The following is a 56,770-nucleotide window of genomic DNA, read 5'->3' as shown; positions in this document are numbered from 1 at the left end:
ACTATGTTTATTATCGGTGGGTATATTGATACAGAAAAAATACTGTACTTTGCGGGAAATAGCTTCATTAACTCATTTTTTCTAACAGTTGAACCAAAATGGGTTGCTAAGGACATCGAATCTGTGGAGCCGTCAATCTATACCAGTCATTCTTGGACATGCAATGCCACGGGGTTCCCGGCGCCGAAATACAAATGGTATAAAAATGGTGATCAAATCCAAAGCAGGTACAATATACTTTACAATATATACGCAACTTTAACGAAAATTACCAGTGAGAAATGAAGGTGCAAATTTTAATGTGTTTTCATATCTGAACAACACGGAAGCATTTTGATTCATTTGAAAATTCGGCGACAATAAGTTCCTGTCAATGTAGTTCTTTAGTCGCTTGTTTTAGGGTATTTGAATTTGTAATTATGACTCAATAAAGATACATGCATGGAGTTACAGACTTGGAAACATAATTTGTCATTTGGAGGTGATGAAAACGTAATAAACGTTATTATTATTCAACCGTCACGTGCACCGACAGAACCTTTTTTTATTATTCAGCAAGACGCATGTAATTGATAAAGGGACAATTACTTTTCCAAATTTGACACAAGCTGATACTGCCATGTATCAGTGTGTAGCTGAGAATACCGTGGACAATATCCATCAAACTGCATATTTAGATGTTCAAGGTAGGTTCCTCGTTGTCCCTGATACGGATTCCTTCTAAGGGGTAGTTTCAAAATATTATTTCCTGATCAGTTTTTTTTCTGTAAAAGGGGATCTTTATCTAAAACTGTGAAATTTTATTTGTTAATGTAGCTGAGAAACCTGTCTTCAACATGAACACTGGCAAGACAACACTATTCCTGGGCGCGAAAGGGACGATTAGATGTCATGCTAAAGCTGCTCCTGCTGCTAAAAACACGTGGGAAAAAAGATGGAGTCAAGACAGATTTCTCTTTCTCGCGATATACACTGGTTAACAATGAACATCTTCTCATAGGTATATCGATCATTATTGTAGATATAAGGGTTTGCGTAGGTCATAATGGGTATACGTTCGTAACGTACGCTTGAAGACAGTCATTAAAAAATAGCTCCAATTTAAGAATACTAACGTTTAATCAAAGTTATTTACCAAACAACAACAATTTTTTTACGGCTGATAAACGACTATCCGGTGGCTATCCAGTCTTCTTACAACCAGCCCCAGCATTGCTTTGCGTACGGTTTCTTAAATTGTCATTACCATAACTACTGGACATTTTATCTATAGACCCGGTGAGCAAACAAGATATAGGCAATTATACATGTAAAGCTAACAATCTTTATGGTGAAGATGTAAAGAAGATCATTGTTCAAGTTGTTGGAGAAGTCACTTTCATCTCGGAACCGAACGATGTCATCCCAAAAAAGGGGGAATCGTTTCAATTGAAATGCGAAGCTGAAGGTACACTAATAATTCTATATTAACAATTATATCCATTACTTTTTTGTTTGTGGCCGGGCCCTGATCCTTGCTATCTTGCCTAATCGGTTTCCATGTGTTGACAAGACAACTCGGTTGGATCAGCGTTTTGGTTTTATGGCGGGAACAGGTTTTGGATAAGGATTAGTTACTGACTGATGTAACATTAAGAATTACATGAGATATCTTCGGGCAAGCAGTATATGATTTCTTCGGGCGAACAGTATATGATTTTTCATATTGATTCTTTTGCTTTAGCTCGCATTGTTAGACTAAGTAAGGATCTTTAAACTCTTTTTCCATGCAGGTGACAAAGACAGTTCCTTTAGGGCCACAATCAAATACAAGTGGAAGTACAATGATAAAGATATTGAACTCAATGATACCATTGTTTGGTCTGATGACGCTCATTCCTTAGTTTTTCTCAATGCGCAGGTATAAAAAAGAATATTTGTGAAATATTTTATAAAATCCAGTGGCCCAAATATGGTAGACCCAAACTCTAACCTTGTAGATAATCGAGTTAGATACAATACTACATAGAAAATCAGTATTGTCCAGTATTAAAGTGAAATATTGCATTATTCAACCTAGGACAATCTTAATTGTTGTTTGCAGGTTCGTCAGAGTGGAACGTATACATGTATAGCATATATCGACAAGCCATCTTATGCTGAAAAAAGAAGCTCTGCGAAAGTTGTTATACGAGGTCAGTAAAAGGTGTCCGACAAGTTTATTGTTTCCGCTAATATGAAAGCGGCACTCCGTTCGACCTCCTCACAAACGTTTGGGCCCCTGCGCCTATGAATTAAATTTTAGTCATGATCTTATATGTATTCTAATAGGTCCGCCTGAGGCACCGAATAAAGTGCAAATCGAAGGAGACTGCAGCAAATTCTCCGCGAAGTTAACATGGAATATACCGGGCAACAACTATGATCCAATCAAACACTTCATCATAGAGACAGCAACCACTTATGATACGGAGTGGCATAAAAATGAAAGCGACCATATCGATCCAAAGTTGAAAGAAAAAACGATTAAAGGTCTCTCGCCCTGGACCTCTTACCGATTTCGTGTTCTAGCGTTTAATGCAATTGGCCAAAGTGATCCAAGTGAACCTACGCAATTAGAGAAGTGCAAAACCCCACAGAAAGGTAATATCTTGATTCGCTGTTGCGTTATACAAGCGTCGAAGATATTTTTCATTGGTAAAACGTTGTCGATTTAATACTGCAAATGTTGCATTCTGATCAGCTGCGCAACTCGCTGCAATAAAAATTGTGAAGTAATATTGCAAATGCTGCATTCTGATTGGCTGCACAACTCGCTATGGTTTCAAAAATTAGATTACGGGGCTGAGCTCTTAGTGTGTGTATAACTCAGTGATTGTTTTTTTCGTGATGTGATTTCACTTTTCTTACATTTAGCACCATTCATTTGTCCTGCGGTTGAAGCTATACCAGGAAAAGCGAACGAATTGACCTTGAAATGGAAGGTACAGTATAAGATGGCAAGCCGTACTGTGTATACACTTCCATATCCCTTGGTGTTTTTCAACTTAATTAACTTCGGGTCTTAATTTTGTACAGGAAATTAAATTAATTGAACGAAACGGTGAATCTTTTCGCTACCTGCTGCAGTATTGGCCAGATGCATCACCTGAAAAACGTCGGAACAAAACTTTCAATCCCGTCCAATTAGAATTTGAAGTTCCTAATGCTGGGTATTATCAACTGTGGAAGTTTCAGATTCAAGGAGTAAACAAAGTCGGCGCTGGACCATACTGTACCGGGCAATCTCGTTCTGGACAAAATGGTAGGTCTATCTTTCCTTAATCTTTTTTTTCTATTCTTCTTTGTTCCTTCGTCGTTATCCTTTGCATGTCTCTCATTAATTCTGTCTACGATTGCTTTGCCTATAATAAATCTTATGATGTTTGCATATAAAAAGTTCAAAAGGAAATTCCGAATAAGCAGCAGGAGAAAACTGTAAATTTATTTGAAAAATGAAGCCCAAATATTTCCAGTTTAATTTAACCGTTATCTTGTATGAATCGTATGGTTTATATTTTATATTCCATTCTCAATATGTCTTGTTCATTCAAATGTGTTTTGTGTTAATTGTGGACGTGCAAGGTTTTCTTATCATGTTTATGTTCATTACAGCTCCAACAGTTGCTCCTACTAAACTAACTGTGACGGAGTCTGGCGCCACATATATTGTATTGGAGTGGGAAGCAATTTCATTAGAGAGAGGAAGTGTCGATGGTTATCATGTACGTAAAAGCGTAAAGGAAACAGCGTTTTCTAATAGCGTTCGGACTTCTATTCGGACTTCTATTCTATTATTTTTGAGTTTTAAATATTTTTAATACATCCGAAGCCACTGGGATAACTGTGGCTTGGACGTCTTTTAAAGTAATTTACTATCGTTGCATCGAGTATCATTTTAATTTTGAGCAAGTATCAGCTTAATATTTCCCCCTCGTCTTTAGTATCTCTGCATGGTAGAGGTATATCGTTTTTTGACATTTTTAGGGTTAACCTTTAGGTTTCGACGTAACAATACAGTATGCCTCACCGTGCTGTTTATTATATTTATAGATTTACATACTACGCTGATTCGCAAGATTCGCGGCGATCTATTACCGCAAATGATTGTGATCGAAAGAGTTCTTGTGTGCGCAATGTTATTGGCGGTGAAACGAAAAGTACTCGCCTAGACGGTCTTCTCGCATACACAAACTATCGAATCTCTATATACGGTTATAACAGCGGGGGCAGTGGCCCAGAAGCCAGTACATCTTACAAAACAGACCCAGACTTGCCAGGTATCCCGGAAGTCACAGTTAAATCATTTGCGAAATTTATCACAGTTTTTTGGAATGAACCTAAACAGCCCAATGGCGAGATTACTGGATATGAGGTAGAAATTGGTAAGGACGCTGAACCCAAGGTCGTAACTCTTGGTCCGACTTCTAAGGAGCACACGTTCGGTGGATTGGAACCAAACAAAAGTTATGTTGTATCTGTTCGAGCAAAGACTGCCGCTGGATTTGGGCTGAGAAAAAGATACCATGTTCAAACCAAGTTACCTATACGTAAGTTCGTTTTTTTAAGTAAAGTATAGTAGATGATCAATAATGATTCTCTGTTTTCGTCAAACGAATATGTTGATAGAACTTATACCGAAACTGAGCTTAAAATGATGTTGAAGATATTCATAGAAACTCGCTAAAACTCGGAAAACAAAACTCGCTATTTCCCGAGATAGTGTACATTAAATGTTTTGTTATATAGGAACAAAGACATTCACAAAAAAACCCCACTTTCTCTGTTATGGCAAGAAGCGGGCAACAATTTTTCACTTGTTTCCCTGGCGGGAAACATTGCATTTTAAAGTCATGTGACTACGAATGAACCAATCACATTTAAAATACACAGAACCTATATAACAAAAGAAGATGTCTCATTATCTTACCAATTTTGAACTCGTGTGTGTCTGGATTAGCTTAAAGGTTTTATTCCGTTAAGACACAATATAAGGCAGCCAAGGCCTGCCAAGAAATTGGGAATCATTTAAATAATAGATAGATATCACTATAGGCTCGGTTCAAATTAACATTGAATTTGTTGTTTTTCCAGCAAAAGCTCAAAACAGTCCAATTTACAAACGTTCATGGTTCGTGGCGATAGTGGTTATTGTCTGTCTACTCCTCATTTTATTTCTCATTGCTTTACTAATCACAAGGAAGAGAGGTGAGAGGTATCCTGGTAAGCATCAGAAAATCTCGATTCTCCTAACCTTACGTAAAACAAAACTATAATGCTATTTTCTCAAAATGTATCATTTGATTAAAACATTTCCCTTTTTTTTCAAAGTTGGTAAACGTGAGAAAAAGAGAGATGGAATTCCGGACGTTGGCGAAGAACCAGATTACAACATGTATCCGATGAATCCAGCAAAGTAGGCTGCAGCATTTTGAACGCTTATGTTTATTTTATTGCCTAGAGTTGAAATGTTTATAGAAATTTAGATTATACCCATATAACAGATAAAATAACCAGTATGCTTAGGGCCGTGGGAAGGGGGGGGGGGCGTCTGCAGGGTCACGCTCCAAACAAATGCCTGAGGGATTTTATTTCAACTCCTACTCCTAAGCAATGTCTCTCAATGTGACAGTAAATTTTGCGTAATGTAATATTCGTGACCTGCAGGGGCTGGTTGTATAAAACTCTTTAACTACATTTTGCATAGTTAAATCCTAGTTAACTCCGAAATACACGACTCTGATTGGCCAATTCTGTCCTTAACTACAGTTAAAAGTTAACTAGTCTTATACAACTGGCCCCAGGCTGACGCTTTGCCGGAAATTCGTTCCCATCAGGCTATACGTTGGCATAAAGGCGGTGTTACACGTTCATTTTTTCATGAATTCGCAATACAAGTACAACACCTACTACTTTTGAGAGATGTTAATTTGGAAAAACTTTTGTGTTTATCACACTCCATGGTCGTTCCTTAAACTTACATTTTGAAGACTCTTGACTAATTTGTAAGAAAAATTGCACCGTGTAACATGGCCTTAACAGACCACATGCCACCTTTGCTTATATACGAGATATCGTGTTACGAGTGAAAGTGTTGTAGTGAACATAAAACATTACTATAAAACATTAATTTAAAGACATTTTGGTATAAGTTGTTTTGCTAATACATTCTGGTTAATGCAGGATACATATACTTCCATGCAGCTAGTGACTTTGGTTTATTTAAGCTAATCTATATGATTCTAAGGCTAATTATAATTAGTCTGTATAATGACGTATATAAGCTTGTATTGTTTATAGTTCCATGAGAGCTGGATGATCAATCGAACAGAATGTTCAAAGAAACTGTGGAAATTCTTATGCGTATTTATGATAAATAAAGATGAGAAACTTGTAGATTAACCCTGCCTAGAACTTTAAATAATTTTTATATATAATAAATTGTAAGAAGTATCGATTTGCGAAATGTTCCACAACGGTGGTTGTTCCCACATGTACGCGTTGCGTATATATTTTTTTATAAAGCTCCTTCCTTGGTACTTGGTACTTGGTAATGGTGGTTAACGACAGTGGAAGGAGTGCAGTTTAGCAATACGTTTTAAAGAACTTTCGTTTTTATTAAAGAATGCTTCGTTAGATACGTTTTTACGCGAATATGAGTTCATTCGCGGGGAGATTGAAGGAATATCCCCATTTCTCTGTCGATTGTTTTGACAGGAACAGTTTGGATTGTGATGTATATTTTCTTTCCCATTGTCATCAGGGTATGTATGTGTCTTTACACTGTCGATATGTCAACAATCGTAGTCAAAAAGACTATACTGTCAGTCTGTTGTGCTACTGATGCTTTAGTGGATAGGCTAGAATGGCAAAATGCTAGATGGCTTGATGATGATTGTATTTTTCATGATGATGATTGTATTTTTAAGATCATATGAGTGGAATGGACTCAGCAGCATTCCATCATCGACTTCAGACAAGGTACAATCATTGACAATGACTATCATAGTTAAAGTATTAGACTAAACTGACAGTACCCTATACTGTGTAGGTGTAAAATGAAGAGATATAAAATTATTTCTATAAACTTTACCAATATAATTGCTCATTTGTTATCAGGGATAGTTCTTATAGGGACTAGCTAAAGCTTAGCAATGATTATTCCATTTCCTGATACATTTATGCATCAATTGACCTTTGTTGAAATATTAGATTTTCTAGTAGCATAGTAATGATTGTATTAATATGTTTTTGCTGTTGGCCTTCATGCACATATAAAGTTGCATGCATTGACATGTCAATACATTAAGACATATACAGTATTTGAGTAGAATATTTTAATAAGACAGGCCCAGATTTTTATAATTTAATTGTTTAAAACTATTCAATTTAAGCTTAAATAATGTAATGTTTTTAGCCCAAATGCATTCATCTACTGCTCTGAAACAACTCGAAATATTCTCCTTTGTGATGAAAGATACAAACATTTAAAAATGTATTTGGTATGTACTCTGAAAGGCATTATCATTCATGTTTTATACCTAGTCTGATAAAAGGATGCACTTACAGATAGTAATATTTGCAAGTAGTCCTAAAAATTATACTACTTTTGTCTTCTTGTCATTTTTATACTTTCATTCCTAAAGTTTGGATTGCCAATAGAACATCTCACAAACATCACTTACAACAATACTGAAAATGGAAAGGCAAGTTGCATCACAATGTTTGTCATCAGTGTTGACTATGTCTTTAAAAGCCAGCTATAATTCTTTATCATATTTATTTAGAGTGAAACAATATCTGTGACATTGTTATCAGCTGGTCACTGTATTGGATCGGTCATGTATGCATGTTTTATGTTGTTTTAATTTGTTTATTCTGAACAATTTAATTGATATCCTTTTTGTGACATTATTAATTTAGGTTTCTGTTTGAAGGAGTTGCTGGCACAGTTTTATATACAGGTAAAATGGGTTTCATTGACTAACCAGGGATCTATATTCTATATGTAGGATTTCTATGGCTATTGGGGATTCATGCCCCAGCAATCTATGTTGCTGGCTCAGGGAATAAGACCATTTGGCTCAATCCCCTCATTCCAAAATTAACTCAATACCTTGCAGTGCAATACTAGAGTGATGCCTTTTGTGGACCAAGTTGCATCTATAGTCTGTGTATTATTTGACCACAACATGAAGTTTGCTGAAGCTTTCATGTAGTGGGTGTTTGTATATGTAGTCCAGAGTTTGAAAATCTACTCAAAAGGCCTTTGTAGCACTTGTAATCAAATTGACAGGCAACCCATGCTAAGTACTCTCCTTGTTGAATGGTCAAGTTGAACCTATGATAAATGACACAAACCCTATCAGTTTTCTGATTACCTTTTTTACTTCAGGTGATTTCCGCTGGAGTAAGGGCGATGCTAGCCGAATATCATTTTTCCATTCTGGGGATAGGTACTGTATATAGGTACATTTCATTTCATTTCAAAAAGAGAAAATCACAGCAATAATTTGAAGAGTATCATTGGCTCTTCTAATAACAAAAATCACTGTGTAGTGTGTACAGGAACTTCCAGAATTTCTCTTGTACTTCTCTAGTGTGAAGGATATAAGCAGTATTTATGTTGACACAACGTTTTATTTGTCTCAAATGAAACACATTCCAACTAGAGTGAGTGTAGTATATATAATTATGTGTTTATAACTGTGTGTTTATAACTGTGTGTTTATATTGGGCTCGACTACTGCCTGTTTTCTCCTTTTTTTTGTTAGTTGTGGGGACGCTGGGGTACATTACGAATATTCAAATAGGGACACTAGTAGATTATAATTCATTCCAAAATGATTCTTCTCCAAGCCACCTCTATAAACTTTACAAGTACAAAGGGGCCTTATAGGAGCTTCTCCACAGGGACAATCCTTTCTTTTATTATTTAAGCGACTTTTCTTTTTCGGAGATGTAATAAACAGGCAGTTTATTATTTAACCAATTTCAACAAGAGAAGACATGTTGTCTACATGATTATAAATACACCCGAAAGTCGGTCCTTCCCTGAGACAACCTTTATCTAGAAAGGCCAGTGAACGGTCATTTAGGTCTCGTAGACCCACACCAACGAGTGATGGCTTTAGTGTCAAATGGTGTCAACAATATTTAAATATAGAACTCGACCAAGAACGCCGTTATCAAACTTATAAAACGGTAAGATGATAAAAAAGTAACGTAGCAAGATTATATAATTGAGCCTTTTGAGGGCCTGTTTACGTACTGCATGTTTACGATTTAGAAAAATGCAGAACACAAATATCAAGCCAAGCTCGAGAGAATGCACTTACAAGTTTATTATATTGCATTGAGATTCCTATATTTCAACCTGATTATAGTTGGTTGTCAAAAGGTTCGAACTACTACGTGAGCTTGCTGTGTAAAGGAATGTATGGTTATGAATATTTATTGAAAGAAGTTGCTATGGCTTTGAACACAAAGGTATATATAATATAATAAAATAGGACATTCAATGAAGAGTAGTACTGTTCACGAGTGTGCGAGTACTAATGCTCGTATTTTGCTAGATACATGTGAGTGCAGAGAGGCTGTCGTTGTATAAGAATCTACCAGACATGATAAAGCATTTCACGATCAAAGCAGAAGACACAAGGATTCATTGTTGTAATTGGCAGGTTTGCTAGAATTAATTTATATTCGCTCAATACAATCAGAGGATGAAAATGATTGTGCGAACTGCGAGGTAACCTGCCTTTTCTTTCTAGCATATAAGGAATGTTAATTCAAAGCTTCCATGTGGATATTCACTACCTGCGCCTGTCAAAGTTAATGTTATTAAGATTAAAGCTACCAGTATGTTTTTTGCTCGGCGTACTAATCCTTTACCTGGTGATGGCATCTTGTAAGTCAGGTATTAGCTAATACCTTAGCACACTACACAAATATTAAACAATTGCATTCGTACTGCTCTAGACCGTGAACAGTACCACACTACACTTTGCTATATGATATTATACAACGCAAGTAGCTCAGTATACTTGTCAATAATGTTACAACAAACACCATATCATCACTAGTTCATTATATACACCACACTAATCTGTTTTTTATACTGTATTTGTACAGAATGCCTTACTGTACACTAAATCGCACATTTTACTACACCTAAAGGTACAATGCATTACCTTTTTCATATTGCTGTTCTCGAAATTAGATCTTACAGCCTTTTTTTACGTTTCGTTTCTTCCTGCAGTCAAGTAGATAAAGATTTCTTTCGGGTGGTACATTCCATGCACGCTTCAATGGAAGAGGTAAACAATTTTTTTTCATTTATTATTTCGTCTGATACAATTGAATTCTTGGGTACTGAAGACCGTGTACAATTGAGAATAGGCTTCATTTGAACAACTGTTTGAATACGCACTTACGAACAAGATTCAAATTTGAAGCCGACAAAATTCCCTGCATTCGTAGTGGCAGGTGAAGCTTACAAATTGACAACTTCTTTTTCTTAGATAATAGATTTAGTGAGTTATCTTCGTCCGTTGAATGTATATCCTACAGTGGAACCAGCTGGAATTCACTCATTAAAGGACACCCAAGAAAGGTAACTTCAAAAATATACGTACGTACATACATGGAGATATTCTTGTCACGAAGTTTTACCAGGATAATATACTTATTACGAAATATTACGGCAAGTCATTTTGCTACGCCCTAACTGTAGCTCTCGCACTATCGTTGCCCAGTCAGTTCTCACTAGGAGGCACGACTCACCAGAGGCCGGAATTAGGTGTGAACAGGCCTTCAGTATAAGCCGTCGACCTATGCAGGTTCGTTCTAGGGTAAAAATATCGAAGATAGGAACAGGTTATATACGGTCCATATACACGTTGATATATATGGTTGCTTTTTGTGAAGTAATTCCTGAGGGGCGAGGATTGAAAGTAGGAGGGTCGGCAATAAGCTTGGACTAGCCCAGTTTATTCTGCACATGTTTTTTGTTTTTCAGCTTGCAACAGTATACTCGATGTGAAGTTAAAATGAACAAGACGATAAAAAACACCCCGACATCTCGAGATGCCGATGAAGAGAACCCAACTTCATTCAAAGAACAAAAATCATCTGTGTTTTCCGGTGCATCTCTCTTGCGTTACACCCCAAGCGTTGAAGGTGAGCTGATTACGTTTTTTTGGAAAACCTTACTACCCTTTGCACGAAACCGACATAGTTGCCACATGATTCCATTACAGCGGGTTTTCTCGTCAAATTTCGCATGTTTTGTATTTTTCTAGACAAGAAATCTAGTTCATGTTTATTTTAAATAAAAGTATAGTAAATCAATATTGTGTTTGATATACAGGCAGTAAATCATATTGTAGGAAATGAAATAAGAGCAAGTTTTAAATTCACATCAAGTAAAATCTAGCCTAGGTATCCTTCTACGGTTTAATCTGGGTTGTAACAAACTACGGTACAAAGACAGAGAAAATTTTTTGTTATAGGTCATAGTGCTGTATTTGATATTTGGATTTCTATTTGACGTTGTTTTTAATTACAGTATTAGCAGAATGTAGACAGTTGGGGCTGGAGAACGAAAATTTTATGGGATTGTCACGTCGAAGAAAACGTAGAAATAATCAATCACCAAACGGGAGAGCATCCTGTGAAATAAAGAACGTGTGTACAGACTCCACTGAAGTTCCCCATGAAAAATGTCGCATTGTTGACAGCTAGCGCTTCAAAGATAAATTGGAGAACCCCTCTACATCCTAAACGTATGGAGGTCGGATCTTTTTGCACTATATTGTGCTTTTTACTGAAATATTGTTATATAGTATTAATATATAAATAACTATTTTAAAAATGATAACGTTTTTAACAATTTTAACTGCATTTAAGAAAATTGTGTTACGTCCTTTATTCTTTTCTAAATGATTTATTCTGTGCTTACACTTCACCATTTTCATCTTTTTTATATTCTTGAACGGCACTAATTCTCGTCTCGTTTTGTCGTTTCACAAACGAAAAAAGGGGCACTAAGGGAGCTACTTCTTGACTTCTTCAACTGTAGACGCACAACGATGGCACATTCGAGGAATGAGCCGTTGCGGGCGCTGCGTCTGAACGCAACCCGGCTATATAAGTTGCTTTAGTTCCAAAATAGATTTTTGGGCCGCAAACGCACTGCGACCGAAAAATTCCACGGAGTTGTGGAAGGTGAAATTACAGGGTGACTCAGTCCGCTCTCTCAGTGAGAAAGCACTTTTGTATTGTGAATGACCCCGCTGTCCTTTGTATCGCAGGTGAATAATACAGAGATTACTGACCGAGATAGAAGCTTCGTCTCATAGCAACAAGCTACAATATGGCTGGTAAAATTTGACTTATTAGAATTAGAACGTTTTTGCAACATAATTGTAACATGCAGGGAATTTATGAGTTTTCAAGCGCGGATAGAGTTAAAAGACTCGAAGATGACCTCTCTAACGAGTTAAAAGAGCTTCAAAACGCGATCGAAGAAAATGACTTTTTAAAAGTTACTAAATCGTCACAGCAGAAATCCTTTAGGTATGCAAGTCTTGGGTACATAGTTTTTGTTTTGAACTGTTCGTATCACTCTTTTTTATAACTTATATCACTACAAACATTAAAGAATATTCTGGATTTTTGTTGAACTTACAGTTGTTAACTGCAAACGTTAATCAAGTTGCCCATTCTCATTGATATAGCTCTGTACAACTTCCAAAAGATGCTGGACATTTTCAAAGGGAGAGAAAGATTGCTCTCACTAAGGCTTTACGGGTATGCTTATTATTTTATTCCACAGGAACAATTTTTTACGAGATAATAGTTATTGATTTCTTTATTCTTACCATTTTGAAGTAATATTACTAGTGTTGGAACAGATCACTGCAGGATGCCTGGGTGCAATTTTATCTTGAAATTATGTTTACTAGATGGTATTCATTAAGAATTTTTAAGCTTATATCATTGGAGATATATTAGAATATTATTACCCTGGCTTATACACAAATTTTCTTGTAAGAAATATATATTTTGCATGCACACTTGTGATGCATGTATAGACAAAAGATCAAATGGATTCTCATATTGAGGAAAATTTGTAAAATACATTTGACAAAAAGGACCTTATTCATGCACATTTTGTATTTCCAACATTATAAATTGCATTATTGCCAATTAATGTACTTGCAGGTGCGAGAGGCAAGAGATCTGGAGTGTCAAGCAGATACAATGATGGAGGAAATTACAATATGTGGAAAAGAAGAATACACTAATAAAAGTTTACCCCTTTTACTCCATCAGGTTTGAAACTTAGAGAAAAATGTATAGTATTGTCATTGCCTCATATATAGTAAATATGATTGTGATGATAAAATTTGACCCATGGCTGTAGAGCCACTGTTAACTGCATGTGGTAGGTATAAACAACTATTTTTTCTTTATAATAGAACTATCATCTTACTAGTTCCTTTTGCAAAGGGTAAAGAACTGTTAACAGGGTCAACTTTCATGCACCATGGATGCATTATTGCATACCTGCTAAAGGCTGCTATTACTATTTAGTTAATAGAGAATTTAAACTAATTTTCCATTTTAAATCATATTTTTAGTTTTACGTAGACAGGATTAAAGAACTGGTGCATTGTAAACACATGCATATGTTGAGATGGGCGAGATTTTGTGAGCATACAAAAACAATTGAAACACTATATCCTGCTTACCAAGGACTAATAATTGATGAAAATTCATATATTCATATATGCTATCATACTGACTTCTCTCATTGAATAATTTGTATTGAGTAATTTATTTTTCCAATTAATTTCGAGCAATTCAATCATATATGCAATCATATAGTTTGGCATTTCTGAATAATTAGTCAATGAACTAGCCAGATCAGGTGGAATAGAAAATAAGATTTAAGTTTGGGTTTCATGCGTTTGAAAGGGCAAGTTTTGTTTGGAAATCTAGCTATCACCCTAAAATCGGCTTTTGTTTTCTATAACTTTGATTAGATCTTAGTATTCCGAAATTCCTAAATAGAGGACCTCTTTAACCATAGTTGGTCCCATAGATTAAATTTTATCGCTTTTCAAGCACATATTCAGCTTCCGTACAACCAGCCCCTGTACAGTGGTGTTGACCATGCAGTGAAATAACTTATCTGCTATGAAAGCTTATTAAAATAAGTAGATGCACAATGTGACCCTTGAAATTGTAATGGTGTATCATAGTATGCATTTACGCCTTTTTGAAGAAGCATAGGAGGCCTCAGGCCTGTGGCAAGTTAAAACCTTAAACCTATACGTCCTGTCGATAACAAAGCAATCCTCTTTACGGTATTAACGGTGCCCCCCTGCAGTACGTTCTCCGCATACACAGTATATTTCTTATTTCCTAGTATATTTCTTATTCCCTTTGGGCTAAGGCGCAACGCAACTTTCTTTTTTTTGTAGTTCAATAATGGCAGAATATCAGGACGCGTTAGACAGAGCCCGTCGTCTCTCAGTGGCAAGAGAAGCAGCGTTAGCTGGCAACGAAACTGCAATGAATGTAGTGACACTAGATGATCTTCTTATATACACCAGATCTTTGATATGTCAATTACATTCTGTCAAAAAAATCCATGCTTTCTTGAAGGTGGGCGGTAATGGAAATGAACTATGCATGATTTCATACAGATCCTAATCGGTAGCCCGCGTTTAAAGCATAGGAAATATATATTCCGGTATTCCAGTCTGACCAGTCATTTCAAAGTTACAGTAAAGGAGATGTATAGACGAGGTAAAAGGACTAGTACTGCTAGAACTGGCTGAAATAGACCCTTTGCACATGACGTCACTGCTGCTATTTGGAGGACAATATTGCAGATGACGTAAATTTGAATAAAATGCAAAAATATTAACTAGTGAAAAGGCTTTGATTTGTTATAACTATTTTTGTCGGCCAAATGAACCTCTACCGCTTGAATAACAATTCTTTTTAATGGTGCAAGTTTCTGGAGGACAAACTTTAGCGACTATAAAGTCAGTGCGTGGATCTATAGTGAAATTGACAATGCATCATGGGGCTTTTTTGCGGACGAGTCTTTCTTACGTGTGTGCATTTCAAACTGACTATCATCAGTCCTATTATTGCAACTTAATTTAGAATATGTAATATAAAGTCAGTACGGACACATTGCCGAACGATAGAAATGCGGCATAAAAATACCAGATTGATATTATTTTTATATCTGCATGATTTATCACATATATTTGAAGAAATTACATAGAGAATAATAACACATGGATGCACGGAAATATTGAATTTATTTCGAGTGTTGAGAATGATATCGATCAATATTTTCAATATTTCAAGCAATTACATGCAGTATATTTCAATGAAGAACGTTATACTAACTAAATATAATAAACGAACTAAACATTGCGCTGTTCCACTTGTTAATTACCACGAACGTAAAACAAGACTTATTTAGTAGTCAAACTAATAATGCACAAACTTAGTTGGTTCTTTTTCATTCTTCCCAGATCATAGAATGGTTGCCATACTCTCACACAAACGCTATCAAACTTGAACACCAAAAGCCAGAACCCCAATCTGATCCTAACGCGAAAACATCCACGAACCTCAAAGTTCGGAAAAGGTAAAGATGTACGTTATTTATACCATAGAAGGCAACGAATTTCATATAGCCTAACGTGTAAACACGATAAAGGGCACGCGGTTGTTACCGCAGTTTTCAATCAGTAGAGAACAAAATATCTGATGTTAATTTGAAACCGTATTAGGAGCCGTGGAAGAAATATATTTTTTGCTTGTCGCAAATTTACACTGAAAGTGAAAGCCATCAATCAACAAACTAGAATATCTAAGTCATGGTATTGTGTAATTGTAACAGGTATTCCAAGGTAATGAGTCAAGTATCTGTTGCAATGCAACTAAACTTATTACGTGCAACAACGTCCGAAGATTCTCCTCCCACCCCTCCCCCTATCAGTTTATCTTCGTACCAGCTGGTGGCTACCAAGAGTCCGTCCATAGCTGCTATTGCGGCAGCGTCAGGCGGAGGACTGGCGACAGATGAAGTCAATTTGGGAATACCGTTGCATCATACGTCAATTGAACAACTCAAGCCCATGTTGGAGTTTTTACTTGGTTGTTATGCCATTGAGATGGTAAGAGCGCAGAGTTGATAAGAAATGGATGCAGAGTTAGAACTATAGTGAACCCAATTTATGTGTACTCAGCTTGGGTCAGTGCGTCTGAGGGTTACATTGCAAACACTCATAAGCATTTGCCGAGGCATTTGCTAAGCTTGCCCACTTTTTTCATGATCTGGGCAACGAAGAATAAGATAGCCTAGGTAAGAAGTTCAAGCTCTGTTCCTGGTGCATGCCAGGTCTGTGCAAGGAAACTTTAAACAGATAATCATGCATGTGTGTCAATTACACTTAATGAGTTTTGTTTCATTTTAACAGGACGTTCACCAGGTAAACACATTTGCTGATGAAATGGAATTATTCACTATGGTTTCGCGAAAATTTAAGAAGATATTTTCCAGGCAGGAGCAACTACGAAGCTTCACCGTCTATGACGCTCTTATAGAGGTATGCTTCCTAAATGAGATGCAACTAAAGTTTCAATGAGATGACAACTCTTTCATTTGCTTCTTTTTGTTTACTTTTCATAGGAGATAACTGACAGTAAAATTCGCAGTCAGGGAACTTACCGCACGTTCAAAAAGGAATCAAACTGGTTGCCATTCTTACATATAAGGTGTTTTTTATTTGCTTTGAGGATAGTCTACAATAGTAGCTATATGACGTGCTATGTACGTGTACAAGCAATTAACAAGAACTGCAGCGGCTCGAAATCATAATTTACATGAAATCGCTGTGTACCTTATCCCTGCTGATGATACTTTAACACGTTGGTTTTTTATCATATGTTATAGGCCAGAAACAAACGGTGAACAAGTCAAGATGATGACAAAACTTCGGCAGCAAAACAACATTGACGAGGTGAAGAAAGTACCCCGTATTCACGAGCGCCACTTTTTTACTCTCATTTTCTAAAATATTTTTCAATATGCACCGATTTACAAAACTATCAATTTTGTTCTGTTGCCTTTACAGATAATAAAGACGCATTCAAGTTTTCTAAAAATGCAGGATCCGCAGGTAAATTTCACCTTCAACAATTTCAAAAGTGTTCAGGATCGCATTAAAATATTACTTAAGCCGCATTATACTTAGGTCTAGCTTACATACAAGTGCACTTTAAAATTTTGTTTTCCAGCGCGTGATGGCTGCCTTACGTGAACACGCTCGAGCTGTGGTTGAGCATCCAGTACCACAGGCTGTTTCTGTGACGACCCATAAGACGAACTACGACACTAGTGCAGTATGGAAGAAAATTTTCGCCCAAACCATGCCTCAAAGGTAAAGTGGAAATGGCGTCCCTTATATAAGCTCGTTATACACAGGATTGTACATACACAGGAAAACTTTCAGCACATTTCACCGACGTCATGTTATGAAAGACTGACTTCATAATCTCACAATTTCTAGTCTTAAATCTAGACTCTTATGCATGTACCTATAATAGCACAAGACATGTCTTCTGGATTGTCTATTATAACTGAAAGTGCGCTGGATAAAATCGGAGAAAAAATTGTCAAAAAAAATGCTCCAATTTTACGACTATAGTAAAGTCCACCATGTAATTGCATAAGTTCATCAAAAAGCAATCACGTTTGTGGTCATGATGGTCCAAACTCACGATAGTTATTGCATTATTTTTTTAGCTCTCGAGAAGATGTTTTCGACTTCGATGCTAAACTCGGTGAGGATGTTAGTGGTCAGAAGGACAGTGAATATGAATTGGGGACGGCAGTCGATATGTTAGGATTAGAGGATGAAGACTCGCGTGCACGTCAAGCGACACAGGGAGCCTATATGTCTTATTTGTTACTCAGGCATCTCAGACTGCGAGACTTGCAACGAACGGTGAGTAGAAGGAATTGTGTTAATAAAACAACCAATTTGATATTTCTAATGGTTGATTCTGTCTAAACAGTTATTCCTAGACGTCTAATTATTTATTTGTGTGTTCTTAATATAAAGTGTAAATAAACTGTGTAATAAAAGAAGAAAACGCACTACTTAAATTTGTCTAAACTAAATTATACATATATATTCTGTATTTTGTAGTGTTTGTCAGTGTTGAACTATTGTCGGTCTGTTGAAAGAACGCTGACCATTAATGATAGTGGTCTGTCCCTGGAAAGTGGGCGTCAAAAAGCTACCAAGTAAGAACTACTGTTTTCTAATCTAATAATTTTTTCCCGTAATAAGAACCGAGCCACGCAAGATATACATATTTTGTGATCACTATAATGATTATAGTTGTGCGTTATTATGGTGAGGTCTGTATACTGGTACCATGATGCATACCTATTTGCAGTGTCATAGAGCAGGTAGAGGCTCTCCCCTTTTCCCCGCCCATACTGTAGTCGGTTGGGTAGATTTAGGCAGTATGTTACGATATATTGTACATACTGTTTTGCCCGTACAAATGAGGTATGTACCGGCCTCTAGCTTTTCTTGTGAAATGACGCAAGAAACTACACCTATATTGTTTGTTTGTGCATTTAGCCGTGTGAGATTCACAATTCCTATATATAGCTAATATTGTTTATGAAAATATAGCGCAAAGCAGGGTTTCCAGAGTGCAAGGGCCAGAGCACCCCTGGAGCAAAATACGATCTGTACTATTCACATTTAGTTTGTCCTGTAATAATGTTTTCTTTTAATTTTTTAGTGATCAAGTGTTCCACAGTGGCGGCGTTCAAGGTTTAGGTTCACATCAATATATTCACAACACACCTGCGGATTTTGTGTAGGTGATTTTATTCTGTCTTATATGAAAACATACATCACATACTTTCAATGCTGCACATCCTGCGACCAGCTGAGTGATTACTTTAACGGTAGACGGTACTATACAGTATATTCTACTGTTTGGGCAAAAATATGCACATGTTCGCTATATTGCACATATTCAAGTAATATTAAATGGTCTCACAGAGGTTAGGACAGCGTGATTTTAGTATTAAATAATTGTGTACTTTTCTAACAGTGTTGAACAGAATGAATTCATGCAATATTCAGAGGTAATATGACTTGAGATTTTTGAGGAGATTTTTGAAAGATTTTCTTATAAGTTAGCATGTCGCGAAGCTTATTTTTAGCATATAGATGTATATTCTTGTAGATTTTATTTGCTGAGACAGTGAGACAGGTCAAATAATATTTACAGGACTGTATATATTATCTACAGATATAGAATAGAATTTAGTGTACCCGCTCAGTTTAGTCATGTTTTGTTATTACACTTCCTCATCTATGAAATGTCGTTTTTCATTGCAGGTCGAAAATCACGACGATTTCTATGTATTTGAAGAAGGGCGAGTTCATGTGCAAGATCAAAGAGGATTATACGTCATGTATGACACTGCTATACATGACTTTAGGTAAGTCAAAACCTGATCATGAAGTCATTAGCGAAGAACGTACACTTACAGTAACTGCCAAGTGTATAATTTTGTGTCAGCATTACGTTCAAAGATGGGATCTGAAATGAGCCATTTGACTATCATTAGACTTGCTGTAGTCAGTTTTCCCAAAAAACAGATGTAAAAAAAGCTCAGTATGGTGAACAAATATCAAGTTATAAGGACAACTACATGGATGTGTACAGAGATTGGAGAGCTATAGCAAACTGTATTAGTCTTTCTTCAATCATAGCAGTAGTCCATATGATCTGAATGATTTGAAAATTTGTCCAACCACACACACTAGTGTTCAGTGAGCATGGAGTTTTTAAAATTGATTACTGAAGATCACCCGCTGAATCCGAGCGCGTTTTCAACTGTGAATAACACTTCATGATTCTTTTAGGAATCTTGAAAGAGATCTGTTACTCGTTGCAACTCAGTTTATACAGAATGACAAGAAAAATATTCATGCAAGAAAATCATCTAAGAATTTCAGCTCCAAGGTAATCATTCTTTTTAAACATCTCGGGTCGACTGACGGTTGCGAATTTGTGATTCTGTTTTGAAAAGGTGGGCAAAAAGTTGGTATTTTAAAACAGCCCCATGATGCATTGGTAGCTATACTGCAATTTATTATCACAGAATTGACCAAAATCTCGTAATTTGTGGAATTTAGTATATTAAGAAGTCTTCTGAATTTTCAACATACAACAAACCAACCAAAAGGATTTTGTTTTTCTTTAGTTTAAATATTCTGATGTTGATATCAGTTCATATGGCCATCAGAACGTTGATCGTTTCGGAGTGCTTCTTGATGTTTGGTCAAATGAAGCCATTTACCAGGAAAATAAGCGACAGGTTTGAAGACAAATGTTTTAGCCAGTAAAACCATCGTTCATTAATTGATCCAGACTGCATGGTTCTTTATTTAATGGTTCAGAATCACGACAGGGGGGGGGAGGGCGCGGAACACCTGGAGTATAACTAGTACTTTCAATGTTATAGTAAAAGTAAATATACTAGACTGCATGGGGTCTTACGACACTGTTTATTACATACATTGTCCTGACTAGTAAATAAATTAACAATTGTTTTATCTCTGTCTAGCTCTTGGACACCTATTTTGAAGCCTATCAACACACCTTTAATCCAAACGACAAAAGAAATCTTGCTCAGGTTAATTTTTGACGAGTAAATATGTCTCAAGTTTAGGATCCGTCATTATAGTTCCTGTCAAAATTGAACCGACATTTAGGTTAAAACTCCACAGCAGTCTTTCACAGCACACGGCTCACAGAAGACCCTGGGTACGAGGTTGCTTCAAGGCAATCTCTGACAAAAACGTTGGGCCGGCAATAGGCTAACATCTCATATTATTTGTTGTCCAGGTGATGGTAAATATTCTTCATCAAAGACCAAGATTTGATTTTAATGAACCATATTTAGTGAAGTTATACAGAGCAGAGAATATTTGTCTTCGGTTGCACTGTAACCTCGTTAAATCTGTGTTGGACAAACAGGTATGCAGTTGTTTAAGATCTGTCAAGATATAAGACAGACAATGCGTAGTTAGAGTTACTGCATGCACTGATGCTACTTAGTCTTAGGGCGAACTTAATTCATTATATTGCCAAGCAAAGTACAGCGAGCTTATTCAATATTGCTGTTAGTGATAGCAATATTGAACCAAAGTTCACGAGGACTATAACTAGCATCAGATGCTCGTTAAAGTATAAAGAGCGATTAGAACAATGTTTGAAGACGAATTAGTATTAGTATGTGGTTGGTTGTCCCACATAAGTTTCTCATTACAAAGCATATTCGTTTGTCAATCCGGGCATTCTTTAATGCAAGAAATTCTAGCTGAAGGGTAGAACAAGGCTCCAAACCAAGTTGATGGACTGAAAACTTTATATAATTGAAACAAGTTATAGGGGAAAAATATTGGGGTAAAGAACTAGAAAGAGTTTTGTGAACATGTGAACTCTTTTTTCAAGATCGCTGATCAACGGGAGTATGTTCAAAAAGTGACAAGAGATGGCGACTCAGGTGAGATGATATTCACCGTTGACAATAAGCAGCTCTTGCAGTATTAAATAAAGAATATCCTTCCTTTCTTAGAATTTGGTTTACCGCACAGAATTATTCCTAAACAAAGTATTGCAGTCAACACTAGCAGGTAAAATAAACGTTACTTCACATGTTACAACATTCCCCTACTTTATCTCAGCAAGTTCAAATGTTTTTCAATGTTTTTCTTTCTCTCAATATTCTTAACACGTAACAAGCTATACCTGGACGAAATTCCGCTTTTACTGTTCGTTCCAAAATATTTGTGGTTATATATGTATACACAGCTTAGTGAATTAGGGCTGCATTCATTTTAAAAACCTGAACTTTGAACGCGCAAAGAATCATACGGCTTACTTTTTCAGACCATGTTTGAAATATGTCTACATGCTGGAATTTCATCCGTCCCTTGCGCTGGCTGCATCCTTACCTAAAAGTATCAAGCATGTTTTACAGGTTAGTGGGAGTTTTTTAAGTCCATACATCCTTGTCATTAGACGGATATTGACCTGCCAACCTATAGGGCTATTCTAATTTAGCCTAAAACTTGCATGTCTTAAAGTATCCTAATTTTTCGATGATGCGATGTGGGACAAAAGTCCATTAATTATAACAATTAATGGCCGATACTTATAGTTCGATATATTCTTGTCTCAAGATATTTCTTAACGCGAGCCAGCCAGCTGGATTTATGGAGTTGATCAATGTTGAGAAATGCTTGTTTGAACTTATTCAAAAAGAATGGGATAATATGGAGGTCGTTGGTATAGCCCATTCACAACAAACACAAAAAGATGTAAGTCTTATATCATCATACGAACTTGTATTATACGTAATGGCACAGTTAATAGAAATAAGATCATTGTTGGTAAGTTATTGTTGTATAGGTTGTCGTATTATTTGTGGGTTGAGTAAAGCGTCGATATCATTCTCCAATATTGCATGTTTAGTGTCTGAATTGTTTTACGTTAGAAAATGGAGGAAAAGCGGAAGGTGGAGAAAAATCCTAGTTACGCGAATATAATCTTTGAGATTAGGTTAGAAATGTGATTACGGTTAACCCTAATCAACCATAAACTTAATCTAAGACTTTAAATCCTAAATTAATCTGGAGGATTAAATTTGTGTATTCAGGGTTTACTGGATATGGAATTGTTACCTAAAAAGCGGATGAGTGGCAAAAATGTTTGAGGAATATTTTGCACCACCGATATTTTGAACTGGGTACATTTCGCCATGATGATTATTGTGTTTTTCTTTCAAGTTGTTCTCGGAGGTATTTGTCGAAGATCCATTGTTTGTATGCGAGGTTGGTCAATCTCAGCTCAGCGCTCTTGAGTCCAAGTCAGCTGGTCGTAGATCAGTAAAAGAAAGACAGCAGTCTCTTATAAGTACCTGGTGTGATCTACTTGAGGTAGGAGCTAGGAACTCGTATAATTTACATGGGCTGTGATCTTTGCTATGTGCAAGGCTTCACCGCCCTGGTATTCCTTACTATTCACGAATGTGTCCTGTAATCTTATATCGTTAGATAATTGTTCGTTGTTACTGTCTTCTAATGGCGTCTGTTTTGTAACGACTAAGGCTTTTTGGTTCTGGTTCTGGTTACTGTAAGTTCGTCCAGTAAAAGTGTTTTTGTTGCAGGTGTTGACATTGCGTCATCGTTTGATAACTTCAGCTCATGAAACAGAAGTGCTCATGAAGGTAAAGGATACAGGTGAATAAGTTTAGGAGCGCATATTTTGAGTGTCATTAAATGCATTATATTGAATCGTATAGGTTTACAAGAGGAAATGCAAAGAGTTTGGATTTGATGAACATCATGCTTATCTTCGAGCTGTTTCGTTCGATTTGGCTCAACTAAAACCGGAAGCTGAACTGTATCGCATCTCTATTGACACCGTCCTTGATGATGACGGCAGAATTGATAGGTAAGCTTGGTGAACTACTGCATGGTTCATAAATGAGATCTTCCTGGACTAGACTTTGAACTTGGGAATGGCGTGGACAAAATATATTTTTCTACTGTATGCAATTTGTAAAATACAGCTTACCGTATTTCGCTAAGAATAATTTCAAAACATTTTCAGCCCCACAATATGAGTTTTATTGCAGCAATATTTCAATGGGCTCGTTCTAGGAAGAAAAACAGAAAATTAACGACGAATTCTTATCGGGAACATTTTTTTCTATCAGCAAATTTTAAATTATAAATATAAAAGGTCCGAAGACATATATTTCAACACCAATTCAATGGAAATAGTTTATTATAGCCGCCTTTGGTTTCATTTTATTCGTATACTAGATGATCAAGTCTTTGTGAAAATATCATTAAATCCACAAAGTAATGTCTTGTCGTTTTAGATATACACCAGGATCTCTTCCACTTGCAATTCAGGAGATTGACGAAAAGTATGCTGGAACAGTAAACTTCAGGACGCGAGAAGGACTGTTGCAGGTAGACAGAACAAACTCAAATTATGCCCTTCAGCATGCAGAGTTCAAATATGATAAGATATAGTAATGACTGTGCTGTTTTTTCAGCTCATTGGACGGATGGGGGTGGAAAAGTTGCAAGTCATATTAGCAAGCCAGGTAACATAATTCTTGGTGAAATTTTTATTGAGTGTTTCTTTTTAATAATCTCTGTATAAATGCTTTCAAGTCATCCTCATTAGTGGTACTTGCAAACTAAGCAGCTATTATTGTGACAAGTTATTATTTATCCTAGTTGCATGCCATTTGTATTCTTTAGGTGGTGCATAAAAATCTTCTAGCTGCAGCTGTGATCCTCGGGGGTGAATGTGGGAATGCTGTGAGTAGAGAAAGACGCTCAGGGACATCAGTCAATAAGAATATTTCTCCAAGGTACATCTTCACTCTTGGTGCAAATGGACATTGTCTGGTCAATGTATAAATGTATATTCTCATGTCTCACGTTTTCATTTTAAACCAGCGCTGTCCCCAAAGTGCCAACAGTGACAACTATGGACTTCCTAGACCCAGGCAGCCATGACAGCTCAGGCACGGCCACTCCAACACAAATGACATTCACAACTCACGTGAAACGCGAAAAAAACCACGTGACCAAACTTGCGTTTGTTTCCGCTCAACTTGAAAAGGTAAAAAAAACATTTCCTTTCAACAGCTCGCGTAGAGCTGCATTACACAATGAAGCGCACGTAGCTACGAATCTGTAAGAAAAACAACTGTCGGATAAAAACGGGTAGCAATATGAAAAAGCAAATTATGAATAATTTTTTGCTGGTTCTATTCAAGGCATGGCTGCGAGATATGATGTTGAATGAATATGTGACAAAGAAGACCACAATGAGCACAGTCTTGAAAAATGTTGATGAAACTATGAAGCTAAAACGGTGTGTGATCGTGGGGAGTTTCCTATTAGGAAATCATGCAACATTCGTCTTTTTGATTTTCATTTACATCAGATGATTTTTCTTTAGGACACTCATTTTAAGTTTCTCTCAAGCTCTTCAAATGTCAGTTTCCGAATACTCACTGCGAGCCCAGGTATATCTCTCTTTTCATCTTATCCACAGACGTTTTCGAAGCATACTATTGCTGGTTGATGACATTACAGTGGTCCATGCATGTTTCCAAAACTATTGTCTGCTGGTAATTTAGCTCATGTCGACATCAAGCATGAAAAATTAAACATCTTGTACAGTACATGTCCGCTTAAGACCTTTCAAAGAAATGTTGGGGGCTAGGGGAAAATAGATTTACTCTCCACTTTGTCATCAATTCGCTTTCTCAATTTTGAGGGCACCCTTAGGCCTGGGGGCAAATTTGCCCTTTAGTTCTTACAATTAATTGTATTATTCTAATTTACTCTGTCATAATTCATCTAGATTATTTCATATTGCGGAAGCCTGTTGGATCTGATGAGCCAATTTCCAACAACAAGGTAAATATTGCGATGAAATAATTATTGAATCATAGGACATGCATGGTTACTGAGTTGCTTTCGTAAGAATTTTCATTACGGAAATTCATGCAAGTCGTATGTAATTAAGTGTAAATCACGAATTATTTTGCAGAGACTCTCACTTTATGATCGGAATTGAATTTGAACCAAAACCAGATGAACAGGAAAAATCTCTGGAAGATCCAACACCGTACGTATTCACTATTCTGATCCAGGAATGCAGGACTGATTTGATAGTGTACTTTTGGAATTGATTGCATGTTGATGCAAAGGCTGACAGTCTGTTGATAAACTGACTAACTGGCGATGTGCTGGTGCCAGGGTTGATGGTCTTATTTGCTGATCAACTAGGGTACTTATGGTTTGATGGACTGAGTGATTGTTGATGTACTGATGCCGGTTGTATAAAAGTCTTTAACTACATTTTGCATGGTTAAATCCTAGTTAACTCAGAAATACACAACTCTGATTTGCCGATTCTTTCCTTAACTACAGTTAAAAGTTGACTAGTCTTTTATACAACTGGCCCCTGATAGGCTGACTGATGATGTACTGCTATTGCGATGAGTGACGTACGGTTCTCGACTGGTGATATGCTAGTGGGCTGACTGGTAGTGTTCTAATGGGTCGGATTGGTTATGTATTTGTTGGCTGATTAACTGATTAGGGCCTCGTGGGCTGCGGTACTGATCGACTGGTGAGGGCCTCGTGGCATGAGCTGAAGGATGGAGATGTATTGACGGATTAGTATTAAACTATTTACGGCTTTTAAACAATCTTCTTCTATTCATTAAAAAGCAGTTTCATGCCAGATGTTGTGATCATTTTTTTGTTTTTTTAGCTCTTTAACTTCACGTGCGAGGAAATTGCTGTCAAATGACGGTCGCCAAATGATTAATCTTTGGTATATACCCCACTTTACCGAGGTGAGCGATTTAGTATATATTGATTAAAAATGCAAAATTAAACTGAATTGTTTCTGGAATCCCTGAAGAATCGGCTTGGTTCATGGCTTCACAGGTGATCACTTGGATCGATGAACAAATACTGTGCACGTTTTCTATAGGTACTGAACATGTTTGCAAAATCAGCGAGAGGTGATAGAAACAAACGTCTTAAAACCGTACTGGTAGGCACTTGTGTAATTTTGTAGCGGAATTTTTTGTATCGTACACAAGGTTATAGCGACATTTTGATGTTTCTATTCATTTATCATATTTTAGTGGAAACAGCTGAAGTTGGAGATTGATTGTTTATTTATTTCTTCATTGTAGCAAATCGTCTCGTGTCTTCATGATATATGCCAGTACCTGTGTGCGCATGCGCGCTTAGGAAGCTCCCACGCCCGTCTTGGCTCTCAAAAGTTGGAATTTTCTGGTGTCACCGCTGACTGGGGAGGAACGGAAGGAATAGGTGGGGTTTATTCGACATTGGGAAATTATATACAGGAAAATATATATTTACTAGTCCATTCATATATTTAAAAACTTTGCTATCACAGACCAAGTAGGCCCAGGCTCTTGACTCTCCTTACAGACCTTACTATATTAAGATAAATCCGTCGGCCTTTCTGCGCTGGTTGGTTGTAAACGAGCGGTATTTCTTGGAAATTTAGGTGCCGAGTTGCGCGAAATACAGAAACAAATCAACCACCTGGAAAATCCTTCAGATCCAGAACAGGTATACGAGTCAATTATTTGCTTCTATGATTATATATGATTATACCAACTCCGGTGTCATGATTTGAGGACGTTTCTAATTTTTTTCAGATCGCAGAGTTTTTACGTCATCGTCGCGACGTCATGTACTTAGAATTCGATCTATCAGTGAGTCATTGCGTCCCTGATACCTTCCTGCAGACTGGAAACGAGCTTGCGTGTAAGGTATGTGAACTAAAGGGGTTCTCCATTACACCTGCTTCGCCCGCGCGGGCTGAGCACCCTCGAGTTCGTACGAGCAGATTTTCAAAGAGGGAATGGAATGTAATGGCACAGTCTTAAGATCATAGAATAGATATGAATATATAAGACGGCGCTGAGAGAGCGAGGGTACTAATTCCACAGGTGTCGTCCTGTGATTATCAAAACTCCGATCTTCCCGTCCATAAAGGACGTGTTCAATTCTCGTTGAAATATTGCCTGAACTATCACTAACCGTGGAACTATATCTATGCGTATACCCGGGTGATGTTGAGTGAAAAATTGTGAACCGAACCAGCAAGCCTATGATTGGTTGGTGCAAAATTGTTATGCGATTGAAGTACGAGAGAGGTTTGATTTGTGGCTAGCATATTGACACTGAACAATATGATCGCATTTTCTTTCATTTCACAGCTGCCGGCGTCATTTTCCTGATTCATTATTTTGCGAACGTAGGAGTTATTAAATATTTAAAATGAATTTAAAAATTCGTCAATCAAGTTGATTGATTTAACTTGAAACAGTTGTTGGCAAATTATTTCACAGTACTGTCGATTAACTCGCAGTTTGAATCTTGTTTATATTCATAAATACAATACCGTGTGATTATATTCTCAGTTCCAGTTCCCAGCACCGTGAATAGTGTCAGAAATATTGCACTGAATATAAAAAAAACGCTTTAAATAGAAAATTTAAATTCAATATTTAATTTGACATGCCCTCCCTGAAGCGAAAATTGATTAGCATTTACGAAATCTATTAACTTTTCATACGATTGCGAATATTTTTTTTCCCGAGTTGAAACAAACAATATATCTATTACAATGAAAAACAGTTTTGCACAATCAGGGCCGTCCACAGGGAATTTTTCAGCGGGGTTTATGGCGAGTTCTTTGTTTTCTGACCGAGTCTCCCCCCCGGCCCCCCATCGACAAATATTCTTTGTGCCGATTAAAGTAGCTCTTCCGCAGACTAAATTAACTTTTTGACGGCCGCCTTCCAGCCCCTGTAGCTCCGATCCAGGCCTGTGTCGTGGCATCCATAAAATCCTCAGTCTAAAGAGGCTATGTGTGAAATAAACAAGTCGGCGAATGGCCTTTGGTTGAAACGTCATAGATTTTGTTATCCGTTCAGGCATTCTACCAATTCGAAAGCAATGCCCGCCGTGACTTTAGCAACGGGCCAGATAGTATTTTTTTTGCAAAATTGAGAGGTGAAGATCAGTAATAAAACTTGCATGTCTTGTCTTCCCGCAAAGTGTAAGAAAGTGAATAATTCATTACTAGACATAATAGACATGCATTAATGCTGAATGCTTCAACAGATGGATAGGATAAAACTTTATTTAAACAATGCTTTGAATGCTAAATTTGTTTTTCGTTTTGCGAAATATCTTAATAAACGTGTAGGGGATCCTAGCTTCCAGCTGTTCCTGATTTGCAAACAACAAAACTCAGACGTGACGGCGTGTGATAACCACAATTTCACCCACGCTTTTCCCTTCCACTTCCACGTTTCCAGCTCTTATCGCCGTCTTCTAGATAATTCCCACGTTTTTAGGTACTTATAGTTGCCTGGTTGTCATCTTTTCATGCAATCACGAGAATGCACGCGATGATTGGCTCTTTCTATTTGTCCCATTGGTCAATGATTTCCATCAGTCGTAAAACACTGCAGCTCAAAAGCATTCATCTTTGCTTTTGGACTATTAAAATTTTTGCTGAACGTGACATCAGTGAAGTCATTGCATTGCTTTAATTGCTTTATTTCATCCCCGCAAGTATTTTTACTAGAAAATTTACCTGAAATATTGCAAATGTCACAAAATAATGACATATGCAAATTCTTCAAATATGCAAATTCTTCAATTGTTGTTATTCTGAAACTTTTAATCAAACCGACGTATTGTTATTTACGTTGCCAACTATCAGACAACATTGTCCAAGCATTTTTTTTCCTTCCCGGCGAAGCGCTGTAGTCTTATAGAAAAATATGACGCAGTTAAACGTGGAATTCATCGATAGAAATGTTTCCGCCCATAATAAGAACGGCATGCGTATTTCTGGGCTTAAGGCCTCTTTGCGTGCATACCAGAGACCGTTGTGAAGTAAAACTGGGAAACTGCACACAAAAAAGCACAAGATCGCAATGCAACATGTTGAAGCACCTTTTATATCCGCGTTTCCACGATTTTCACCAGTAGCTATTTCGATATTCAAGTCTTGTCGTTCGTTCGTGTGGTATCGGACGACTAATGCATCGCTCTGTCTTATTGCATGGACCGTGGCCATCATTTGGTAGTTTATATAAAGTATTAGGAGAAAAATCACCCCAAGAATTGCCAAGCCAGGGATGTCTCTTGGAATTATCTTCTTGTGACTGAGAACTGATATCATTACCACAAAACTCCAGAATATTAACAGAAGGCCTAAAAGCCTTCGCTTTGTGATCGATCTTTGATGAAAATAAGGGTGTCTCACCGCCCAATATCGCTCTAAGTTCATAGTTAGCAAAGTAAACATTGAGAATCCAAAAAATGGATCGAAAATGAATGGAATGATACTGCCTCTTGTATACCAGAAGATCGTAGAGAAGAACAATAGTGGATGGATTATTGTGACAACAACTAAATCTGAGCAGGCTAAAACAAAGATTAAAAAATAGCACAGCTTCTTGCGCAGTTGTGTTGACTTCCAAAAGCTAAGAATTACCAAAGAGTTTAAGATTATTCCTGCAACTGCAAAGCAGCCGTTAACAATGCACAATGCCAACATATTTAACCATTTTCCAGTATCCATTATACTAGGAACACGTCAACTTCCACTGTGCTATAAGTGCTCTTCCAACTTGCAATTTACTCTCCTTGAATAGTTCTCTATATATGCCTTATGCAAAGTAAAAAAGAGGTGTGATGTTTTCATCTGAATGAAAGTAAATGTGATCTACCGCAGTAAGTGTTTTGCATCTTCCATTACTATCTAGGCCCTAATCCATTACTATCTGGGCCCTAATCAGCTTAACTGCGCCCTAATCAGTTCTTTAATCCGAGTTTTATTAACAGTTTTCGTTTGCAGCCCGATATGACTTTTTTTAATTCTTTAATCCTTTCCAATTTGTCAAAACTTTCATTAAGTGTTGGTTACGATGTCATTGCGTTGAAGAACGATTTTCATCGAAAGTTGAGCCTTCGACATTCGCTAGTTCCTCAAAACCTGTTGGTAATGAAAAAATTGATTGGTCAGTTCATTTTTGGTTTATAATAAAATGATAAAAAATCCTCATGATGCAATGGAAAACGCACACTAATCTGTCCGCGCAAATCTCCAGTTTTATAAGGCACGCGCTATATTGCATTTTGCTTACAATTAATGGCGAATTCGTAGATGATGTCGTTTTGCTGACGTTGGCTACACATATTTCGATTATCATTGACGTGCATCCGAATCGCCCAACAAGTCACTAGCTGTGTATTTACGTAAGTCGGTAAATTTAGCGAGGAGCCCCAGTATAACGAATAAATTTAGTATGCCAATATATTTATTGAAGAACAGTCATTTTAATATTCTCAATACACACATCTCTATTTACCTTCATTTCTGTTCGAGCTTCGCATTGATTATTTGATTATTTTGAGTAACAGCATACATAAAATCCATACTAACCCAAGGTCGGTTCATCTGTTTCCGTTTAGCTTAATTGCATCGAACATATGCACAATGCGCCTGAAATCTTTGCCTTGAAATCTTGAAGTCTTTTGTAATGCTATTGACAGGCAATAGTTACGAAAGCTATAAGCTAAATATATCATATAAAAATACCAGGCATGCCAATTTAATCCGTTATACTTGTGCAAAACTTTTCCATGTATATGTGCCTAGTAGCTTGAATTTGAGCATTGTTGCTCGCGGGAGGTACTTTTCATATGATTAATAAACAGCAGTGTACCTGAGTTTCCACATCATGATTGGTTTAAACAATCAAATTAATGAATTCGTCTCTATTTAAGACCTTGTTAATAATGCATGAAAATTGTCTACCGTTACAGATCGATAGATAAACTTTGGTTTAATTTGTAAAACCCGTATGTGACACCAGGCAATTTACGTTAAATTCCTGGTCATAATACGTGTGGGAGTCATGCACCACATGTATTTTAAGTGCATTTTACTTCCCAGCATTATCACATTGTTCATTTCCTGTTTTCCCTTCACGGGCGACAGTCGTGCGTCTTAATTGCTGTAGAAAATATCGGCAAAAACTTGAGCTGTATATGTTTTGCTCAATGTTGAAACATACTTTTTGTTTATAACATCATCGCATGTCCGAAATTCCGCTCCCAGAAAAATCTTCTCGTCGAGACAAGATCGCGGGGGTGAATGGGAAGTGTTAAAAATGCATGCATAAGAACACATGCTGTAAAGTGAATAAATAATGAGAAAGGTTAATGGGGTTATAGGAATCAGAAAGAATTTTGAAAACCGAAAGCAAGGGAATAATTTAAGATAATTATTAACTTATAATTATCTTTCCTTTTTGTTCATTTTAGTCGATTACAGACCAAATGGAGTTTGCATTACAAAATTTAAGTAACGTCGAAAGGTATGTGGAATTTTGATTAATCACATTATTAGTTTGCTCAATATTTTGAGCTTTCATCCCTCAATAGTTTGAGCCTTGTATTTTTAGATGCAGTGTATACAATTGGTCGTTACCAGTCCCTGATCTTTTTAACTCTCTCAAGGAAGTATCTTCAAACTTAGTCCCCTGGCGATCATTTTTAGCAAGGTAAATTAATGCATTAGGTAAATTGATGCATTGAAGAAAAAGTTGTTGTTTTAATAAACAATGTATTTGTGTCATAATTAATGCCACAATCAAGTCTCGGGAGGACATGCTTGCTACTGAACTCAATTTCCTTATCTGGAACCATACTGGCATTGTCTTTGACTAGCACGTCATATCGCATTTGGATCACGCCAGCATCCACATCAGCTCTACGTCAGTTTCAGTCCTTTAATTGCTATCATTGCGCAGTATAATGCATGGTTTTCCAACCTAATGCTCGCCATTGTTAAATTCTACGAGAATTGCTCAATATACTACCTCGCACTCCCATTATGATATATAAAATAAATATGGACATACTGATCCTTTCAGAAAATTATATAACTATGTAGTTATTTAACTATGCAATATATTAATAATTTTGTAGGAATGGTCCGTTTTCATTGCAGTATTGGCCTTGGTTTGAGATTGGCACCAACATGCAACTGTGTTTGGCTGGTCTTCGAGACGTTGATAGGTTATTGTTTGATTTGTGTTATACTAACGTTAGTTATACTACATGTTAAGTCCTAAACAGAAACTCAGAGGTTGCTACGATGACCCCAGAGGAATTGGGGTACAAACCGGGCGACACCGCCCAGAAAAAAGGCACGATATCCCATCATAACCAAGTCTATATCTCTGAGACGTAATTGAACTCGCATGTGATGTGCAACGTTAAATTAGTGTGCACCCTATCAATTAAGGCTGAAAACCTAAATGCTTTACAGGCATGTTGTTAACGGTGAAATCCTGGGTGTGTCACTACAGCTTGAAGATGTTTTACAAAATGGTCTCCCTGATGACATTCTTGGCCAAGCAGATGATAGCTCTAGCGTGACGTCAACGTCTTCTGCGCTTAGAGTGAAAGACAGAAAGCTGGCTTCTCGCTTAGGTTTATCATTTAGTTTCTACATCAGTTGCGAAATCTTCTCGGCGAAATTTTGGTGATGGTGATCTCCGTTGAATCCTAATACTATAGTGGAAACACAAACAGGATTCTTCACCTCTGAAACAAGTGGTTTATAAATATAATATATATCAATGTCCACTATTTTGTAATCGAGGCACTGATTATAGTTGTCTACTTTTTAAGGTAGTGCCAGAAGTAGTCAGGCTGAGGAAGTCCCCTTGACAACAGCAAGTACACTCGACATCCCTCGTGGTCAGTTATCATTTAACACAGATCCACTCTCAGCCATAAAATTACTGCAGTTATTTCTCATTTCCTGGTCTCGTCTTGAGGTGCTGAAAAGAGATTGGGGTTGCCGAAAGCTCGGCGTGAGCTCTCTGGCTACAACAAAAAATTATAAAGCTTGTGGGTATGTCCACTATATTATTGTCGTGTTAAAAATACACCACACGGTTAAAAATATCAAACATGCATGTTTTAGCTATGGTTTGCACCTTGCGTATTCGAATTTGGAAATTTACTTAAAAGCAACTAATAGTCGAATGCATAACTCCTCCCTTTAACCTCAAGTGTGTTTTATTAAAATAAATAATTTCGCCTACCTTGCTACAAAATTGTTAAAGCAAAATTGCTAAATAAATGTATAAACATGAAGAAAGGGGTCTTTCTTCTTGGCACTGACACCTTCGTACTGTCATATGTATGAGTTGAGTTTTTGGTAGTGCTTCAGATGTTGAGCTATTTTATACCTCTACATGGAAGGGATAGTTTGGGACATCATTGTTCATCCTTCTATTTCCATTATTGTAGAAAAGCCTTCAAAATCGATGTACTTCTTCCTGTGTATCAACAGATCGCCTCGAAGAAAGGAATTGTAAGTTTTAAAGTAGGAGGGGGGGGGTTAAATATGCTATGTTGATTCAGGCAGAACTTGATCTTGATTAGAAGCAACGACGACTTCTTTACCAATATTTTAGTACCATTTTAGCTGACCTTCGTTGGATTTGCACGTCACTATAAGACTAAGTATCTTTTGCTTATTCCAGCCAAATGATTATTCTGTCATCTCCACTGTGTGTGATGATGAACCTTTGGCTACCCCACCTTCTACAACTGATATGGAACTGAAAATCAAACAGGTGCGTTCGGTGGTGGCCTGGCTGAGAACGTCGGGAGTCAGTGTTTAAAGATACTGATATAGGTTTCAATTTTGTGGAGAGACACTTCAGATTTATGTCCGGATATTTTGAGTTGTGCTTTTGTAATTATATGGGATTAAGTATTTGAGTATCAATCAAACTATAAGTACTGTCGATTGACTTCTCACATGCGATATGCAAGTTTTTTAAATCATTAAGAATTGCCCGTGTTGACGCCGTACCTATATATTGATGAATGCAATGTATAATAAGCAATATAATTTCTCTCATAGCTTGTTCGTTTACTTGAAAACTTTGAGTGCTCTATGATTGGTGATGTAATAAAAAAGATATCCAGAGAACATACGCTAGTTCTGACTGAGAGAGGACGTGAAGATGCCACCTTGCCTACAGACCTGTGGAAAAGACCGGTATACCAATAATTATATGTTCCTATATATGTGTGCATGTGTAACAAATCATTTCGTAGAGACACTCGCATGCAAAATAGAAACTATATGTATCTTAAGAAGTATTTACTCAGTTCTGTTAAACAGAAAGAAGTTTGTGTGCAAAATGCTGTCCTATTTCTGGTTTATTTTCTGTAGTGCATAAGTCTTGGTTTTTTCTTCTGTTCTTATAAGGTGATGAAAGAAACGACGACTATCGAGAAACCTCATTTAGTGGAGAATTTTGTTCAAACTTTAATGAATGATCACGTGGAAAATGAAGATACGTTGACGTTTTCTAAGGTAGATGTCATTTTTTTTGAAACCCCCCTATCTTTAAAAACTTCTAACAAATATTGTTTGCTCAGAAATTATATATTGAGGCACGTCTCGCTAAATCCAATTCAATTTAAACACTAAAAATGATACACTTAGCTTGCTTAACAAAAACGCAGATCGTAGTATATAATGAACATGTATAAACTAACATTATGCTTTCATCGTTTGAGGCACATTTCAATGCTTGTCTGGTAAAACTTGCATCAGAGACCATGGTGAGAGAACGTAGCTGCTTCAATGGGTAGGAATTTTTTACTTTCTTAAGTTTCTTAACCGAAGTCGAGAAATCTCACGTCGTAAACCATGCAGTTATAATCATTACAATCTATAGCAACACGTCATCCTTCGTTGACGCTTTGCAGATTGCAGTTAGATGTTATATGTTATAGCAGCCATGTTTATAAAGTGTCCGCATGCGATAAAACTTTACGAGTCGACCTTTTGTTATGTTTCATCTTTGTCCCTATATAGTTATGCTATGTACTATGAAAACCTGCTACGCCATCAGCATCAATTATTATATACAAAAGAACAAGTAAGCCGGACACGTTCATTCCAAGAAAATTACACATGCATATATTTAAAACTAGAAATCGTGAAGTTTCACAATGAAATTCTACATGACATTGTACAGCATATGCATTTTTGCGAACGACTTTTCTTTTTCTCTCAGGAAATAAAGCAAATTCAAAGCAGTAAAGAAGATTCCGAGAAGAATTCTCAAGTCGATATTGATTGTCAGCTGGCAGACAAAAGTCACGAACTTCTGTTAGGTAAATCCGTTTGAAATTTATTTTGGTATAATATTTTAATTTGTCTATAATATTATACTGATTGAAGTATTCAGACTGTGCCCAGCACTGGTGCCCAAAATCAAAACTAACTCGCAAACCATGTTAAGCACCTTATCAACTACTATACGGCTGGATATAGTGTCCGTTTTTGGGCACCGTAAGCAATTTATAGCCCCGTTTTATTGGTACGGCACGGCTGAAATGGGTACCCGTGCTCATTTCATATGTGCCCGGTCTTTGTTTTCGTAGCCTGATCATGCACTAATTAAATTGAGTACTGGTACCCATTTCAGCCGTGCTGTGCCAATAAATTGAGTTTAGTGTAAATGGGGCTTTTATTTTGAAGTGTCTTGTTCAATGTAGGCGCCGGAAAATTATTAAACTTATTATTCCTTCACTTTAGAAATCACTGCACTGAGAGCAAAAATTAAAGAACTTTCGGATCAACTGACCAACCAGGTAAAACATTCATCCCCGAGAGGGAGGTTAAACCAGGGCCATGAGAAGCTCTGGCACAAACTGCATGTAAACTCCAATACCAATTCATGCAAGGGAGAACAACCTCGCGAGATTATCATATTCAGAATAAACCGCATGCTGTGGAAACTACTCGGTAGCGCGGAAAGACAGTTAGTAAAATTTTTCAGTCTTACAAAAATGAGGTCTGATATGACCGTTATTTTGTACGTAGCTACCAAACTGCAAAACCATAATTTTTATAGGAAAGTGAAATACGGGAACGTTTAACAAAAGATTACAACACTCTTGTACGAGGATTGTTCTCGCGCTGTTTTTCTATCAAGAATAAGTTCGAAGAATTCAGGTTAGTTCACTCACGTTAACTTTTTTTCTGCATGCAACTTTAGCACGAAATGCGATATTTTCTTGGAGTAGGGGATTGCGCGCTCTTCAAATAATAACTATAATAATAAGTTGATTGTACTGGGGCCGGTTTGCATATGAATCCTAGTTGACTCAGAAATACATCACTCTGATTGGCCAATTCTGTCCTTCTAACTAGTCTTTTATGCAACTGGCCCCTGGTAGTTATACACTAGGTTCCTCGCGAGAGTGTTTATTTAATAGAATTTTGTTCCACGTATATATTATATGATTATTTAAGAGGCTCGTTGTATGATGATGTTCTTGAAAGTCTCAGTGATGTTCGACGTCAAGCTATGGAAAACATGAGAAAAATTAGAGAGAGGACTGGTACATTAAAAGGTGAGATGGTCACACCGATTGATTTTATGAGCCGTATAATTCAATCATCTTTTTATCATAAAATACCACCTATGCAAAGCGCCACGGTTTGTCGCTATAGTAAAACTTAAAAGCGGGGCGAATCTTTTATGATTCCCTCTGGCACCATTTTTGACCAAGGTCGTCACTGAAAATAGGAAAATGCATCAGCAACTTATAGGAAAGTTTATGCTTTGTATCCTGCATGAAGCGTCACGGTAACGACATACGTGATACTAACCTGAGCTTAATCTTACTTTACAGATGATGTTGAAACTGAATCCAGTATCCATCTTGCGAGAGCAGAGAGAATCAGGGCTTACCAGGAGGAGAACAAACATTTAGGAGCTTTGGTAAATAAATTTGAAACTAGACTTGAACATTGATCATGATGAAAAAGAGAAAATTCCGATGAGTTATCATAACGGGATAATCCAATTTCAGTCAGTGTTTTGATTGCTACTGGAGTAGCATAAAAAAGGACTAGGTTACGCAAGGTAAACTATCCTCCTGGTGAAGGAACACCTGCAGTAGAGGACTGGGTTGTATTTGAGCGTTAAAAGAACGTTCTTGAAAATGATCACTAGCTGCAATATCTCTAACGTGCTGTGCATGAGGATATACCACTGTTAAGTAGTTACCTTAAGTTATCATCTTTTCTTTGTTGAAAATGATCACCAGGGTAAACCCATAAGATAATTTTCCTTCTAGTTTTATAAAGTGAAGACTTTGAACTTTTGGAAAAACACTCGATTGAGTTCTCATCATTTCGAAACAGTGAGTCATTATTGTTACAGTTTTCCACGGTTTAGAATGTTGTTGTATCCGAAGTTTTAGTAATACCAAAAAAGATAAGATCCTTTTTGCAACAATTTTCTTAGGTGACAAGTTTAAGAGACGAGGCGGACAGGGCGAAAAAAGAATGTCTCGATATCAAAAAGATGACTCAAGAAAAAGAATTGTTGTTAATCCAAGAGCAAACTGCTTTAAGGAAGGTTAGGAATTATTGTACATGGCAAGTGTTCAGTTTCTGTGTCACGAATTTTGGCAGGAAAACGTTCAAAACATGAAATATATTCGGCGTATCATACTGCGAAAGTCGTGTATTGGATAATTGTTTTACTTATATGTTTGCTTGTAGGAGAGGATTAGACTACATGATTTGTCTGCATGTCATTGTGTTTCATTTCATTATCTTGTTAACGAAATCATATTATTTTCTCAGGCTTTGGAACAAGTCGAGAAAGAAGCTCATACTCTCAAGAAGAAACTTTCACACGAGCAGAAGGCAAAACTTCAAAAAACTCACGCACGGATTCAAGAAGCAAGAAGTTCAAAACAAATGGAGCTTGCAAAGTCAACAAATATTGATAAGTTGGTGAGTCTTTAAATTGACCCAGAGTCAACCTATAATTTCACCAATTAGTATAACATATACCAATAGTTTTTTCATAATTCGTGCGCATAGCCCAACCAATAACCAAGATATAACCAATCATCTTCTCCTGTTTTTCTCCTATAGATATCTGATTTAGACGAACGCGAAGACCAGCTCAGGGCACTCACAGGTAAAAGGAAAATCTGAACGGATTTTCCATTGTTGATTGTGTTTCAAAATATCAGTAAATACTTTTCGACAAAGCTTGCAGAGAATGCTTTAAATTTTCACTTTCCTGTGCACATCAATAGCGAACTTACTTCGGGATCAGAAAAAGAATTCATTGGTCAAAGAACATTCTAAAAAGGTAAGAAAGTTAACTGATTCGGTGCTTCCACGAAATCTCTGGGAGATCTTCCTAAGAGACAATGCACTATACATATTCATATGTTGGTAACTGTTTTTAATAATGTCACTATTGGCTTATGAAATAAATTTTAGACGAAAAAGTTATTACAACAGCAACTCGAACATGAAAGAAATCTTAAACTTGGTGCATTTGAGAGAGTGGACGAGCTGCAGCGTCAGGTAAATAAGTATTCTTAGGTTTCGTGTGAGAGGAGTCAACTTGAAATCAGGACTCGCTATTTGGAATGAGTTTGAACATGTCACTGACAAGAATATTAGTAAGAGCAGTACATTAGTAGCAGTATTATTAAAGCCTGGTTTTCATATACCGTAATTCATCGACGATGGCTATATATTAGCCATTTCCCAATCGAGCAGGGTATTAGGTCTATTCGCGAACCGCAAAGCATCTATGGACTGTTTGGAGAGACAAATGATTTCAGACTTATATTTCCTGTCCCTCTAAACAGTCCATAGATGCTTTGCGGTTGCAACTCGACCTAGTACCCTGCATGCTCGATTGGAAAATGGCTAATTGTCGGTGGTCATTGATGCATAAAATCCTTTGTCTATCGAAGGAAATTATATACTTCATTGATCACCGACAATAGATCGTTGACCATCGCCAATGAATTACGACATACTGAAAACCAGGCTTAAAGTTCGCTTGTAATAATTCTATATTCTAGGTATATGACTATGAACAAGTTTATGAGTTACCTCTCAATACACGACCACAGACTACACCACGTAAGTTGCTATTCTTTTGAAAAAAAACAGAAAACTCTAAAAATCGAATGGAGTGCAAGCTACGCCTCTAAAAATTGCAACACAATATGTCAGGTATAAGTTGCCTAAAAGTCACTTGTAGCTATGGCAAGTTCCTTCTCCTACTCACAGGGACACGCATCATATTGTGCACTCCAACAGCATTTTTGTGATGTTATTTCATTGTTCTTAGCTTCTTTGCTGCCTCCAACCTCAAACTCCCGTTTAACGTCGGGTAACCATGGCAACCATTTAACCAATGAGAGAGCACGTCGTAGGGCTTTTTCAAGTAAAATATATACCAGTGCCCCGGCGCAAGAAAAGCGACCATCATACTCGGGCAATCTGTGGTCACCAAATTCTTAGAAGATTGGCAATACGATTACATCATTGCCTATATATAGACAAGACTACGCAGGTGATATCATCGTGTATCCATCTTCTAACATGCATATGAAAGACAAGTTTCATGTTCGAGAACCATTCTAATATCTCCAATGTGGAAAGAAATCTACATGTGTGATGGAAACATCAGGGTAAAACGACTTGAGACTTGACGATGACTGCTTTATTATCCAAAAAATGGATTGCCGGAAAGTTGCAAGGAGACCTTTGGCTTAGCTATACGGCAAACGGCTATTTTTGTTAGGTTTTTTTATATGTTTATGTTTAAGATTAATGCACCAGTTTTCTAGACCTGGCATTTGTTTTGAAGATTTGAAGGTATGCCGTGGTTATAAGAGGTATGCCGTGAACGTCAAGCTAAAGTAAAGATCTCTAATGTGTAACTGTGAACATATATATAAAACAATAAACTGTGTATCCTTTTGTTTTGTATTAGCAATTGGTGGTTGGTAGACGAAACACCGTGGATGTAAATAGTATAATAATTATAATGCCTTTTTGCATTTGATGTAAGCCGGTAGTGTGGGGCGCAGTTAGAACGATAATTGGGCGCGGGGGTTATTTATTCATATACTCAGTTCTGCTCGACGTAATTCTATTGAAAACTTGTAAACTTACAAAAGAAATGAATATAGAATAATCCCCCCCCCCAATTATCGTTATGTTCTAGCCACGCCACTTACAATTGCAGTGTGAACTAAGTATATTTATTGCAGTGCGAACTAAATATATTTAAACAATGCACGGTTCGTGTTTTGAAAAATTGTGAAAACGTTACTCTCACCACGAAGTCGCGAAATATCTCGGTCTCGGGGAACGAGTTGCATTAAATAAAGTTTACTCTCTCGCCACGAAGTCGCAAAATATCTCGGTCTCGAGGAACGAGTTGCATTAAATAAAGTTGTTGTGAGCCGACAAAAAATTTTCAAACCAAGTTCGTTTGATATAATTAGTAACAGTATTTTTTGTATGAAAAAGATAGTGGACAAAAAACGAATTGAAAAAAAACAACAAAAGAGACCATCGAGCTCTTTGCCTCTCGCTGACAGCAATGCCTCAAAGCATGCGAAGACTGGCGAACCAGTTGCGATATACATAGATTACAAGCTTACCCAGCACTTAGCGAAAGGAGGCCAAAGGACAGTTGCTATAGCAAGAACTCCGTCCATTGCTCACATTATAAGGTGGAGATGCACTACGGCTCCCAGACAATGATGTACGTGCACCTAACCGTTACGTCCCAGTGAGCAACAGAGTGAGCTTAATCCACAAGCCTAGCGCGTGCATAGGACGCATCGCATCGGCCACGGTGGCATGCCTTGAGAGCGAAGATAGATTTAACGTATTTAAGCTTTTCCTGGTCTCGGGAGGCCGTCTCTAACAAGTATGTGCATAGAAAATGACTAATAAGGCACACGCTTGGAAATTACAGGATTTAATTAAAGCCTAAATGTTTTTTAAGTGTTTTTAGCGAGAAAATAATACGTCCAATGCGATAATTTTGGTATTTTAATATTCTTTTGGTGTTTTTAAACAATCCTTGTTGGTTGAAAACTCCGTATAAATTACTGAACGGCTCAGTTTGATAAAATATTTTGATAATTCCTGATTCGCCGGGTACGAGTAGGGCCTAAACTCCGTTCTATTTTCAAAGATATTGAAGTCGGATCTTTCTTCCTTATTTCAAGATAAAAATCTGTTGTTTGCTGCATTTAAAAAAGGGAGGAAAACGTTGTTCAAAATTGACCCATCAAGAGTCCAATCGGAAGATCAGAAGTTGGACTTCCGCGTGTCTCCAAAGTTTCACATTTTATTCTGTACATGTTTCACTTTCAGGGTATTAAAGTTTTATCTTTACGCTTGATTTCAAAAAAATAGTCGGTTTGTTGTGTGGGTTTTGAAACGGCATTCAAAGTTGGCTATCTTTAAAATAGGGAACTGGGAAACCGGGGAGTAGAGGCACCGGGCAAACCAGGGGAACGGTGGAACAAGAAAACAGGGGAACCAGTGCATGGAGTGGGGAAAGGAGAATTGGGAATTCCCCGTTGCCCCCTTCTCTAGTCCTCCCGGTCCCCCCATTCCTTTGCTCCCCGGTTTTCCGTTCCCCTGTCCCCGGTTTCCTATTTTAAAAGATAGCCCGATCAATTAATCAAACGCGTCGCGCGCCGAATTTTTATCGTTGTTTACTAGCAGCCAACGTGACGTTCAGCCCTACACAAGGTTACGTTCAGTCCTACACAACTTTATGTTCACAGATGCAACCCATACATCACATATGCATATTTCGTGAATAGATATTAATTATACCAATGCAGACAACAGTTAATGGAAGGGGGAACATTTCACAGCATAGAAAGTGTCGTTCTTTGTCGATACTACAGAAGACTTACCTTGAAGTTGTTTACCTCTGTCTCTGATTGAATATGCAGTGATGATTTGAGTGACAGTTTTTACTGATATTCAATGTCAACTCTTAGAACTGTCAACTCATTAGAACTGGCTAATCAAAACATACGCATTTATTCAGTAAACAACCTACTGGCGAAAAAGTGCGCCATAGGCCAACGTAACGTTAAACGTATCGTTGAGTGGGGGTGAACGTAACGTTGAGCAGAGGTTAAAATCACGTTGACTGCTAATAAACAACGATAAAAATTTGGCGCGCGACGCGTTTGATTGCAAATTGCAGTAAAAGGAATTTTCATTTCGTGGAGAAGGATATTTGCTTATGTCATGTGGAAGCTTTCGAGAATGTTACAATTTTTTTAAAACCAAAAGTTTTACTTTGCTGTCAGCTTTGATTTGAGACGGGACTGATGGCAGAAAACGCTGATATTAAGCCAGCAATTATATCCGACAATGAATTCGCAAGTGATGTGGCTTCCTCCAATTTTGATGTAAGCACTGAAGATTTTGCAAACGCAAGGGCAATGCCTTTGACAGAAGATGAGACGATGAGATACTGCAAGCATTGCGATTACCAAGCTCCAGATTGGCCGGTAAATTCATTTATACGATTGTACATATAGTATGCATGCTTAGGAAATCATTTGGCATTTATAGACAGAGTAAAAATGTAAAATACTAAAATAGGGCACATACGGGTGCATTGCAAGCTAATCGGTTAACAAAAGACACTGACAAGTTGTTGTGTTAATTAAGCTCTTGGCCTGCCATTGAAAATTTAAGCCTTTCAATATTGTCCTTTAATTTTAGTTGTTCGCGATTCATGTTCTCAAACCATCCCATGTGAAAAAAGTCGCAGAAGCTATGAAAGTCCGAGTTGCAATTGATCCTATTTTAATGTCCATCACCTGTGATGTAAGTTTTTCAATGACAAATCTTTTTATGGTACTTCACATTACCCTCATTGAGTGTGGTTTGGAGTTGAAATTTTCACCATGCTTCAAACTTTGACACTCAGATAACCCTCTTTGATGGGATAAAAGATATATAACTTGTAACTTTTTCACTTGTTTAGGTATGCAATGTTACTTGCAGCGGTCATATACCTTGGAATGCCCATTTGATGGGTTCAAAGCATCGAAAGGTGAGCTGTCTGAATATAATAACAAGTTGTTTGAGAGTTGAGACCTGGATGGTTAGTTGTAAATTAAAGATGTTTTTTTGGTCTTATATTAAAACTTCTTACAATGAAAGAAAACATAGAATATATTGACACTGTAAACTCTTGTCCCCTTAGGCCATACAAGAGAACCAGGGTGGAGGTATGTAAAATATTCACAGTACTATAAATAGTGATGATGCATATGACTAAGGTGTATGAGTTGATATTGTAATAGTGCTACTACTCTTAGTTACAAAAAAAATTAGCTTGACCATGGTGAAACATGCAGACCTAATGTCTGCAAGCTCATTTGTTAGCTTGCCTGGTTAATACGGCAACTTTCACCATCACAATATACAACTTTATATATAAACATATAGAGTCCTTATAACCCTAGCTAGCTAGGCTTGCCAGCACTTCTCTAGCCATCGGAGAATTTGCAATGAGAAGAAAGCAATGCAAGTAAACTGGAAGTACATTGTGTGAGCTTTTGCCAAATAATGAATTTTCACAGGTGGACCAATTACAACTAGGATATCTGAAAACGATCACAATAGAAAACCTTATGAGAAAAATCCACAAAACAGGCAACTGCATCTGAAAAATGTTGAACCACCTGATGAAAATGATTTTAACAATTACCCAGATCCACTAATAGGTGAGTGGATTTTCTAATCGCTATTTGTCTTAATAAACTAAAAATGGATGACAATATATCCATGGACAATTTGTTGGAAACATTTAAACTTGCCAACAGTATGTGTTCCCAAAAGAGTGTAGCAAGCTTTTAAAAGTAGCAGTTTTTTTTAATTTTTGAATCACATGATTGAACAAATGATGATAATTATTAGATCTGTCATGTGTGGTGATAAATATATATATATATATATGAACTTGGTTTTGGTTAAGATTTCTTCAGACATAGAATTAAAGCACACGAGGTGTATCTCCAAACGTTTCGCCTGTTATGGCTTCTTCAGTGGAATGCTTTACAATGATATTTCCTCCTATTTATATACAACTAATTAAAATGCTAAATTACCAATGTGTATGCAATGTCTATAGTGTTCCATTATTCTATAAAAGCATGCTCATGCATTTAATGTGCCATTGTTAGGCAAACTTATTAAAACTCATTAATTTATAAAAGTCTATATAGTCCCGTAGTTTAAAATTCTATACAATGTTAATAGATTAGAAATAATTCAAACACTGATTGTTCTGCCAATACAGCCGTTCATCAAGTCTCCAGAATGTTTTTGTATTTCAAATGCTTCAATGTATTTCCTCTCCACGTTATTGCGATATTTAGCATGTAAAATCATCCATCTTATTACAGGTAGCCTGGATTTCTTGTGGGATTCCAAATGTTTATAAACCGTCTGCTTTTCCATTTTCAAGTGTTCTTTAATCCTTGATCCGATTGTTCGCCCCGTTTCCCCAATGTATACGATACGATACACATGCTGAACATTCGATTTTGTAAACAACATTCTTCTTTAGGCACAAGTTCGATTTTGAAGATAATTTGCACGTTTCACATTCGCTCGGACAGTTCTGTTGCGTTCTTTGGTGGCGCAAAAAACTTTGGACAGGGGTTGACCATTGATGAAATGTATTCTTACATTCGGTATTCGTGATCGCTTTACTACCCTAATAGCCTGCCTCTTAAACTCTTCGTTGATAAATGGTAGCTTTATATAGATAGATCGTTGTTGTTCTAATTCCTCCGGTTCATTATGTTGCTGGATATGTCGGTGTTTATTTTTATAAATCGTCTTCCTAATTATAGATTTAATGAATGTTTTAGGATAGCCATTGGAAGTAAATAATTCCGTGATTAGATTGAGTGATTTCTTTCGTGTTGTAGAATCAGTTGAACATTTGATAGCCCTATTTACTTCCCCAATCACTATGGCTTGTTTGGAGAATATTGACCCGTGACTGTCCCAGGGTGTGATGCATCGGCTGTGAATTGGTTTTATATAAAGGGTTGTACTAAATGTTTGAGTGCCCATGTTCCAGGTGACAAGGGTATCCAAAAACGGTAGTTGATTGTTGTTTGGCAATTCAAGTGTGAATTTGATTGCGTTATTAAGGTCATTTGCTAATGTTAAAAGCTTTTCTCCTGAGAATTCTTTACTTAACAGGAAGGCAAAATAGTCATCAATAAATCGCTTGAGAGTGACATATCCATTGGACTTAATTAGGATTTGGTTATCGAGTTCGTTCATGTAAATAATCGCCAAAACGGGGGCTAGGTTGTTTCCCATAGCCAAACCTGATTGTTGTTTGTAGCCTTTGCCGTCAATCAGGACCTTGTCGCTAATCAAGCAGAGACGAACCAGTTCTTCGAAGTCTTGGTCGCAAAGGGCATGTAATTGACAATCAGCTTTGTGTTGATGGAAGAAACGCCGAGTGACTGTGAAAATACTTGGAGTATGGTCGTCTATATCAACCATTGGTATAGACCCATATAAGTTACATACGTCCAAGCTGCAGAAACCATGTACTAAGTTACCATCTGTATTCGAGATAAAACTGATAAACTCGTCAGTGTTTTTTAAATGTGCTGGAACGTGTTTTAAAAGCGCTTGTAATGATTTGGCCAAATACTTGGACAAACATGTTGCGGGGTGTCTGTAGCTGCGTGTATAGGTCTTGCCTTTAAGTTCGGGTCCCTCTTTATGGTCTTTGGGTAGACAATAAGCAGAACAGGGCAGTGGTTCACTACAGATGGTAGATCTAAGGTCATTATATAACTTGGGGTTCTTGTATCGATATTTATTGGCAACTTTGTTCAACCGATTATTGAAGTTTATTTGTTCCGTCCTCGGTAGATTTAATTTCTTTAATTCTTTATAATTACCTGTCTCTGTTGTTGATCTATGTAGCATATCCTCATACGATGTTGTATCTAGAGCTAGTAATCGTTTAGTCTTATCCGTTGGGGTAATAACTATGTTTTTTGGTGGTAAATCATAGGTTAATGACTTATTCTTAAGAATCTTTTTACCATGCTTGTTACCTTCCTCAATCACGCGAGCCATCCCTCCTTTGAATTCATTTATGGCAGTCTCGGGAACATTTTGGCGTTTGAGTTGATCTATGGCATGTTGAAGACTGGCTTTAGCTAGTAAACTAAGTCGAGGGAGATCTTTGGGTTCAGCGTTTACGAAGGAGGGGCCCTTTTCCAAAATATTTTTGAGCTCATGATCCAACTCTTGAGACCTTAATAACGCAATCAAATTCACACTTGAATTGCCAAACAACAATCAACTACCGTTTTTGGATACCCTTGTCACCTGGAACATGGGCACTCAAACATTTAGTACAACCCTTTATATAAAACCAATTCACAGCCGATGCATCACACCCTGGGACAGTCACGGGTCAATATTCTCCAAACAAGCCATAGTGATTGGGGAAGTAAATAGGGCTATCAAATGTTCAACTGATTCTACAACACGAAAGAAATCACTCAATCTAATCACGGAATTATTTACTTCCAATGGCTATCCTAAAACATTCATTAAATCTATAATTAGGAAGACGATTTATAAAAATAAACACCGACATATCCAGCAACATAATGAACCGGAGGAATTAGAACAACAACGATCTATCTATATAAAGCTACCATTTATCAACGAAGAGTTTAAGAGGCAGGCTATTAGGGTAGTAAAGCGATCACGAATACCGAATGTAAGAATACATTTCATCAATGGTCAACCCCTGTCCAAAGTTTTTGCGCCACCAAAGACGCAACAGAACTGTCCGAGCGAATGTGAAACGTGCAAATTATCTTCAAAATCGAACTTGTGCCTAAAGAAGAATGTTGTTTACAAAATCGAATGTTCAGCATGTGATATCGTATACATTGGGGAAACGGGGCGAACAATCGGATCAAGGATTAAAGAACACTTGAAAATGGAAAAGCAGACGGTTTATAAACATTTGGAATCCCACAAGAAATCCAGGCTACCTGTAATAAGATGGATGATTTTACATGCTAATATCGCGAATAACGTGGAGAGGAAATACATTGAAGCATTTGAAATACAAAAACATTCTGGAGACTTGATGAACGGCTGTATTGGCAGAACAATCAGTGTTTGAATTATTTCTAATCTATTAACATTGTATAGAATTTTAAACTACGGGACTATATAGACTTTTATAAATTAATGAGTTTTAATAAGTTTGCCTAACAATGGCACATTAAATGCATGAGCATGCTTTTATAGAATAATGGAACACTATAGACATTGCATACACATTGGTAATTTAGCATTTTAATTAGTTGTATATAAATAGGAGGAAATATCATTGTAAAGCATTCCACTGAAGAAGCCATAACAGGCGAAACGTTTGGAGATACACCTCGTGTGCTTTAATTCTATGTCTGAAGAAATCTTAACCAAAACCAAGTTCATATAATATCCAGACATGTTACCTCATAACTATTCATATATATATTATAATATATTATATATATTATATATATATATATTATATATATATATATATATATATATAATATATATATATTGCAACATTATAGGCTTGGAATATGTGTCAGAAACAGAAGGTCGTGGTATAATTCCATGGTATCATTGTTCATTATGTGATGTAAAATTTGATAACAATCTCAAGTTTGCTCATTTGATTGGTCAAAAACACCGAATTGCAGTTCTGGTATGTTTATATACATCATCATGTTGGAATTGCCTAATTGCATTTATTAGTAATACAAAATTTGTATGACGGTTTAATTAAAGAACTGTACAATTTGCTTAACCAATTTTAAAAAATCCCATGTAGCTTTCCAACCATTTCAAGGTATTTTGCACTGAATTTTGAAATTTAGAAAAACTGACGAAATTACGAAAATTACCTTAATTTTCTCTCAAATTTTGAAATTCATCAATTTAAAAAAAAACGTAATTTACCTCAGTAATTTTCCTCAATTCGGTTCACAATACCTCAAACTGTTGGAAACTACATGTAATTTGGTTTAACATGGGGCGAAAATGTTCAGAACTAAGCACGTGTTGCATTCTTTCATTAAAACAATACATTTGAACAAATAAAACCATACCAATTTTTTACAATTTCACAATTCGATTGATAATGGCTCGAAATGGTTCAAAACTAACTACAATTGCATTCTTTCATGAAAGCAATACATATCAACACATAAAATCATACTTTGTTGAATTTCAAAATTTCAGGCAAATCGGCAACGGGGGACGAAAGGAAAAATCGCATTTTCGTCATTTTTTTTGAAGTCTCGAAATTCGGTTCAAAATACCTCAAAATGCTTCTATGCTGTTTTTGAAATTTTGAAATTCGATTGAAAATACCTCAAACTGCTTCAAAACTAAGTAAGAATTGCATTTCTTCATGAAAAGAATACATATGAACACATAGTCATAGAATCATACTTTCATGAATTTCAAAATTTCATGGAATCGGTAATGGGGAACATTGAAATGTGTTTATAGAAAATTAAGCGTCCTCACTTGATCGTGGGATTAGATTCAAACACGATGAAACGCTCTGAAATAACTCCGATACTACTCGAGCTGGCGAGAAATTTGGAACAAGAGGAAGGCCGACAAGAAGTGAAAAAAAAATTCCGGAAATACCAACCACATGGTCTGTTGAGATTTTTTCTATAACGAACTCTATGGTAGTGTCACTATGTTTACAGTAAAATTTCAAAATAGGTGATATACTATATATATAGATAAACGTGGCAACTCTCAATTAGGTGAGGGTTGCGGCAAATATTCCTACAAATTTTTATTCAGATACGACTTTTAAAATTCGCATTCTCCAATTCACTTCTGATGGATGTTTTATGGTCTGTTCACTTGTAATGTTTATGAGCAGCATATCAACTAAAACCAATGCGGTATACTGCTCTGTCAATATAATAGTTAAGAGACTACATTCCATATATCATAAGTGAATTGAATGGTGTGGACAAACTTTTTGTTAACGTAATTTTCTTGTTAGGTCGAGGGGCACAGCGGGGTAGAGGGGGCAATCGAGGCACAACGCGAGGATTAACGAGGGGACGTGGTAACAGAGGGATGTCACACACTCAGGGAAGAGGGTATAACGTGGGTTCGTATCCAAACCAGCCTGGCCAAGGAGGACGCTCAACATATAACGAATCGCTGAGCAATTTCGCATACAATTCAAGTAATGTTGGTCCAGACTATGGCTTAAACTATCCACAAAGGTCAGTTTAGTGCAGGGCTTTTATAAATTGTTTTGCAACATCCCTTTTTCAGTGCTAGCACCTAGATAAACTTAATACCTTGGTAAACTGTTCTATTAGGAACAATATATTATTTATCTAGTGTCACTACAGGAGCAAACTTAAACTAAACTAACTTTATACTGACACATGTAGCTCTATCAGTTTTAAACTATGCTAATCAAATGATATCATCCCTAATTAACAAATAAACCTTCTTATATCATCCAGCTATGAGACTGAACACATCCACCATGGTGGTAGTTCCTCTTATCATAGAGGTGGTGGACAGGCATATTCTGCTCAACCACACCCCAGTGGTCAAGTCTACCCCATGGCAAATACCAACAGGGCACCGAAAACCTTGGACACTCGTAAAGAACACCTTAAGGTATATTGAAATGATTACTGAAGTACACAGTCTGCTATGGTCAACAGTGAGCAATATTAAGAGTGGTTGAGACAAATTTCCAATCATTTTTCTAAATTTTGTTTTAGTCCGAAATCACAGCCAATTTAGCGGCCGCCCTTGGCGATTTGGTAAGTTGAAAATTGAATAAATTTTATTTACAGAGATGAGCGAAATTGAACTGATATGAATTTTGATGAAGCAGCGCTGGAGTGCTTGGAACAGTTTGTTAATTTGATATGATGTATTTTCCAGACAAAACTAGTTCACGACGAGGAAGATGCCTCAGTTGCTCTCCACGTTTCAAACGCTTTGACAGAATCGTTACTAAAGTATAGAATGAGTGGATTACAATGAATTGTCCATCATATGACTTCTACAGGAATCCATTTCGAAACCAAAGCTCAGACATATCCCTTGTGTCCCAGCTATGAGTCCAGGTGTGAGACAAATGTACTTGCTATAGTCAAACTTTGAAAAGTCGCCAAATGAATACTCAGCCTATCGCAGGCTGGAAAGAATTCCAATGGTATTAAACAGGGGCGTAGGAATGTGTACAGGATTGGGGACGGGCAACGTTGACTCAGCAAAAATTTTTGAAATTTGATTGCTTTAGATCCCCGGAAATGCCCATTTCTTTTTGGTTTAATTTATACTTCTTCAAAACAGCACAAGTCAAAAACGAATAAGTATAATTGTTAACCCTTCACTTTCGAGTGAAGTGCGCCAATATTTGCTGCCCATATGTATAAGTTGCGAGTCAACTGATCCGACAAAATTGGATAATCCTTTACCTACCAAAACAACTGTGAATGTAGAAAAATTTTAAACGTGGATATTGATACAATCATGCCGTGATTCATGCACATATATATGCATGTCACGGTTCTGGCATAACACTCACCCCGGAAGTTACATGTATACTATGGAAATAACCACATGATATACGACAGTCCACAGGATATGAACGGAAAAGCCTTTAGGCTTTAAAGGACGTGGAAATGGTGATACGTCTATATATGGACATGCCACGCTATTTATTCGCCATTTTCACGTCCTCTTTGACGTTCACGTCCTCATCAGCTCCTGCTAAATCTGCCTATTGCTGAAGAGTGGCGAGTTTGTTACGATCAAATGCCGTTTTGTTTTATACACACGTCGGTATGGCTTACAATATATTATTTGTTTGGCACTGTTTATACATTGTGATTATTTGTGCTAGCGGAAAAACAACAGCACAGATTGAAATCAAACGAGAAAGATATGATAAATTTATTCCTCAAAACTTACATTTGGAACGTCAGAAATCTAAGCAAAAAGCGGAAAATATGTGTAAGAGTTTCAAAGCTGAATGTGAAAATGATGAATGTAAATATTGCCAGTGTATTGAAGAGGATAGCAACACATTTCTGCTGTTAACTCCTACCACAGGCAATTGTACTAAAGACCAAGATATCATACGTGATTCAGGTGATGATGTAATGACTAATGTTTATCTGTTAGTATTGCTATTTTGAGTTAAATATTGAGGTATTGAAGAGTTTTAGATTGGCGTTTACAGCTAGGGCAACCCGCTGTTCCACTTTTGGGGTTATGTGGTCATGTTATTTACTAATTTCAATACCTCAAACTCATTCTACGCTTCCTTAAATCTCAGCTAAGCGGGATTATCATATTGTTACGAAATGCGCATATATAATGTATTTAGCATTTTAAAAAAATAGAAGGTCAATATCGATGAGGAAATTACTTCGGGAACATGTCACATAAAATGACGTGTAAAGTAAATATTATTATTATGACCCTTCGGAATCACAAAATTCCTTTTTCTGTCATGAGGTGACAGCCCATGGGATTTCCTCCCAAACAATAATACTGTCGTACAAAGTATATATATATATATATATATATATATATAATATATATATATATATATAATATATAATATATATATATATATATAATATATATATATATATATGTATTCACCTTCTAGTACCAAATGAAAATTTTTTTCTTCGAAATCAAAATTACGGTAAATGTCTTACGGTAAATGGAAATCGGACTGAAAAAGTTTCTGGAACGAATTGCAGCTCGTCTCTAAATATGCGTTGGATATGGTTAAATGAAACGGGAAAAATCCAACTTATGAATGTTATGTCACTCCAGTGTCTTGAATTTGTCAAGTCTTTGTCTACATGTTCGCAAGAAGGAAGATGGGTTAGCCATTCAGTAGTTATGAAGCAATGTGATAGAACCAATCTGCATCAGCAAATAACACTGAAGACTGTGACAAATTATATATTTACCAAAATGTGCAGCGGCCAAACGAATTTTTACCTTCAAATCGATGAACGCAGTAAGAGAGCAATAAGTAAGACACACACCGCGGGACAGACTTGGAAAAACACGGATGAACATCTGAACTGGAAAACAACTATTTACAGAGGTAAGCATTGTATGTATACGTGCTGATATGCAGGGTTTATATATAAGCACGCGACAAATTTGGAGACAAGGGAAATAAAGATCTGAACTGGGAAAAAAGTCAGAACTGATTGTATATGCTTTATATGCATGGTTTTAAAGAGCAGAGTACTCAATCTTGCATATTCGGTAAAATACAATTTTTCTCTAAAAGTTTTTTCTTTAAAAATCAGAATTACCTTAAGATTTGAGTTGTCGACTTAGCAAACAATTTTTTCTATTTTCTATACCTCGAGAGATCGAAAGCTTCCTTCTAATTATTTGATATCCATTTCGATAGGTTGTTACCGTTTTCAAAACCAAAATTTCATGCTTTATCTGGACAAAGACAATTGCTCTAAGCCATGTACTCGAAATTTTTCTGCCCCAATCTTCTCTGAGAACTCGCAATGTAGCATTATATGTCGAAATCTACCATCATGCGGAGTGATATGATGTGGCAGAAAGTTACGAAAATGACAAACAAGGAACCTATTCTCGTCAACAAAGTTTCAAAAGATCCTAGAATGTTAATGGTAAGAGTCATTAAAGGAAAATATAAATTTGTAATGGCAAGATAAATTATATAATCAAATGCTCATTATAAGTAACATTTTTTGGTTTGTTAGTGGCTGATTCGTTTTTATTTTTTCATAATTATACATCATGCTGCAGTTTTACACTCGCTAAAAACCCGCAACAATGACGATAGTTATATATTCCAACGAACTACTAATAATAGAAACGGGCTTAGCTCTTCTCTTTATGCCACGTGAATACGCTTGACGTGTCCTTTAAAGTGAACTCAATTCTATTAAACCTAGCTATACCGAGCTCAATAATTGCTTCTACAATTATTCATAGATCCAAGAAGAATCATTTGAAATCTTCAACAATTCAATTTCCTGTAAAAGTAAAACCCACGAGTCGAAAGGAGAGAATCACTGTTTGCTTCTCAAGTTCAAAAAATTGGTGGAACAGAATGTGAGTTCAATCCCGCACTGCGTTTCTGACGAATGCAGTCAATTTAAGTACTGTAATTTGGGTAAAACGCATGTAGTCATGTATAAATGCATGACTGAATAACTCTCGCGACATTCCCGCGCGCGTGTTTGGATCAAACCATCCAAACACGGTAACCATTCAGAATTTGTTTCATCTTCGGTGGTGCATTTTCTTTCTGGATGGTCATGGATGGCTGCTGTTTTTTGCTTAGACATTTTCCGAAGCATATTACATGCAGATTTATTCATATTTAGATACAGTTTAAAACTGATTACAATTCTGTTTTCTTTTTCGTAAATCGAAGAGGACAACAGAAAAAACCACGGCGATATTATCAACGACAACAGCAAAAGTGGCAGACACCACAGTGATATTAAAACCTGGAACAGGTGAAAAAAGTGTACTGGTCACTATCGTTATTACGGTCTCAGTCTCTGTGCTCATTATCGTTCTGGTGCTTGTTGTGGCCTATATTTATCGAAAAAGGTATCTAATTATCACTCCACGCATTCATGCACAAGAAAGCATCACAAGTTGCTAATTAATTGTAATTAAAGAAAAACAAACGTTAGATCTTCGAAACCAACGGTAAAAGCTAGTGAACCACGCCCGTGAAAATTGTGTCTGCCGTGAAAAATGCGATAACAAGACGTGCTTACATATAATTGAAGTCAATAGGTATATTTATTTTTTTTCTCGCGGTCCTAATTCATATTTTAGCGTTTCCCGCAATCTAATTGGCTACGCGAGCAGTCCTTCGGCCTCGGACTGTTTTTGAGACCTTGGGAAATATTTCCCTATATGAACCTCCAATCTGGTAAACAACATATATATATATATATTGCATGATGGGGCAGGATGTCGAGTTGGGTTCATTACTACCGTTATCAGTTTACAAAAAACCCATCCGAAACATTTGGTATATTTATATCTGTTTTGATCCACACATGCAGCTTCGTTGTAAATTTAAATATTTTTCAGAGTTATTTTCGGCGGTTATAAAAGAGAAATTTGAAAGCTGTTCGAGCTTTGGAAGAACCGCCCTCAAATTCACTATTAAAAATAAATACTCATGGATCTTATAATCTAAATTCTTTCTTCTTTAAATAGATTTGTAAAAAACAGTGAAAGAGGAAATTCAGGTAATTATCCTTCACGGTTGATCCCGGGATTTATAGTTTATACACGTCATATTTTGGGCTTCACGTTTTCAGTTTGGCTCACGTCGTTGAGTTTCGTTTTTATAATGTCTTTATTCAAGTCTTTCCTGTTGCACTCGCACCTAACAAACTCTTCTGCTGAATTTCCTTCATATTTATAAACAATCATGGAGTGTGTCTGTCTTGGCAAGTTTAAACTTAAAAGTAGCAAATGAAAAGCTATAAGTAAACCATTAATTGCTACAGCCTTTCTCGCGATAACAAATATATTAACTCGCTATAACTGATGCGTGTACTTTTTCATGCCTGTAAGCGTGGGGGCCACGTAACAAGGACTTCATGGAATTTTGGGGGGTAAATTCGTTACGTGAATGAGTTGTTAGTTATTCTGAAAGAATTATTAAAAGCACTCAAAATGGCGACTATTCGTCATCGACATGGTGGGGAAAAACAAGAGATGTAAAGAGATTTTTTCATCCTCCATAATAATTGCATAGGCGGGATTACATTCAACCCTAGTCCACTCTCTAAACTCACAATGTTGTATTAACGTAGTGGAAATAAACTGAATAGTTGCTTTTATAGTAACAGATCAAAATTCTTCACCGGTTGTTGAAGAGTTGCCAGAAATGCGAAACCTTTCTAACAACCAAGCAACTCCGATAGAATCTGAAATTTATGTTATACCAAGAGCAGAACAAGAATACCTGTATGAAAACACTAACCAGAGAATATCGTGTGCGCAATCCCAAGGTCCTGAGTACGAGAATCCAGGAAGCCCCAAATACGAATCTCCTGAAATCCACCCGAACCATCAATACGAGTATCCTTCTCTCGGTGCGACAGGAAAGAAAGATGTCGGTGTGAAGGACGGCGAGTATTTTCCACTTAGAAGGCCGCTATTTAAAGATAATGAAGATGATCTGTCCGGTTATACATCTCTTTTAAAACTGAATAGTTCACAAGGTCACAAGGAAGCAACGTGATTGTCTACAGTGCGTATTTATAAGCAACTACCTTTTTAAGGATTTTCATAATTAATTTTAAACATCGTTAAGTAATTAATGAGCATGCAATAACATTTTCAACCTATAAAAAGTCTTTTATGAAGTTATTAAAGCAGCATTGGTATTAAAGGTACAGCTGCATGCTTACATGAGCCCGGTTACCTCAAACTAAACGAACAGTGATTGAAAGTCTTCATGAAACAAACAAGTTCTTGCTACTGTTGGGATGATTACACCACTACCAGGATGATGCTCAACTTCGTTTCCAGGTTATGCATTCTGCTCAAATGTGGGCAAAATGGAAACCGTGGGAACAATTAAGATGGGATCATGTTATATGCATTTAAATACTTCAAAATCAAAATCGGGGCCAATTAAACGGGAACATGCTCCACAGTTCATTGTCTGATGAAAATCTTATAACTGTATGAGTGCGGCATATTTTTGAGATCTATATATTTCGGTTCTCACTTCTCAGTAGTTGAGATATTCTTTACATCCTATCACATTGGCAACCTTGTCTTGTGGGATCCTTTACTTCAACAAAACGATAGTTAGCTACAGCATGAAAATAGTGAACAAAGTCTGATATAAAGATAATGATAGCGTAGTACTGATAGTAGACCTTAAACCATTTATAGAAACCAGTTGATGATAGTTCGCTAGTAAAAT

At 36.8% G+C, this 56,770-nt stretch overlaps 5 protein-coding genes and 2 long non-coding RNA genes across 8 annotated transcripts; 6 read left to right on the top strand and 1 right to left on the bottom strand.

Annotated features, from left to right (window-relative positions):
* Positions 1-1,428: 1,428 nt before the first annotated feature.
* LOC114541910 (fibronectin type III domain-containing protein-like) lies at positions 1,429-5,438 on the top strand (the record flags this gene model as incomplete). Its single annotated transcript, XM_028561707.1, has 10 exons — positions 1,429-1,447; positions 1,773-1,900; positions 2,084-2,174; positions 2,311-2,622; positions 2,896-2,963; positions 3,058-3,283; positions 3,634-3,747; positions 4,098-4,568; positions 5,113-5,241; positions 5,350-5,438. Coding segments are annotated over 10 exons (1,647 nt in total), but the record flags the coding sequence as incomplete, so codon positions are not given.
* A 1,129-nt stretch (positions 5,439-6,567) lies between these two features.
* On the top strand, positions 6,568-11,897 carry LOC114541909 (protein artemis-like). The gene is made up of 16 exons (XM_028561706.1): positions 6,568-6,782; positions 6,948-6,999; positions 7,436-7,520; positions 7,665-7,724; positions 7,806-7,861; positions 7,942-7,982; positions 8,414-8,474; positions 8,619-8,691; positions 9,185-9,222; positions 9,405-9,507; positions 9,594-9,701; positions 9,792-9,928; positions 10,280-10,337; positions 10,542-10,633; positions 11,039-11,199; positions 11,588-11,897. Exons 1-16 carry the CDS (start codon positions 6,674-6,676, stop codon positions 11,761-11,763), a joined length of 1,410 nt encoding a protein of 469 aa, XP_028417507.1. The 5' UTR covers positions 6,568-6,673; the 3' UTR covers positions 11,764-11,897.
* Positions 11,898-12,374: 477 nt separating this feature from the next.
* Positions 12,375-41,032, top strand: LOC114541907. Its single transcript, XM_028561704.1, has 65 exons — positions 12,375-12,597; positions 12,759-12,831; positions 13,246-13,356; positions 13,665-13,786; positions 14,508-14,694; positions 15,585-15,700; positions 15,956-16,232; positions 16,536-16,664; positions 16,748-16,833; positions 17,012-17,078; positions 17,193-17,237; positions 17,356-17,498; positions 17,864-18,065; positions 18,270-18,367; positions 18,880-18,957; positions 19,198-19,231; positions 19,488-19,591; positions 20,019-20,118; positions 20,360-20,473; positions 20,723-20,791; positions 21,004-21,135; positions 21,613-21,664; positions 21,737-21,794; positions 22,051-22,141; positions 22,344-22,481; positions 22,950-23,099; positions 23,330-23,389; positions 23,465-23,616; positions 24,050-24,143; positions 24,230-24,280; positions 24,441-24,553; positions 24,642-24,807; positions 24,965-25,062; positions 25,150-25,216; positions 25,558-25,613; positions 25,747-25,824; positions 26,476-26,560; positions 26,701-26,763; positions 26,909-27,047; positions 27,250-27,314; positions 27,404-27,517; positions 32,100-32,152; positions 32,240-32,338; positions 32,766-32,855; positions 33,109-33,272; positions 33,474-33,699; positions 34,101-34,164; positions 34,337-34,429; positions 34,723-34,860; positions 35,074-35,181; positions 35,388-35,458; positions 35,689-35,752; positions 35,891-35,990; positions 36,415-36,470; positions 36,734-36,834; positions 37,135-37,235; positions 37,518-37,606; positions 37,965-38,030; positions 38,135-38,248; positions 38,479-38,631; positions 38,776-38,821; positions 38,943-38,998; positions 39,133-39,219; positions 39,729-39,789; positions 40,001-41,032. Exons 1-65 carry the CDS (start codon positions 12,452-12,454, stop codon positions 40,171-40,173), a joined length of 6,696 nt encoding a protein of 2,231 aa, XP_028417505.1. The 5' UTR covers positions 12,375-12,451; the 3' UTR covers positions 40,174-41,032.
* LOC114541906 (adrenocorticotropic hormone receptor-like) lies at positions 28,886-31,454 on the bottom strand. Of its 2 annotated transcripts, none has more exons than XM_028561701.1 (2): positions 31,142-31,454; positions 28,886-30,765 (listed from the first exon to the last, which is right to left on the bottom strand). In XM_028561701.1, exon 2 carries the CDS (start codon positions 30,349-30,351, stop codon positions 29,446-29,448), a length of 906 nt encoding a protein of 301 aa, XP_028417502.1. In that variant the 5' UTR covers positions 30,352-30,765; positions 31,142-31,454; the 3' UTR covers positions 28,886-29,445. The 2 variants fall into 2 exon arrangements, with proteins under 2 accessions (XP_028417502.1, XP_028417503.1); XM_028561702.1 differs by having other exon boundaries at positions 31,216-31,454.
* Positions 41,033-43,036: 2,004 nt separating the features above from the next.
* Positions 43,037-51,348, top strand: LOC114541911. The gene is made up of 11 exons (XM_028561708.1): positions 43,037-43,211; positions 43,429-43,533; positions 43,694-43,762; positions 43,916-43,940; positions 44,295-44,438; positions 48,345-48,478; positions 49,288-49,441; positions 49,805-50,033; positions 50,283-50,442; positions 50,550-50,591; positions 50,716-51,348. Exons 1-11 carry the CDS (start codon positions 43,143-43,145, stop codon positions 50,815-50,817), a joined length of 1,233 nt encoding a protein of 410 aa, XP_028417509.1. The 5' UTR covers positions 43,037-43,142; the 3' UTR covers positions 50,818-51,348.
* A 321-nt stretch (positions 51,349-51,669) lies between these two features.
* LOC114541917 lies at positions 51,670-53,328 on the top strand. The gene is made up of 3 exons (XR_003689398.1): positions 51,670-51,930; positions 52,457-52,909; positions 53,228-53,328. It is a non-coding gene; the product is annotated as an uncharacterized LOC114541917 (long non-coding RNA).
* Positions 53,329-54,340: 1,012 nt separating this feature from the next.
* On the top strand, positions 54,341-56,102 carry LOC114541912. The gene is made up of 3 exons (XR_003689396.1): positions 54,341-54,417; positions 55,042-55,073; positions 55,677-56,102. It is a non-coding gene; the product is annotated as an uncharacterized LOC114541912 (long non-coding RNA).
* Positions 56,103-56,770: the final 668 nt, after the last annotated feature.

This window comes from Dendronephthya gigantea, unplaced genomic scaffold, assembly GCF_004324835.1.
Source record: "Dendronephthya gigantea isolate DGI-Jeju-01 unplaced genomic scaffold, DenGig_1.0 000321F, whole genome shotgun sequence".
Lineage (NCBI taxonomy): Eukaryota > Metazoa > Cnidaria > Anthozoa > Malacalcyonacea > Nephtheidae > Dendronephthya > Dendronephthya gigantea.
Note: the sequence above shows the minus strand (reverse complement) of the source record. Positions and strands in the feature narration are given on the sequence as shown.

Excerpts from the sequence above, each read along its gene's own strand:
- LOC114541907 (XM_028561704.1), top strand. The coding sequence starts at position 12,452 with ATGCAGGGAATTTATGAGTTTTCAAGCGCGGATAGAGTTAAAAGACTC. Across the intron at positions 15,701-15,955 it reads AACCTCAAAGTTCGGAAAAG|GTATTCCAAGGTAATGAGTC; the intron begins GTAAAGATGTAC and ends TAATTGTAACAG. Across the intron at positions 34,861-35,073 it reads CAGACCTGTGGAAAAGACCG|GTGATGAAAGAAACGACGAC; the intron begins GTATACCAATAA and ends TGTTCTTATAAG.
- LOC114541906 (XM_028561701.1), bottom strand. The coding sequence starts at position 30,351 with ATGGATACTGGAAAATGGTTAAATATGTTGGCATTGTGCATTGTTAAC.
- LOC114541911 (XM_028561708.1), top strand. The coding sequence starts at position 43,143 with ATGCCTTTGACAGAAGATGAGACGATGAGATACTGCAAGCATTGCGAT. Across the intron at positions 50,034-50,282 it reads GGCTTAAACTATCCACAAAG|CTATGAGACTGAACACATCC; the intron begins GTCAGTTTAGTG and ends TATATCATCCAG. Across the intron at positions 50,443-50,549 it reads CTCGTAAAGAACACCTTAAG|TCCGAAATCACAGCCAATTT; the intron begins GTATATTGAAAT and ends ATTTTGTTTTAG.
- LOC114541909 (XM_028561706.1), top strand. The coding sequence starts at position 6,674 with ATGAGTTCATTCGCGGGGAGATTGAAGGAATATCCCCATTTCTCTGTC. Across the intron at positions 9,508-9,593 it reads CTATGGCTTTGAACACAAAG|ATACATGTGAGTGCAGAGAG; the intron begins GTATATATAATA and ends GTATTTTGCTAG. Across the intron at positions 9,702-9,791 it reads TTCATTGTTGTAATTGGCAG|CATATAAGGAATGTTAATTC; the intron begins GTTTGCTAGAAT and ends TTTTCTTTCTAG.